Source organism: Petromyzon marinus, unplaced genomic scaffold, assembly GCF_048934315.1.
Source record: "Petromyzon marinus isolate PM22_M1 ecotype Great Lakes invasive population unplaced genomic scaffold, UKy_Petmar_22M1.pri1.0 PM_G_Scaffold_49, whole genome shotgun sequence".
Classification (NCBI taxonomy): domain Eukaryota; kingdom Metazoa; phylum Chordata; class Hyperoartia; order Petromyzontiformes; family Petromyzontidae; genus Petromyzon; species Petromyzon marinus.
The window spans coordinates 1,485,878-1,557,966 of NW_027423001.1; positions in this window are offsets into that span (position 1 = coordinate 1,485,878).

Below are 72,089 nucleotides of genomic sequence, written 5' to 3' on the forward strand. Positions count from 1 at the left end.
CAGCCATATTGCATAGGGGACATTGTGCTGGTTGTCTTGTATAGGTGACTTCCAAGTCAGCCATATTGCTTGGGGGACATTGTGCTGGTTGTATTGTATAGGTGACTTCCAAGTCAGCAATATTGCATGGGTGAAATTGTGCTGGTTGCCATGTTGTATAGGTGACTTCCAAGTCAGCCATATTGCATCGGGGACATTGTGCTGGTGGCCATGTTCTATAGGTGACTTCCAAGTCAGCCATATTGCATTTGGGACATTGTGCTGGTTGTCTTGTATAGGTGACTTCCAAGTCAGCCATATTGCATGGGGGACATTGTGCTGGTTGTGTTGTATAGGTGACTTCCAAATCAGCCATATTGCATGGGGGACATTGTGCTGGTTGTATTGTATAGGTGACTTCCAAGTCAGCCATATTGCATGGGGGACATTGTGCTGGTTGTCTTGTATAGGTGACTTCCAAGTCAGCCATATTGCTTGGGGGACATTGTGCTGGTTGTATTGTATAGGTGACGTCCAAGTCAGCCATACTGCATGGGGGACATTGTGCTGGTTGCCATGTTGTATAGGTGACTTCCAAGTCAGTCATATTGCATGGGGGACATTGTGCTGGTTGTGTTGTATAGGTGACTTCCAAATCAGCCATATTACTTGGGGGACATTGTGCTGGTGGCAATGTTCTATAGGTGACTTCCAAGTCAGCCATATTGAATGGGGGACATTGTGCTGGTTGCCATGTCCTATAGGTGACTTCCAAGTCAGCCATATTGCATGGGGGACATTGTGCTGGTTGTCTTGTATAGGTGACTTCCAAGTCAGCCATATTGCTTGGGGGACATTGTGCTGGTTGCCATGTTCTATAGGTGACTTCCAAGTCAGCCATATTGCTTGGGGGACATTGTGCTGGTGGCCATGTTCTATAGGTGACTTCCAAGTCAGCCATATTGCTTGGGGGACATTGTGCTGGTTGCCATGTTGTATAGGTGACTTCCAAGTCAGCCATATTGCATGGGGGACATTGTGCTGGTGGCCATGTTGTATAGGTGACTTCCAAGTCAGCCATATTGCATGGGGGACATTGTGCTGGTTGTCTTGTATAGGTGACTTCCAAGTCAGCCATATTGCATGGGGGACATTGTGCTGGTTGCCATGTTGTATAGGTGACTTCCAAGTCAGCCATATTGCATGGGGGACATTGTGCTGGTTGTATTGTATAGGTGACCTCCAAGTCAGCCATATTGCATGGGGGACATTGTGCTGGTTGTCTTGTATAGGTGACTTCCAAGTCAGCCATATTGCTTGGGGGACATTGTGCTGGTTGTATTGTATAGGTGACTTCCAAGTCAGCAATATTGCATGGGTGAAATTGTGCTGGTTGCCATGTTGTATAGGTGACTTCCAAGTCAGCCATATTGCATCGGGGACATTGTGCTGGTGGCCATGTTCTATAGGTGACTTCCAAGTCAGCCATATGGCATTTGGGACATTGTGCTGGTTGTCTTGTATAGGTGACTTCCAAGTCAGCCATATTGCATGGGGGACATTGTGCTGGTTGTGTTGTATAGGTGACTTCCAAATCAGCCATATTGCATGGGGGACATTGTGCTGGTTGTATTGTATAGGTGACTTCCAAGTCAGACATATTGCATGGGGGACATTGTGCTGGTTGTCTTGTATAGGTGACTTCCAAGTCAGCCATATTGCTTGGGGGACATTGTGCTGGTTGTATTGTATAGGTGACTTCCAAGTCAGCCATATTGCTTGGGGGACATTGTGCTGGTGGCCATGTTCTATAGGTGACTTCCATGTCAGCCATATTGCATGGGGGACATTGTGCTGGTTGCCATGTCCTATAGGTGACTTCCAAGTCAGCCATATTTCATGGGGGACATTGTGCTGGTTGTCTTGTATAGGTGACTTCCAAGTCAGCCATATTGCTTGGGGGACATTGTGCTGGTTGCCATGTTCTATAGGTGACTTCCAAGTCAGCCATATTGCTTGGGTACAGTGTGCTGGTGGCCATGTTCTATAGGTGACTTCCAAGTCAGCCATATTGCTTGGGGGACATTGTGCTGGTTGCCATGTTGTATAGGTGACTTCCAAATCAGCCATAATGCATGGGGGACATTGTGCTGGTGGCCATGTTCTATAGGTGACTTCCAAGTCAGCCATATTGCATGGGGGACATTGTGCTGGTTGTCATGTTGTATAGTTGACTTCCAAGTCAGCCATATTGCTTGGGGGACATTGTGCTGGTGGCCATGTTCTATAGGTGAATTCCAAGTCAGCCATATTGCTTGGGGGACATTGTGCTGGTTGCCATGTTGTATAGGTGACTTCCAAGTCAGCCATATTGCATGGGGGACATTGTGCTGGTGGCCATGTTGTATAGGTGACTTCCAAGTCAGCCATATTGCATGGGGGACATTGTGCTGGTTGTCTTGTATAGGTGACTTCCAAGTCAGCCATATTGCATGGGGGACATTGTGCTGGTTGCCATGTTGTATAGGTGACTTCCAAGTCAGCCATATTGCATGGGGGACATTGTGCTGGTTGTATTGTATAGGTGACTTCCAAGTCAGCCATATTGCATGGGGGACATTGTGCTGGTTGTCTTGTATAGGTGACTTCCAAGTCAGCCATATTGCTTGGGGGACATTGTGCTGGTTGTATTGTATAGGTGACTTCCAAGTCAGCAATATTGCATGGGTGAAATTGTGCTGGTTGCCATGTTGTATAGGTGACTTCCAAGTCAGCCATATTGCATCGGGGACATTGTGCTGGTGGCCATGTTCTATAGGTGACTTCCAAGTCAGCCATATTGCATGGGGGACATTGTGCTGGTGGCCATGTTGTATAGGTGACTTCCAAGTCAGCCATATTGCATGGGGGACATTGTGCTTGTTGTGTTGTATAGGTGACTTCCAAATCAGCCATATTGCATGGGGGACATTGTGCTGGTTGTATTGTATAGGTGACTTCCAAGTCAGCCATATTGCAATGGGGGACATTGTGCTGGTTGTCTTGTATAGGTGACTTCCAAGTCAGCCATATTGCTTGGGGGATATTGTGCTGGTTGTATTGTATAGGTGACTTCCAAGTCAGCCATTTTGCTTGGGGGACATTGTGCTGGTGGCCATGTTCTATAGGTGACTTCCATGTCAGCCATATTGCATGGGGGACATTGTGCTGGTTGCCATGTCCTATAGGTGACTTCCAAGTCAGCCATATTTCATGGGGGACATTGTGCTGATTGTCTTGTATAGGTGACTTCCAAGTCAGCCATATTGCTTGGGGGACAGTGTGCTGGTGGCCATGTTCTATAGGTGACTTCCAAGTCAGCCATATTGCTTGGGGGACATTGTGCTGGTTGCCATGTTGTATAGGTGACTTCCAAGTCAGCCATAATGCATGGGGGACATTGTGCTGGTGGCCATGTTCTATAGGTGACTTCCAAGTCAGCCATATTGCATGGGGGACATTGTGCTGGTTGTCATGTTGTATAGTTGACTTCCAAGTCAGCCATATTGCATGGGGGACATTGTGCTGGTGGCCATGTTCTATAGGTGACTTCCAAGTCAGCCATATTGCATGGGGGACATTGTGCTGGTTGTCTTGTATAGGTGACTTCCAAGTCAGCCATATTGCATGGGGAACATTGTGCTGGTTGTGTTGTATAGGTGACTTCCAAATCAGCCATATTGCATGGGGGACATTGTGCTGGTTGTATTGTATAGATGACTTCCAAGTCAGCCATATTGCATGGGGGACATTGTGCTGGTTGTATTGTATAGGTGACTTCCAAGTCAGCCATATTGCATGGGGGACATTGTGCTGGTTGTCTTGTATAGGTGACTTCCAAGTCAGCCATATTGCTTGGGGGACATTGTGCTGGTTGTATTGTATAGGTGACTTCCAAGTCAGCCATATTGCATGGGGGACATTATGCTGGTTGTATTGTATAGGTGACTTCCAAGTCAGCCATATTGCATGGGGGACATTGTGCTGGTTGTCTTGTATAGGTGACTTCCAAGTCAGCCATATTGCTTGGGGGACATTGTGCTGGTTGTATTGTATAGGTGACTTCCAAGTCAGCAATATTGCATGGGTGAAATTGTGCTGGTTGCCATGTTGTATAGGTGACTTCCGAGTGAGCCATATTGCTTGGGGGACATTGTGCTGGTGGCCATGTTCTATAGGTGACTTCCAAGTCAGCCATATTGAATGGGGGACATTGTGCTGGTTGCCATGTCCTATAGGTGACTTCCAAGTCAGCCATATTGCATGGGGGACATTGTGCTGGTTGTCTTGTATAGGTGACTTCCAAGTCAGCCATAATGCTTGGGCGACATTGTGCTGGTTGCCATGTTCTATAGGTGACTTCCAAGTCAGCCATATTGCTTGGGGGACATTGTGCTGGTGGCCATGTTCTATAGGTGACTTCCAAGTCAGCCATATTGCTTGGGGGACATTGTGCTGGTTGCCATGTTGTATAGGTGACTTCCAAGTCAGCCATATTGCATGGGGGACATTGTGCTGGTTGCCATGTTGTATAGGTGACTTCCAAGTCAGCCATATAGCATGGGGGACATTGTGCTGGTTGTATTGTATAGGTGACTTCCAAGTCAGCCATATTGCATGGGGGACATTGTGCTGGTTGTCTTGTATAGGTGACTTCCAAGTCAGCCATATTGCTTGGGGGACATTGTGCTGGTTGTATTGTATAGGTGACTTCCAAGTCAGCAATATTGCATGGGTGAAATTGTGCTGGTTGCCATGTTGTATAGGTGACTTCCAAGTCAGCCATATTGCATCGGGGACATTGTGCTGGTGGCCATGTTCTATAGGTGACTTCCAAGTCAGCCATATTGCATTTGGGACATTGTGCTGGTTGTCTTGTATAGGTGACTTCCAAGTCAGCCATATTGCTAGGGGGACATTGTGCTGGTTGTATTGTATAGGTGACGTCCAAGTCAGCCATATTGCATGGGGGACATTGTGCTGGTTGCCATGTTGTATAGGTGACTTCCAAGTCAGCCATATTGCATGGGGGACATTGTGCTGGTTGTGTTGTATAGGTGACTTCCAAATCAGCCATATTGCTTGGGGGACATTGTGCTGGTGGCCATGTTCTATAGGTGACTTCCAAGTCAGCCATATTGCATGGGGGACATTGTGCTGGTTGTCTTGTATAGGTGACTTCCAAGTCAGCCATATTGCATGGGGGACATTGTGCTGGTTGCCATGTTGTATAGGTGACTTCCAAGTCAGCCATATTGCATGGGGGACATTGTGCTGGTTGTATTGTATAGGTGACTTCCAAGTCAGCCATATTGCATGGGGGACATTGTGCTGGTTGTCTTGTATAGGTGACTTCCAAGTCAGCAATATTGCATGGGTGAAATTGTGCTGGTTGCCATGTTGTATAGGTGACTTCCAAGTCAGCCATATTGCATCGGGGACATTGTGCTGGTGGCCATGTTCTATAGGTGACTTCCAAGTCAGCCATATTGCATTTGGGACATTGTGCTGGTTGTCTTGTATAGGTGACTTCCAAGTCAGCCATATTGCATGGGGGACATTGTGCTGGTTGTGTTGTATAGGTGACTTCCAAATCATCCATATTGCATGGGGGACATTGTGCTGGTTGTATTGTATAGGTGACTTCCAAGTCAGCCATATTGCATGGGGGACATTGTGCTGGTTGTCTTGTATAGGTGACTTCCAAGTCAGCCATATTGCTTGGGGGATATTGTGCTGGTTGTATTGTATAGGTGACTTCCAAGTCAGCCATATTGCTTGGGGGACATTGTGGTGGTGGCCATGTTCTATAGGTGACTTCCATGTCAGCCATATTGCATGGGGGACATTGTGCTGGTTGCCATGTCCTATAGGTGACTTCCAAGTCAGCCATATTTCATGGGGGACATTGTGCTGGTTGTCTTGTATAGGTGACTTCCAAGTCAGCCATATTGCTTGGGGGACATTTTGCTGGTTGCCATGTTCTATAGGTGACTTCCAAGTCAGCCATATTGCTTGGGGGACAGTGTGCTGGTGGCCATGTTCTATAGGTGACTTCCAAGTCAGCCATATTGCTTGGGGGACATTGTGCTGGTTGCCATGTTGTATAGGTGACTTCCAAGTCAGCCATAATGCATGGGGGACATTGTGCTGGTGGCCATGTTCTATAGGTGACTTCCAAGTCAGCCATATTGCATGGGGGACATTGTGCTGGTTTTCATGTTGTATAGTTGACTTCCAAGTCAGCCATATTGCATGGGGGACATTGTGCTGGTGGCCATGTTCTATAGGTGACTTCCAAGTCAGCCATATTGCATGGGGGACATTGTGCTGGTTGTCTTGTATAGGTGACTTCCAAGTCAGCCATATTGCATGGGGGACATTGTGCTGGTTGTGTTGTATAGGTGACTTCCAAATCAGCCATATTGCATGGGGGACATTGTGCTGGTTGTATTGTATAGGTGACTTCCAAGTCAGCCATATTGCATGGGGGACATTGTGCTGGTTGTATTGTATAGGTGACTTCCAAGTCAGCCATATTGCATGGGGGACATTGTGCTGGTGGCCATGTCCTATAGGTGACTTCCAAGTCAGCCATATTGCATGGGGGACATTGTGCTGGTTGTCTTGTATAGGTGACTTCCAAGTCAGCCATATTGATTGGGGGACATTGTGCTGGTTGTATTGTATAGGTGACTTCCAAGTCAGCCATATTGCTTGGGGGACATTGTGCTGGTTGCCATGTTCTATAGGTGACTTCCAAGTCAGCCATATTGCTTGGGGGACATTGTGCTGGTGGCCATGTTCTATAGGTGACTTCCAAGTCAGCCATATTGCTTGGGGGACATTGTGCTGGTTGCCATGTTGTATAGGTGACTTCCAAGTCAGCCATATTGCATGGGGGACATTGTGCTGGTGGCCATGTTGTATAGGTGACTTCCAAGTCAGCCATATTGCATGGGGGACATTGTGCTGGTTGTCTTGTATAGGTGACTTCCAAGTCAGCCATATTGCATGGGGGACATTGTGCTGGTTGCCATGTTGTATAGGTGACTTCCAAGTCAGCCATATTGCATGGGGGACATTGTGCTGGTTGTATTGTATAGGTGACTTCCAAGTCAGCCATATTGCATGGGGGACATTGTGCTGGTTGTCTTGTATAGGTGACTTCCAAGTCAGCCATATTGCTTGGGGGACATTGTGCTGGTTGTATTGTATAGGTGACTTCCAAGTCAGCAATATTGCATGGGTGAAATTGTGCTGGTTGCCATGTTGTATAGGTGACTTCCAAGTCAGCCATATTGCATCGGGGACATTGTGCTGGTGGCCATGTTCTATAGGTGACTTCCAAGTCAGCCATATTGCATTTGGGACATTGTGCTGGTTGTCTTGTATAGGTGACTTCCAAGTCAGCCATATTGCATGGGGGACATTGTGCTGGTTGTGTTGTATAGGTGACTTCCAAATCAGCCATATTGCATGGGGGACATTGTGCTGGTTGTATTGTATAGGTGACTTCCAAGTCAGCCATATTGCATGGGGGACATTGTGCTGGTTGTCTTGTATAGGTGACTTCCAAGTCAGCCATATTGCTTGGGGGACATTGTGCTGGTTGTATTGTATAGGTGACGTCCAAGTCAGCCATATTGCATGGGGGACATTGTGCTGGTTGCCATGTTGTATAGGTGACTTCCAAGTCAGCCATATTGCATGGGGGACATTGTGCTGGTTGTGTTGTATAGGTGACTTCCAAATCAGCCATATTGCTTGGGGGACATTGTGCTGGTGGCCATGTTCTATAGGTGACTTCCAAGTCAGCCATATTGCATGGGGGACATTGTGCTGGTTGTCTTGTATAGGTGACTTCCAAGTCAGCCATATTGCATGGGGGACATTGTGCTGGTTGCCATGTTGTATAGGTGACTTCCAAGTCAGCCATATTGCATGGGGGACATTGTGCTGGTTGTATTGTATAGGTGACTTCCAAGTCAGCCATATTGCATGGGGGACATTGTGCTGGTTGTCTTGTATAGGTGACTTCCAAGTCAGCCATATTGCTTGGGGGACATTGTGCTGGTTGTATTGTATAGGTGACTTCCAAGTCAGCAATATTGCATGGGTGAAATTGTGCTGGTTGCCATGTTGTATAGGTGACTTCCAAGTCAGCCATATTGCATCGGGGACATTGTGCTGGTGGCCATGTTCTATAGGTGACTTCCAAGTCAGCCATATTGCATTTGGGACATTGTGCTGGTTGTCTTGTATAGGTGACTTCCAAGTCAGCCATATTGCATGGGGGACATTGTGCTGGTTGTGTTGTATAGGTGACTTCCAAATCAGCCATATTGCATGGGGGACATTGTGCTGGTTGTATTGTATAGGTGACTTCCAAGTCAGCCATATTGCATGGGGGACATTGTGCTGGTTGTTTTGTATAGGTGACTTCCAAGTCAGCCATATTGCTTGGGGGATATTGTGCTGGTTGTATTGTATAGGTGACTTCCAAGTCAGCCATATTGCTTGGGGGACATTGTGCTGGTGGCCATGTTCTATAGGTGACTTCCATGTCAGCCATATTGCATGGGGGACATTGTGCTGGTTGCCATGTCCTATAGGTGACTTCCAAGTCAGCCATATTTCATGGGGGACATTGTGCTGGTTGTCTTGTATAGGTGACTTCCAAGTCAGCCATATTGCTTGGGGGACATTTTGCTGGTTGCCATGTTCTATAGGTGACTTCCAAGTCAGCCATATTGCTTGGGGGACAGTGTGCTGGTGGCCATGTTCTATAGGTGACTTCCAAGTCAGCCATATTGCTTGGGGGACATTGTGCTGGTTGCCATGTTGTATAGGTGACTTCCAAGTCAGCCATAATGCATGGGGGACATTGTGCTGGTGGCCATGTTCTATAGGTGACTTCCAAGTCAGCCATATTGCATGGGGGACATTGTGCTGGTTGTCATGTTGTATAGTTGACTTCCAAGTCAGCCATATTGCATGGGGGACATTGTGCTGGTGGCCATGTTCTATAGGTGACTTCCAAGTCAGCCATATTGCATGGGGGACATTGTGCTGGTTGTCTTGTATAGGTGACTTCCAAGTCAGCCATATTGCATGGGGGACATTGTGCTGGTTGTGTTGTATAGGTGACTTCCAAATCAGCCATATTGCATGGGGGACATTGTGCTGGTTGTATTGTATAGGTGACTTCCAAGTCAGCCATATTGCATGGGGGACATTGTGCTGGTTGTATTGTATAGGTGACTTCCAAGTCAGCCATATTGCATGGGGGACATTGTGCTGGTGGCCATGTCCTATAGGTGACTTCCAAGTCAGCCATATTGCATGGGGGACATTGTGCTGGTTGTCTTGTATAGGTGACTTCCAAGTCAGCCATATTGATTGGGGGACATTGTGCTGGTTGTATTGTATAGGTGACGTCCAAGTCAGCCATATTGCATGGGGGACATTGTGCTGGTTGCCATGTTGTATAGGTGACTTCCAAGTCAGCCATATTGCATGGGGGACATTGTGCTGGTGGCCATGTTCTATAGGTGACTTCCAAGTCAGCCATATTGCATTTGGGACATTGTGCTGGTTGTCTTGTATAGGTGACTTCCAAGTGAGCCATATTGCATGGGGGACATTGTGCTGGTTGTGTTGTATAGGTGACTTCCAAATCAGCCATATTGCATGGGGGACATTGTGCTGGTTGTATTGTATAGGTGACTTCCAAGTCAGCCATATTGCATGTGGGACATTGTGCTGGTTGTCTTGTATAGGTGACTTCCAAGTCAGCCATATTGCTTGGGGGACATTGTGCTGGTTGTATTGTATAGGTGACTTCCAAGTCAGCCATATTGCATGGGGGACATTGTGTTGGTTGCCATGTTGTATAGGTGACTTCCAAGTCAGCCATATTGCATGGGGGACATTGTGCTGGTGGCCATGTTCTATAGGTGACTTCCAAGTCAGCCATATTGCATTTGGGACATTGTGCTGGTTGTATTGTATAGGTGACTTCCAAGTCAGCCATATTGCATGGGGGACATTGTGCTGGTTGCATTGTATAGGTGACTTCCAAGTGAGCCATATTGCTTGGGGGACATTGTGCTGGTGGCCATGTTCTATAGGTGACTTCCAAGTCAGCCATATTGAATGGGGGACATTGTGCTGGTTGCCATGTCCTATAGGTGACTTCCAAGTCAGCCATATTGCATGGGGGACATTGTGCTGGTTGTCTTGTATAGGTGACTTCCAAGTCAGCCATATTGCTTGGGGGACATTGTGCTGGTTGCCATGTTCTATAGGTGACTTCCAAGTCAGCCATATTGCTTGGGGGACATTGTGCTGGTGGCCATGTTCTATAGGTGACTTCCAAGTCAGCCATATTGCTTGGGGGACATTGTGCTGGTTGCCATGTTGTATAGGTGACTTCCAAGTCAGCCATATTGCATGGGGGACATTGTGCTGGTGGCCATGTTGTATAGGTGACTTCCAAATCAGCCATATTGCATGGGGGACATTGTGCTGGTTGTCTTGTATAGGTGACTTCCAAGTCAGCCATATTGCATGGGGGACATTGTGCTGGTTGCCATGTTGTATAGGTGACTTCCAAGTCAGCCATATTGCATGGAGGACATTGTGCTGGTTGCCATGTTGTATAGGTGACTTCCAAGTCAGCCATATTGCATGGGGGACATTGTGCTGGTTGTGTTGTATAGGTGACTTCCAAATCAGCCATATTGCTTGGGGGACATTGTGCTGGTGGCCATGTTGTATAGGTGACTTCCAAATCAGCCATATTGCATGGGGGACATTGTGCTGGTTGTCTTGTATAGGTGACTTCCAAGTCAGCCATATTGCATGGGGGACATTGTGCTGGTTGCCATGTTGTATAGGTGACTTCCAAGTCAGCCATATTGCATGGGGGACATTGTGCTGGTTGCCATGTTGTATAGGTGACTTCCAAGTCAGCCATATTGCATGGGGGACATTGTGCTGGTTGTGTTGTATAGGTGACTTCCAAATCAGCCATATTGCTTGGGGGACATTGTGCTGGTGGCCATGTTCTATAGGTGACTTCCAAGTCAGCCATATTGCATGGGGGACATTGTGCTGGTTGTCTTGTATAGGTGACTTCCAAGTCAGCCATATTGCATGGGGGACATTGTGCTGGTTGCCATGTTGTATAGGTGACTTCCAAGTCAGCCATATTGCATGGGGGACATTGTGCTGGTTGTATTGTATAGGTGACTTCCAAGTCAGCCATATTGCATGGGGGACATTGTGCTGGTTGTCTTGTATAGGTGACTTCCAAGTCAGCCATATTGCTTGGGGGACATTGTGCTGGTTGTATTGTATAGGTGACTTCCAAGTCAGCAATATTGCATGGGTGAAATTGTGCTGGTTGCCATGTTGTATAGGTGACTTCCAAGTCAGCCATATTGCATCGGGGACATTGTGCTGGTGGCCATGTTCTATAGGTGACTTCCAAGTCAGCCATATTGCATTTGGGACATTGTGCTGGTTGTCTTGTATAGGTGACTTCCAAGTCAGCCATATTGCATGGGGGACATTGTGCTGGTTGTGTTGTATAGGTGACTTCCAAATCAGCCATATTGCATGGGGGACATTGTGCTGGTTGTATTGTATAGGTGACTTCCAAGTCAGCCATATTGCATGGGGGACATTGTGCTGGTTGTCTTGTATAGGTGACTTCCAAGTCAGCCATATTGCTTGGGGGATATTGTGCTGGTTGTATTGTATAGGTGACTTCCAAGTCAGCCATATTGCTTGGGGGACATTGTGCTGGTGGCCATGTTCTATAGGTGACTTCCATGTCAGCCATATTGCATGGGGGACATTGTGCTGGTTGCCATGTCCTATAGGTGACTTCCAAGTCAGCCATATTTCATGGGGGACATTGTGCTGGTTGTCTTGTATAGGTGACTTCCAAGTCAGCCATATTGCTTGGGGGACATTTTGCTGGTTGCCATGTTCTATAGGTGACTTCCAAGTCAGCCATATTGCTTGGGGGACAGTGTGCTGGTGGCCATGTTCTATAGGTGACTTCCAAGTCAGCCATATTGCTTGGGGGACATTGTGCTGGTTGCCATGTTGTATAGGTGACTTCCAAGTCAGCCATAATGCATGGGGGACATTGTGCTGGTGGCCATGTTCTATAGGTGACTTCCAAGTCAGCCATATTGCATGGGGGACATTGTGCTGGTTGTCATGTTGTATAGTTGACTTCCAAGTCAGCCATATTGCATGGGGGACATTGTGCTGGTGGCCATGTTCTATAGGTGACTTCCAAGTCAGCCATATTGCATGGGGGACATTGTGCTGGTTGTCTTGTATAGGTGACTTCCAAGTCAGCCATATTGCATGGGGGACATTGTGCTGGTTGTGTTGTATAGGTGACTTCCAAATCAGCCATATTGCATGGGGGACATTGTGCTGGTTGTATTGTATAGGTGACTTCCAAGTCAGCCATATTGCATGGGGGACATTGTGCTGGTTGTATTGTATAGGTGACTTCCAAGTCAGCCATATTGCATGGGGGACATTGTGCTGGTGGCCATGTCCTATAGGTGACTTCCAAGTCAGCCATATTGCATGGGGGACATTGTGCTGGTTGTCTTGTATAGGTGACTTCCAAGTCAGCCATATTGATTGGGGGACATTGTGCTGGTTGTATTGTATAGGTGACTTCCAAGTCAGCCATATTGCATGGGGGACATTGTGCTGGTTGCCATGTTGTATAGGTGACTTCCAAGTCAGCCATATTGCATGGGGGACATTGTGCTGGTGGTCATGTTCTATAGGTGACTTCCAAGTCAGCCATATTGCATTTGGGACATTGTGCTGGTTGTCTTGTGTAGGTGACTTCCAAGTCAGCCATATTGCATGGGGGACATTGTGCTGGTTGTGTTGTATAGGTGACTTCCAAATCAGCCATATTGCATGGGGGACATTGTGCTGGTTGTATTGTATAGGTGACTTCCAAGTCAGCCATATTGCATGTGGGACATTGTGCTGGTTGTCTTGTATAGGTGACTTCCAAGTCAGCCATATTGCTTGGGGGACATTGTGCTGGTTGTATTGTATAGGTGACTTCCAAGTCAGCCATATTGCATGGGGGACATTGTGTTGGTTGCCATGTTGTATAGGTGACTTCCAAGTCAGCCATATTGCATGGGGGACATTGTGCTGGTGGCCATGTTCTATAGGTGACTTCCAAGTCAGCCATATTGCATTTGGGACATTGTGCTGGTTGTATTGTATAGGTGACTTCCAAGTCAGCCATATTGCATGGGGGGCATTGTGCTGGTTGTATTGTATAGGTGACTTCCAAGTGAGCCATATTGCTTGGGGGACATTGTGCTGGTGGCCATGTTCTATAGGTGACTTCCAAGTCAGCCATATTGAATGGGGGACATTGTGCTGGTTGCCATGTCCTATAGGTGACTTCCAAGTCAGCCATATTGCATGGGGGACATTGTGCTGGTTGTCTTGTATAGGTGACTTCCAAGTCAGCCATATTGCTTGGGGGACATTGTGCTGGTTGCCATGTTCCATAGGTGACTTCCAAGTCAGCCATATTGCTTGGGGGACATTGTGCTGGTGGCCATGTTCTATAGGTGACTTCCAAGTCAGCCATATTGCTTGGGGGACATTGTGCTGGTTGCCATGTTGTATAGGTGACTTCCAAGTCAGCCATATTGCATGGGGGACATTGTGCTGGTGGCCATGTTGTATAGGTGACTTCCAAATCAGCCATATTGCATGGGGGACATTGTGCTGGTTGTCTTGTATAGGTGACTTCCAAGTCAGCCATATTGCATGGGGGACATTGTGCTGGTTGCCATGTTGTATAGGTGACTTCCAAGTCAGCCATATTGCATGGGGGACATTGTGCTGGTTGTATTGTATAGGTGACTTCCAAGTCAGCCATATTGCATGGGGGACATTGTGCTGGTTGTCTTGTATAGGTGACTTCCAAGTCAGCCATATTGCTTGGGGGACATTGTGCTGGTTGTATTGTATAGGTGACTTCCAAGTCAGCAATATTGCATGGGTGAAATTGTGCTGGTTGCCATGTTGTATAGGTGACTTCCAAGTCAGCCATATTGCATCGGGGACATTGTGCTGGTGGCCATGTTCTATAGGTGACTTCCAAGTCAGCCATATTGCATTTGGGACATTGTGCTGGTTGTCTTGTATAGGTGACTTCCAAGTCAGCCATATTGCATGGGGGACATTGTGCTGGTTGTGTTGTATAGGTGACTTCCAAATCAGCCATATTGCATGGGGGACATTGTGCTGGTTGTATTGTATAGGTGACTTCCAAGTCAGCCATATTGCATGGGGGACATTGTGCTGGTTGTCTTGTATAGGTGACTTCCAAGTCAGCCATATTGCTTGGGGGACATTGTGCTGGTTGTATTGTATAGGTGACGTCCAAGTCAGCCATATTGCATGGGGGACATTGTGCTGGTTGCCATGTTGTATAGGTGACTTCCAAGTCAGCCATATTGCATGGGGGACATTGTGCTGGTTGTGTTGTATAGGTGACTTCCAAATCAGCCATATTGCATGGGGGACATTGTGCTGGTTGTATTGTATAGGTGACTTCCAAGTCAGCCATATTGCATGGGGGACATTGTGCTGGTTGTCTTGTATAGGTGACTTCCAAGTCAGCCATATTGCTTGGGGGACATTGTGCTGGTTGTATTGTATAGGTGACTTCCAAGTCAGCCATATTGCATGGGGGACATTGTGCTGGTTGCCATGTTGTATAGGTGATTTCCAAGTCAGCCATATTGCATTTGGGACATTGTGCTGGTTGTATTGTATAGGTGACTTCCAAGTCAGCCATATTGCATGGGGGACATTGTGCTGGTTGTATTGTATAGGTGACTTCCAAGTCAGCCATATTGCATGGGGGACATTGTGCTGGTTGTATTGTATAGGTGACTTCCAAGTCAGCCATATTGCATGGGGGACATTGTGCTGGTTGCCATGTCGTATAGGTGACTTCCAAGTCAGCCATATTGCATGGGGGACATTGTGCTGGTGGCCATGTTCTATAGGTGACTTCCAAGTCAGCCATATTGCATTTGGGACATTGTGCTGGTTGTCTTGTATAGGTGACTTCCAAGTCAGCCATATTGCTTGGGGGACATTGTGCTGGTTGCCATGTCCTATAGGTGACTTCCAAGTCAGCCATATTGCATGGGGGACATTGTGCTGGTTGTCTTGTATAGGTGACTTCCAAGTCAGCCATATTGCATGGGGGACATTGTGCTGGTTGCCATGTTGTATAGGTGACTTCCAAGTCAGCCATATTGCATGGGGGACATTGTGCTGGTGGCCATGTTCCATAGGTGACTTCCAAGTCAGCCATATTGCATTTGGGACATTGTGCTGGTTGTCTTGTATAGGTGACTTCCAAGTCAGCCATATTGCATGGGGGACATTGTGCTGGTTGTGTTGTATAGGTGACTTCCAAATCAGCCATATTGCATGGGGGACATTGTGCTGGTTGTATTGTATAGGTGACTTCCAAGTCAGCCATATTGCATGGGGGACATTGTGCTGGTTTTCTTGTATAGGTGACTTCCAAGTCAGCCATATTGCTTGGGGGACATTGTGCTGGTTGTATTGTATAGGTGACTTCCAAGTCAGCCATATTGCATGGGGGACCTTGTGCTGGTGGCCATGTTCTATAGGTGACTTCCAAGTCAGCCATATTGCATTTGGGACATTGTGCTGGTTGTATTGTATAGGTGACTTCCAAGTCAGCCATATTGCATGGGGCACATTGTGCTGGTTGTATTGTATAGGTGACTTCCAAGTGAGCCATATTGCTTGGGGGACATTGTGCTGGTGGCCATGTTCTATAGGTGACTTCCAAGTCAGCCATATTGCATGGGGGACATTGTGCTGGTTGCCATGTCCTATAGATGACTTCCAAGTCAGCCATATTGCATGGGGGACATTGTGCTGGTTGTCTTGTATAGGTGACTTCCAAGTCAGCCATATAGCTTGGGGGACATTGTGCTGGTTGCCATGTTCTATAGGTGACTTCCAAGTCAGCCATATTGCTTGGGGGACATTGTGCTGGTGGCCATGTTCTATAGGTGACTTCCAAGTCAGCCATATTGAATGGGGGACATTGTGCTGGTTGCCATGTCCTATAGGTGACTTCCAAGTCAGCCATATTGCATGGGGGACATTGTGCTGGTTGTCTTGTATAGGTGACTTCCAAGTCAGCCATATTGCTTGGGGGACATTGTGCTGGTTGCCATGTTCTATAGGTGACTTCCAAGTCAGCCATATTGCTTGGGGGACATTGTGCTGGTGGCCATGTTCTATAGGTGACTTCCAAGTCAGCCATATTGCTTGGGGGACATTGTGCTGGTTGCCATGTTGTATAGGTGACTTCCAAGTCAGCCATATTGCATGGGGGACATTGTGCTGGTGGCCATGTTGTATAGGTGACTTCCAAGTCAGCCATATTGCATGGGGGACATTGTGCTGGTTGTCTTGTATAGGTGACTTCCAAGTCAGCCATATTGCATGGGGGACATTGTGCTGGTTGCCATGTTGTATAGGTGACTTCCAAGTCAGCCATATTGCATGGGGGACATTGTGCTGGTTGTATTGTATAGGTGACTTCCAAGTCAGCCATATTGCATGGGGGACATTGTGCTGGTTGTCTTGTATAGGTGACTTCCAAGTCAGCCATATTGCTTGGGGGACATTGTGCTGGTTGTATTGTATAGGTGACTTCCAAGTCAGCAATATTACATGGGTGAAATTGTGCTGGTTGCCATGTTGTATAGGTGACTTCCAAGTCAGCCATATTGCATCGGGGACATTGTGCTGGTGGCCATGTTCTATAGGTGACTTCCAAGTCAGCCATATTGCATTTGGGACATTGTGCTGGTTGTCTTGTATAGGTGACTTCCAAGTCAGCCATATTGCATGGGGGACATTGTGCTGGTTGTCTTGTATAGGTGACTTCCAAGTCAGCCATATTGCTTGGGGGACATTGTGCTGGTTGTATTGTATAGGTGACGTCCAAGTCAGCCATATTGCATGGGGGACATTGTGCTGGTTGCCATGTTGTATAGGTGACTTCCAAGTCAGCCATATTGCATGGGGGACATTGTGCTGGTTGTGTTGTATAGGTGACTTCCAAATCAGCCATATTGCATGGGGGACATTGTGCTGGTTGTATTGTATAGGTGACTTCCAAGTCAGCCATATTGCATGGGGGACATTGTGCTGGTTGTCTTGTATAGGTGACTTCCAAGTCAGCCATATTGCTTGGGGGACATTGTGCTGGTTGTATTGTATAGGTGACTTCCAAGTCAGCCATATTGCATGGGGGACATTGTGCTGGTTGCCATGTTGTATAGGTGATTTCCAAGTCAGCCATATTGCATTTGGGACATTGTGCTGGTTGTATTGTATAGGTGACTTCCAAGTCAGCCATATTGCATGGGGGACATTGTGCTGGTTGTATTGTATAGGTGACTTCCAAGTCAGCCATATTGCATGGGGGACATTGTGCTGGTTGTATTGTATAGGTGACTTCCAAGTCAGCCATATTGCATGGGGGACATTGTGCTGGTTGCCATGTCGTATAGGTGACTTCCAAGTCAGCCATATTGCATGGGGGACATTGTGCTGGTGGCCATGTTCTATAGGTGACTTCCAAGTCAGCCATATTGCATTTGGGACATTGTGCTGGTTGTCTTGTATAGGTGACTTCCAAGTCAGCCATATTGCTTGGGGGACATTGTGCTGGTTGCCATGTCCTATAGGTGACTTCCAAGTCAGCCATATTGCATGGGGGACATTGTGCTGGTTGTCTTGTATAGGTGACTTCCAAGTCAGCCATATTGCATGGGGGACATTGTGCTGGTTGCCATGTTGTATAGGTGACTTCCAAGTCAGCCATATTGCATGGGGGACATTGTGCTGGTGGCCATGTTCTATAGGTGACTTCCAAGTCAGCCATATTGCATTTGGGACATTGTGCTGGTTGTCTTGTATAGGTGACTTCCAAGTCAGCCATATTGCATGGGGGACATTGTGCTTGTTGTGTTGTATAGGTGACTTCCAAATCAGCCATATTGCATGGGGGACATTGTGCTGGTTGTATTGTATAGGTGACTTCCAAGTCAGCCATATTGCATGGGGGACATTGTGCTGGTTTTCTTGTATAGGTGACTTCCAAGTCAGCCATATTGCTTGGGGGACATTGTGCTGGTTGTATTGTATAGGTAACTTCCAAGTCAGCCATATTGCATGGGGGACCTTGTGCTGGTGGCCATGTTCTATAGGTGACTTCCAAGTCAGCCATATTGCATTTGGGACATTGTGCTGGTTGTATTGTATAGGTGACTTCCAAGTCAGCCATATTGCATAGGGCACATTGTGCTGGTTGTATTGTATAGGTGACTTCCAAGTGAGCCATATTGCTTGGGGGACATTGTGCTGGTGGCCATGTTCTATAGGTGACTTCCAAGTCAGCCATATTGCATGGGGGACATTGTGCTGGTTGCCATGTCCTATAGATGACTTCCAAGTCAGCCATATTGCATGGGGGACATTGTGCTGGTTGTCTTGTATAGGTGACTTCCAAGTCAGCCATATAGCTTGGGGGACATTGTGCTGGTTGCCATGTTCTATAGGTGACTTCCAAGTCAGCCATATTGCTTGGGGGACATTGTGCTGGTGGCCATGTTCTATAGGTGACTTCCAAGTCAGCCATATTGCTTGGGGGACATTGTGCTGGTTGCCATGTTGTATAGGTGACTTCCAAGTCAGCCATATTGCATGGGGGACATTGTGCTGGTGGCCATGTTCTATAGGTGACTTCCAAGTCAGCCATATTGCATGGGGGACATTGTGCTGGTTGCCATGTTGTATAGGTGACTTCCAAGTCAGCCATATTTAATGGGGGACATTGTGCTGGTGGCCATGTTCTATAGGTGACTTCCAAGTCAGCCATATTGCATGGGGGACATTGTGCTGGTTGTCTTGTATAGGTGACTTCCAAGTCAGCCATATTGCATGGGGGACATTGTGCTGGTTGTGTTGTATAGGTGACTTCCAAATCAGCCATATTGCATGGGGGACATTGTGCTGGTTGTATTGTATAGGTGACTTCCAAGTCAGCCATATTGCATGGGGGACATTGTGCTGGTTGTATTGTATAGGTGACTTCCAAGTCAGCCATATTGCATGGGGGACATTGTGCTGGTGGCCATGTCCTATAGGTGACTTCCAAGTCAGAAATATTGCATGGGGGACATTGTGCTGGTTGTCTTGTATAGGTGACTTCCAAGTCAGCCATATTGCTTGGGGGACATTGTCCTGGTTGCCATGTTGTATAGGTGACTTCCAAGTCAGCCATATTGCATGGGGGACATTGTGCTGGTGGCCATGTTCTATAGGTGACTTCCAAGTCAGCCATATTGCATGGGGGACATTGTGCTGGTTGCCATGTTGTATAGGTGACTTCCAAGTCAGCCATATTGCATGGGGGACATTGTGCTGGTGGCCATGTTCTATAGGTGACTTCCAAGTCAGCCATATTGCATGGGGGACATTGTGCTGGTTGTCTTGTATAGGTGACTTCCAAGTCAGCCATATTGCATGGGGGACATTGTGCTGGTTGTGTTGTATAGGTGACTTCCAAATCAGCCATATTGCATGGGGGACATTGTGCTGGTTGTATTGTATAGGTGACTTCCAAGTCAGCCATATTGCATGGGGGACATTGTGCTGGTTGTATTGTATAGGTGACTTCCAAGTCAGCCATATTGCATGGGGGACATTGTGCTGGTGGCCATGTCCTATAGGTGACTTCCAAGTCAGAAATATTGCATGGGGGACATTGTGCTGGTTGTCTTGTATAGGTGACTTCCAAGTCAGCCATATTGCTTGGGGGACATTGTCCTGGTTGTATTGTATAGGTGACTTCCAAGTCAGCCATATTGCATGGGGGACATTGTGCTGGTTGCCATGTTGTATAGGTGACTTCCAAGTCAGCCATATTGCATGGGGGACATTGTGCTGGTGGCCATGTTCTATAGGTGACTTCCAAGTCAGCCATATTGCATTTGGGACATTGTGCTGGTTGTCTTGTATAGGTGACTTCCAAGTCAGCCATATTGCATGGGGGACATTGTACTGGTTGTGTTGTATAGGTGACTTCCAAATCAGCCATATTGCATGGGGGACATTGTGCTGGTTGTATTGTATAGGTGACTTCCAAGTCAGCCATATTGCATGGGGAACATTGTGCTGGTTGTCTTGTATAGGTGACTTCCAAGTCAGCCATATTGCTTGGGGGACATTGTGCTGGTTGTATTGTATAGGTGACGTCCAAGTCAGCCATATTGCATGGGGGACATTGTGCTGGTTGCCATGTTGTATAGGTGACTTCCAAGTCAGCCATATTGCATGGGGGACATTGTGCTGGTTGTGTTGTATAGGTGACTTCCAAATCAGCCATATTGCATGGGGGACATTGTGCTGGTTGTATTGTATAGGTGACTTCCAAGTCAGCCATTTTGCATGGGGGACATTGTGCTGGTTGCCATGTTGTATAGGTGATTTCAAAGTCAGCCATATTGCATTTGGGACATTGTGCTGGTTGTATTGTATAGGTGACTTCCAAGTCAGCCATATTGCATGGGGGACATTGTGCTGGTTGTATTGTATAGGTGACTTCCAAGTCAGCCATATTGCATGGGGGACATTGTGCTGGTTGTATTGTATAGGTGACTTCCAAGTCAGCCATATTGCATGGGGGACATTGTGCTGGTTGCCATGTCGTATAGGTGACTTCCAAGTCAGCCATATTGCATGGGGGACATTGTGCTTGTGGCCATGTTCTATAGGTGACTTCCAAGTCAGCCATATTGCATTTGGGACATTGTGGTGGTTGTCTTGTATAGGTGACTTCCAAGTCAGCCATATTGCTTGGGGGACATTGTGCTGGTTGCCATGTCCTATAGGTGACTTCCAAGTCAGCCATATTGCATGGGGGACATTGTGCTGGTTGTCTTGTATAGGTGACTTCCAAGTCAGCCATATTGCATGGGGGACATTGTGCTGGTTGCCATGTTGTATAGGTGACTTCCAAGTCAGCCATATTGCATAGGGGGACATTGTGCTGGTGGCCATGTTCCATAGGTGACTTCCAAGTCAGCCATATTGCATTTGGGACATTGTGCTGGTTGTCTTGTATAGGTGACTTCCAAGTCAGCCATATTGCATGGGGGACATTGTGCTGGTTGTGTTGTATAGGTGACTTCCAAATCAGCCATATTGCATGGGGGACATTGTGCTGGTTGTATTGTATAGGTGACTTCCAAGTCAGCCATATTGCATGGGGGACATTGTGCTGGTTTTCTTGTATAGGTGACTTCCAAGTCAGCCATATTGCTTGGGGGACATTGTGCTGGTTGTATTGTATAGGTGACTTCCAAGTCAGCCATATTGCATGGGGGACCTTGTGCTGGTGGCCATGTTCTATAGGTGACTTCCAAGTCAGCCATATTGCATTTGGGACATTGTGCTGGTTGTATTGTATAGGTGACTTCCAAGTCAGCCATATTGCATGGGGCACATTGTGCTGGTTGTATTGTATAGGTGACTTCCAAGTGAGCCATATTGCTTGGGGGACATTGTGCTGGTGGCCATGTTCTATAGGTGACTTCCAAGTCAGCCATATTGCATGGGGGACATTGTGCTGCTTGCCATGTCCTATAGATGACTTCCAAGTCAGCCATATTGCATGGGGGACATTGTGCTGGTTGTCTTGTATAGGTGACTTCCAAGTCAGCCATATAGCTTGGGGGACATTGTGCTGGTTGCCATGTTCTATAGGTGACTTCCAAGTCAGCCATATTGCTTGGGGGACATTGTGCTGGTGGCCATGTTCTATAGGTGACTTCCAAGTCAGCCATATTGAATGGGGGACATTGTGCTGGTTGCCATGTCCTATAGGTGACTTCCAAGTCAGCCATATTGCATGGGGGACATTGTGCTGGTTGTCTTGTATAGGTGACTTCCAAGTCAGCCATATTGCTTGGGGGACATTGTGCTGGTTGCCATGTTCTATAGGTGACTTCCAAGTCAGCCATATTGCTTGGGGGACATTGTGCTGGTGGCCATGTTCTATAGGTGACTTCCAAGTCAGCCATATTGCTTGGGGGACATTGTGCTGGTTGCCATGTTGTATAGGTGACTTCCAAGTCAGCCATATTGCATGGGGGACATTGTGCTGGTGGCCATGTTGTATAGGTGACTTCCAAGTCAGCCATATTGCATGGGGGACATTGTGCTGGTTGTCTTGTATAGGTGACTTCCAAGTCAGCCATATTGCATGGGGGACATTGTGCTGGTTGCCATGTTGTATAGGTGACTTCCAAGTCAGCCATATTGCATGGGGGACATTGTGCTGGTTGTATTGTATAGGTGACTTCCAAGTCAGCCATATTGCATGGGGGACATTGTGCTGGTTGTCTTGTATAGGTGACTTCCAAGTCAGCCATATTGCTTGGGGGACATTGTGCTGGTTGTATTGTATAGGTGACTTCCAAGTCAGCAATATTACATGGGTGAAATTGTGCTGGTTGCCATGTTGTATAGGTGACTTCCAAGTCAGCCATATTGCATCGGGGACATTGTGCTGGTGGCCATGTTCTATAGGTGACTTCCAAGTCAGCCATATTGCTTGGGGGACATTGTGCTGGTTGCCATGTTGTATAGGTGACTTCCAAGTCAGCCATATTGCATGGGGGACATTGTGCTGGTGGCCATGTTCTATAGGTGACTTCCAAGTCAGCCATATTGCATTTGGGACATTGTGCTGGTTGTGTTGTTTAGGTGACTTCCAAGTCAGCCATATTGCTTGGGGGACATTGTGCTGGTTGCCATGTCCTATAGGTGACTTCCAAGTCAGCCATATTGCATGGGGGACATTGTGCTGGTTGTCTTGTATAGGTGACTTCCAAGTCAGCCATATTGCATGGGGGACATTGTGCTGGTGGCCATGTTGTATAGGTGACTTAAAAGTCAGCCATATTGCATGGGGGACATTGTGCTGGTTGCCATGTTGTATAGGTGACTTCCAAGTCAGCCATATTGCTTGGGGGACATTGTGCTGGTTGCCATGTTGTATAGGTGACTTCCAAGTCAGCCATATTGCCTGGGGGACATTGTGCTGGTTGTATTGTATAGGTGACTTCCAAGTGAGCCATATTGCTTGGGGGACATTGTGCTGGTTGCCATGTTCTATAGGTGACTTCCAAGTCAGCCATATTGCATGGGGGACATTGTGCTGGTGGCCATGTTCTATAGGTGACTTCCAAGTCAGCCATATTACATGGGGACATTGTGCTGGTTGTCTTGTATAGGTGACTTCCAAGTCAGCCATATTGCATGGGGGACATTGTGCTGGTTGCCATGTTGTATAGGTGACTTCCAAGTCAGCCATATTGCATGGGGGACATTGTGCTGGTTTCCATGTTGTATAGGTGACTTCCAAGTGAGCCATATTGCTTGGGGGACATTGTGCTGGTTGTGTTGTATAGGTGACTTCCAAGTCAGCCATATTGCATGGGGGACATTGTGCTGGTTGTCTTGTATAGGTGACTTCCAAGTCAGCCGTGTTGCATGGGGGACATTGTGCTGGTTGTCTTGTATAGGTGACTTCCAAGTCAGCCATATTGCTTGGGGGACATTGTGCTGGTTGCCATGTTCTGTAGGTGACTTCCAAGTCAGCCATATTGCTTGGGGGACATTGTGCTGGTGGCCATGTTCTATAGGTGACTTCCAAGTCAGCCATATTGCATTTGGGACATTGTGCTGGTTGTCTTGTATAGGTGACTTCCAAGTCAGCCATATTGCTTGGGGGACATTGTGCTGGTTTCCATGTCCTATAGGTGACTTCTAAGTCAGCCATATTGCATGGGGGACATTGTGCTGGTTGTCTTGTATAGGTGACTTCCAAGTCAGCCATATTGCATGGGGGACATTGTGCTGGTGGCCATGTTGTATAGGTGACTTCCAAGTCAGCCATATTGCATGGGGGACATTGTGCTGGTTGCCATGTTGTATGGGTGACTTCCAAGTCAGCCATATTGCTTGGGGGACATTGTGCTGGTTGCCATGTTCTATAGGTGACTTCCAAGTCAGCCATATTACATGGGGACATTGTGCTGGTTGTCTTGTATAGGTGACTTCCAAGTCAGCCATATTGCATGGGGGACATTGTGCTGGTTGCCATGTTGTATAGGTGACTTCCAAGTCAGCCATATTGCATGGGGGACATTGTGCTGGTTGCCATGTTGTATAGGTGACTTACAAGTGAGCCATATTGCTTGGGGGACATTGTGCTGGTTGTGTTGTATAGGTGACTTCCAAGTCAGCCATATTGCATGGGGGACATTGTGCTGGTTGTCTTGTATAGGTGACTTCCAAGTCAGCCATGTTGCATGGGGGACATTGTGCTGGTTGTCTTGTATAGGTGACTTCCAAGTCAGCCATATTGCTTGGGGGACATTGTGCTGGTTGCCATGTTCTGTAGGTGACTTCCAAGTCAGCCATATTGCTTGGGGGACATTGTGCTGGTGGCCATGTTCTATAGGTGACTTCCAAGTCAGCCATATTGCTTGGCGGACATTGTGCTGGTTGCCATGTTGTATAGGTGACTTCCAAGTCAGCCATATTGCATGGGGGACATTGTGCTGGTTGCCATGTTGTATAGGTGACTTCCAAGTCAGCCATATTGCATGGGGGACATTGTGCTGGTTGTATTGTATAGGTGACTTCCAAGTCAGCCATATTGCATGGGGGACATTGTGCTGGTTGCCATGTTGTATAGGTGACTTCCAAGTCAGCCATATTGCATGGGGGAAATTGTGCTGGTTGTCTTGTATAGGTGACTTCCAAGTCAGCCATATTGCTTGGGGGACATTGTGCTGGTTGCCATGTTCTATAGGTGACTTCCAAGTCAGCCATATTGCATGGGGGACATTGTGCTGGTGGCCATGTTCTATAGGTGACTTCCAAGTCAGCCATATTGCATGGGGGACATTGTGCTGGTTGTCTTGTATAGGTGACTTCCAAGTCAGCCATATTGCATGGGGGACATTGTGCTGGTGGCCATGTTCTATAGGTGACTTCCAAGTCAGCCATCTTGCTTGGGGGACATTGTGCTGGTTGTATTGTATAGGTGACTTCCAAGTCAGCCATATTGCATGGGGGACATTGTGCTGGTTGCCATGTTGTATAGGTGACTTCCAAGTGAGCCATATTGCTTGGGGGACATTGTGCTGGTTGTGTTGTATAGGTGACTTCCAAGTCAGCCATATTGCATGTGGGACATTGTGCTGGTTGTCTTGTATAGGTGACTTCCAAGTCAGCCGTGTTGCATGGGGGACATTGTGCTGGTTGTCTTGTATAGGTGACTTCCAAGTCAGCCATATTGCTTGGGGGACATTGTGCTGGTTGCCATGTTCTGTAGGTGACTTCCAAGTCAGCCATATTGCTTGGGGGACATTGTGCAGGTGGCCATGTTCTATAGGTGACTTCCAATTCAGCCATATTGCTTGGGGGACATTGTGCTGGTGGCCATGTTCTATAGGTGACTTCCAAGTCAGCCATATTGCATTTGGGACATTGTGCTGGTTGTCTTGTATAGGTGACTTCCAAGTCAGCCATATTGCTTGGGGGACATTGTGCTGGTTGCCATGTCCTATAGGTGACTTCCAAGTCAGCCATATTGCATGGGGGACATTATGCTGGTTGTCTTGTATAGGTGACTTCCAAGTCAGCCATATTGCATGGGGGACATTGTGCTGGTGGCCATGTTGTATAGGTGACTTCCAAGTCAGCCATATTGCATGGGGGACATTGTGCTGGTTGCCATGTTGTATAGGTGACTTCCAAGTCAGCCATATTGCTTGGGGGACATTGTGCTGGTTGCCATGTTGTATTGGTGACTTCCAAGTCAGCCATATTGCCTGGGGGACATTGTGCTGGTTGTATTGTATAGGTGACTTCCAAGAGAGCCATATTGCTTGGGGGACATTGTGCTGGTTGCCATGTTCTATCGGTCACTTCCAAGTCAGCCATATTGCATGGGGGTTATTCTGCTGGTGGCCATGTTCTATAGGTTACTTCCAAGTCAGCCATATTACATGGGGACATTGTGCTGGTTGTCTTGTATAGGTGACTTCCAAGTCAGCCATATTGCATGGGGGACATTGTGCTGGTTGCCATGTTGTATAGGTGACTTCCAAGTCAGCCATATTGCATGGGGGACATTGTGCTGGTTGCCATGTTGTATAGGTGACTTCCAAGTGAGCCATATTGCTTGGGGGACATTGTGCTGGTTGTGTTGTATAGGTGACTTCCAAGTCAGCCATATTGCATGGGGGACATTGTGCTGGTTGTCTTGTATAGGTGACTTCCAAGTCAGCCGTGTTGCATGGGGGACATTGTGCTGGTTGTCTTGTATAGGTGACTTCCAAGTCAGCCATATTGCTTGGGGGACATTGTGCTGGTTGCCATGTTCTGTAGGTGACTTCCAAGTCAGCCATATTGCTTGGGGGACATTGTGCTGGTTGTCTTGTATAGGTGACTTCCAAGTCAGCCATATTGCATGGGGGACATTGTGCTGGTGGCCATGTTCTATAGGTGACTTCCAAGTCAGCCATCTTGCTTGGGGGACATTGTGCTGGTTGTATTGTATAGGTGACTTCCAAGTCAGCCATATTGCATGGGGGACATTGTGCTGGTTGCCATGTTGTATAGGTGACTTCCAAGTGAGCCATATTGCTTGGGGGACATTGTGCTGGTTGTGTTGTATAGGTGACTTCCAAGTCAGCCATATTGCATGGGGGACATTGTGCTGGTTGTCTTGTATAGGTGACTTCCAAGTCAGCCGTGTTGCATGGGGGACATTGTGCTGGTTGTCTTGTATAGGTGACTTCCAAGTCAGCCATATTGCTTGGGGGACATTGTGCTGGTTGCCATGTTCTGTAGGTGACTTCCAAGTCAGCCATATTGCTTGGGGGACATTGTGCTGGTTGTCTTGTATAGGTGACTTCCAAGTCAGCCATATTGCATGGGGGACATTGTGCTGGTGGCCATGTTCTATAGGTGACTTCCAAGTCAGCCATCTTGCTTGGGGGACATTGTGCTGGTTGTATTGTATAGGTGACTTCCAAGTCAGCCATATTGCATGGGGGACATTGTGCTGGTTGCCATGTTGTATAGGTGACTTCCAAGTGAGCCATATTGCTTGGGGGACATTGTGCTGGTTGTGTTGTATAGGTGACTTCCAAGTCAGCCATATTGCATGGGGGACATTGTGCTGGTTGTCTTGTATAGGTGACTTCCAAGTCAGCCGTGTTGCATGGGGGACATTGTGCTGGTTGTCTTGTATAGGTGACTTCCAAGTCAGCCATATTGCTTGGGGGACATTGTGCTGGTTGCCATGTTCTGTAGGTGACTTCCAAGTCAGCCATATTGCTTGGGGGACATTGTGCAGGTGGCCATGTTCTATAGGTGACTTCCAAGTCAGCCATATTGCTTGGGGGACATTGTGCTGGTTGCCATGTTGTATAGGTGACTTCCAAGTCAGCCATATTGCATGGGGGACATTGTGCTGGTGGCCATGTTCTATAGGTGACTTCCAAGTCAGCCATATTGCATTTGGGACATTGTGCTGGTTGTGTTGTTTAGGTGACTTCCAAGTCAGCCATATTGCTTGGGGGACATTGTGCTGGTTGCCATGTCCTATAGGTGACTTCCAAGTCAGCCATATTGCATGGGGGACATTGTGCTGGTTGTCTTGTATAGGTGACTTCCAAGTCAGCCATATTGCATGGGGGACATTGTGCTGGTGGCCATGTTGTATAGGTGACTTCCAAGTCAGCCATATTGCATGGGGGACATTGTGCTGGTTGCCATGTTGTATAGGTGACTTCCAAGTCAGCCATATTGCTTGGGGGACATTGTGCTGGTTGCCATGTTGTATAGGTGACTTCCAAGTCAGCCATATTGCCTGGGGGACATTGTGCTGGTTGTATTGTATAGGTGACTTCCAAGTGAGCCATATTGCTTGGGGGACATTGTGCTGGTTGCTATGTTCTATAGGTGACTTCCAAGTCAGCCATATTGCATGGGGGACATTGTGCTGGTGGCCATGTTCTATAGGTGACTTCCAAGTCAGCCATATTACATGGGGACATTGTGCTGGTTGTCTTGTATAGGTGACTTCCAAGTCAGCCATATTGCATGGGGGACATTATGCTGGTTGCCATGTTGTATAGGTGACTTCCAAGTCAGCCATATTGCATGGGGGACATTGTGCTGGTTGCCATGTTGTATAGGTGACTTCCAAGTGAGCCATATTGCTTGGGGGACATTGTGCTGGTTGTGTTGTATAGGTGACTTCCAAGTCAGCCATATTGCATGGGGGACATTGTGCTGGTTGTCTTGTATAGGTGACTTCCAAGTCAGCCGTGTTGCATGGGGGACATTGTGCTGGTTGTCTTGTATAGGTGACTTCCAAGTCAGCCATATTGCTTGGGGGACATTGTGCTGGTTGCCATGTTCTGTAGGTGACTTCCAAGTCAGCCATATTGCTTGGGGGACATTGTGCTGGTGGCCATGTTCTATAGGTGACTTCCAAGTCAGCCATATTGCATTTGGGACATTGTGCTGGTTGTCTTGTATAGGTGACTTCCAAGTCAGCCATATTGCTTGGGGGACATTGTGCTGGTTTCCATGTCCTATAGGTGACTTCCAAGTCAGCCATATTGCATGGGGGACATTGTGCTGGTTGTCTTGTATAGGTGACTTCCAAGTCAGCCATATTGCATGCGGGACATTGTGCTGGTGGCCATGTTGTATAGGTGACTTCCAAGTCAGCCATATTGCATGGGGGACATTGTGCTGGTTGCCATGTTGTATGGGTGACTTCCAAGTCAGCCATATTGCTTGGGGGACATTGTGCTGGTTGCCATGTTCTATAGGTGACTTCCAAGTCAGCCATATTACATGGGGACATTGTGCTGGTTGTCTTGTATAGGTGACTTCCAAGTCAGCCATATTGCATGGGGGACATTGTGCTGGTTGCCATGTTGTATAGGTGACTTCCAAGTCAGCCATATTGCATGGGGGACATTGTGCTGGTTGCCATGTTGTATAGGTGACTTACAAGTGAGCCATATTGCTTGGGGGACATTGTGCTGGTTGTGTTGTATAGGTGACTTCCAAGTCAGCCATATTGCATGGGGGACATTGTGCTGGTTGTCTTGTATAGGTGACTTCCAAGTCAGCCATGTTGCATGGGGGACATTGTGCTGGTTGTCTTGTATAGGTGACTTCCAAGTCAGCCATATTGCTTGGGGGACATTGTGCTGGTTGCCATGTTCTGTAGGTGACTTCCAAGTCAGCCATATTGCTTGGGGGACATTGTGCTGGTGGCCATGTTCTATAGGTGACTTCCAAGTCAGCCATATTGCTTGGGGGACATTGTGCTGGTTGCCATGTTGTATAGGTGACTTCCAAGTCAGCCATATTGCATGGGGGACATTGTGCTGGTGGCCATGTTCTATAGGTGACTTCCAAGTCAGCCATAATGCTTTTGGGACATTGTGCTGGTTGTCTTGTATAGGTGACTTCCAAGTCAGCCATATTGCTTGGGGACATTGTGCTGGTTTCCATGTCCTATAGGTGACTTCCAAGTCAGCCATATTGCATGGGGGACATTGTGCTGGTTGTCTTGTATAGGTGACTTCCAAGTCAGCCATATTGCATGGGGGACATTGTGCTGGTGGCCATGTTGTATAGGTGACTTCCAAGTCAGCCATATTGCTTGGGGGACATTGTGCTGGTTGCCATGTTGTATAGGTGACTTCCAAGTCAGCCATATTGCCTGGGGGACATTGTGCTGGTTGTATTGTATAGGTGACTTCCAAGTGAGCCATATTGCTTGGGGGACATTGTGCTGGTTGCCATGTTCTATAGGTGACTTCCAAGTCAGCCATATTGCATGGGGGACATTGTGCTGGTGGCCATGTTCTATAGGTGACTTCCAAGTCAGCCATATTACATGGGGACATTGTGCTGGTTGTCTTGTATAGGTGACTTCCAAGTCAGCCATATTGCATGGGGGACATTGTGCTGGTTGCCATGTTGTATAGGTGACTTCCAAGTCAGCCATATTGCATGGGGGACATTGTGCTGGTTGCCATGTTGTATAGGTGACTTCCAAGTGAGCCATATTGCTTGGGGGACATTGTGCTGGTTGTGTTGTATAGGTGACTTCCAAGTCAGCCATATTGCATGGGGGACATTGTGCTGGTTGTCTTGTATAGGTGACTTCCAAGTCAGCCGTGTTGCATGGGGGACATTGTGCTGGTTGTCTTGTATAGGTGACTTCCAAGTCAGCCATATTGCTTGGGGGACATTGTGCTGGTTGCCATGTTCTGTAGGTGACTTCCAAGTCAGCCATATTGCTTGGGGGACATTGTGCTGGTGGCCATGTTCTATAGGTGACTTCCAAGTCAGCCATATTGCATTTGGGACATTGTGCTGGTTGTCTTGTATAGGTGACTTCCAAGTCAGCCATATTGCTTGGGGGACATTGTGCTGGTTTCCATGTCCTATAGGTGACTTCCAAGTCAGCCATATTGCATGGGGGACATTGTGCTGGTTGTCTTGTATAGGTGACTTCCAAGTCAGCCATATTGCATGGGGGACATTGTGCTGGTGGCCATGTTGTATAGGTGACTTCCAAGTCAGCCATATTGCATGGGGGACATTGTGCTGGTTGCCATGTTGTATGGGTGACTTCCAAGTCAGCCATATTGCTTGGGGGACATTGTGCTGGTTGCCATGTTCTATAGGTGACTTCCAAGTCAGCCATATTACATGGGGACATTGTGCTGGTTGTCTTGTATAGGTGACTTCCAAGTCAGCCATATTGCATGGGGGACATTGTGCTGGTTGCCATGTTGTATAGGTGACTTCCAAGTCAGCCATATTGCATGGGGGACATTGTGCTGGTTGCCATGTTGTATAGGTGACTTACAAGTGAGCCATATTGCTTGGGGGACATTGTGCTGGTTGTGTTGTATAGGTGACTTCCAAGTCAGCCATATTGCATGGGGGACATTGTGCTGGTTGTCTTGTATAGGTGACTTCCAAGTCAGCCATGTTGCATGGGGGACATTGTGCTGGTTGTCTTGTATAGGTGACTTCCAAGTCAGCCATATTGCTTGGGGGACATTGTGCTGGTTGCCATGTTCTGTAGGTGACTTCCAAGTCAGCCATATTGCTTGGGGGACATTGTGCTGGTGGCCATGTTCTATAGGTGACTTCCAAGTCAGCCATATTGCTTGGGGGACATTGTGCTGGTTGCCATGTTGTATAGGTGACTTCCAAGTCAGCCATATTGCATGGGGGACATTGTGCTGGTGGCCATGTTCTATAGGTGACTTCCAAGTCAGCCATAATGCATTTGGGACATTGTGCTGGTTGTCTTGTATAGGTGACTTCCAAGTCAGCCATATTGCTTGGGGGACATTGTGCTGGTTTCCATGTCCTATAGGTGACTTCCAAGTCAGCCATATTGCATGGGGGACATTGTGCTGGTTGTCTTGTATAGGTGACTTCCAAGTCAGCCATATTGCATGGGGGACATTGTGCTGGTGGCCATGTTGTATAGGTGACTTCCAAGTCAGCCATATTGCATGGGGGACATTGTGCTGGTTGCCATGTTGTATGGGTGACTTCCAAGTCAGCCATATTGCTTGGGGGACATTGTGCTGGTTGCCATGTTGTATAGGTGACTTCCAAGTCAGCCATATTGCCTGGGGGACATTGTGCTGGTTGTCTTGTATAGGTGACTTCCAAATCAGCCATATTGCATGGGGGACATTGTGCTGGTGGCCATGATCTATAGGTGACTTCCAAGTGAGCCATATTGCTTGGGGGACATTGTGCTGGTTGTGTTGTATAGGTGACTTCCAAGTCAGCCATATTGCATGGGGGACATTGTGCTGGTTGTCTTGTATAGGTGACTTCCAAGTGAGCCATATTGCTTGGGGGACATTGTGCTGGTTGTGTTGTATAGGTGACTTCCAAGTCAGCCATATTGCTTGGGGGACATTGTGCTGGTTGCCATGTTCTGTAGGTGACTTCCAAGTCAGCCATATTGCTTGGGGGACATTGTGCTGGTGGCCATGTTCTATAGGTGACTTCCAAGTCAGCCACATTGCTTGGGGGACATTGTGCTGGTTGCCATGTTGTATAGGTGACTTCCAAGTCAGCCATATTGCATGGGGGACATTGTGCTGGTGGCCATGTTCTATAGGTGACTTCCAAATCAGACATATTGCATTTGGGACATTGTGCTGGTTGTCTTGTATAGGTGACTTCCAAGTCAGCCATATTGCTTGGGGAACATTGTGCTGGTGGCCATGTCCTATAGGTGACTTCCAAGTCAGCCATATTGCATGGGGGACATTGTGCTGGTTGTCTTGTATAGGTGACTTCCAAGTCAACCATATTGCATGGGGGACATTGTGCTGGTGGCCATGTTGTATAGGTGACTTCCAAGTCAGCCATATTGCATGGGGGACATTGTGCTGGTTGCCATGTTGTATAGGTGACTTCCAAGTCAGCCATATTGCTTGGGGGACATTGTGCTGGTTGCCATGTTGTATAGGTGACTTCCAAGTCAGCCATATTGCCTGGGGGACATTGTGCTGGTTGTCTTGTATAGGTGACTTCCAAATCAGCCATATTGCATGGGGGACATTGTGCTGGTGGCCATGTTCTATAGGTGACTTCCAAGTCAGCCATATTGCTTGGGGGACATTGTGCTGGTTGTATTGTATAGGTGACTTCCAAGTCAGCCATATTGCATGGGGGACTTTGTGCTGGTTGCCATGTTGTATAGGTGACTTCCAAGTGAGCCATATTGCTTGGGGGACATTGTGCTGGTTGTGTTGTATAGGTGACTTCCAAGTCAGCCATATTGCATGGGGGACATTGTGCTGGTTGTCTTGTATAGGTGACTTCCAAGTCAGCCGTGTTGCATGGGGGACATTGTGCTGGTTGTCTTGTATAGGTGACTTCCAAGTCAGCCATATTGCTTGGGGGACATTGTGCTGGTTGCCATGTTCTGTAGGTGACTTCCAAGTCAGCCATATTGCTTTGGGGACATTGTGCTGGTGGCCATGTTCTATAGGTGACTTCCAAGTCAGCCATATTGCTTGGGGGACATTGTGCTGGTTGCCATGTTGTAGAGGTGACTTCCAAGTCAGCCATATTGCATGGGGGACATTGTGCTGGTGGCCATGTTCTATAGGTGACTTCCAAGTCAGCCATATTGCATTTGGGACATTGTGCTGGTTGTCTTGTATATGTGACTTCCAAGTCAGCCATATTGCTTGGGGGAAATTGTGCTGGTTGCCATGTCCTATAGGTGACTTCCAAGTCAGCCATATTGCATGGGGGATATTGTGCTGGTTGTCTTGTATAGGTGACTTCCAAGTCAGCCATATTGCATGGGGGACATTGTGCTGGTGGCCATGTTGTATAGGTGACTTCCAAGTCAGCCATATTGCATGGGGGACATTGTGCTGGTTGCCATGTTGTATAGGTGACTTCCAAGTCAGCCATATTGCTTGGGGGACATTGTGCTGGTTGCCATGTTGTATAGGTGACTTCCAAGTCAGCCATATTGCATGGGGGACATTGTGCTGGTGGCCATGTTCTATAGGTGACTTCCAAGTCAGCCATATTGCTTGGGGGACATTGTGCTGGTTGTATTGTATAGGTGACTTCCAAGTCAGCCATATTGCATGGGGGACTTTGTGCTGGTTGCCATGTTGTATAGGTGACTTCCAAGTGAGCCATATTGCTTGGGGGACATTGTGCTGGTTGTGTTGTATAGGTGACTTCCAAGTCAGCCATATTGCATGGGGGACATTGTGCTGGTTGTCTTGTATAGGTGACTTCCAAGTCAGCCGTGTTGCATGGGGGACATTGTGCTGGTTGTCTTGTATAGGTGACTTCCAAGTCAGCCATATTGCTTGGGGGACATTGTGCTGGTTGCCATGTTCTGTAGGTGACTTCCAAGTCAGCCATATTGCTTGGGGGTCATTGTGCTGGTGCCCATGTTCTATAGGTGACTTCCAAGTCAGCCATATTGCTTGGGGGACATTGTGCTGGTTGCCATGTTGTAGAGGTGACTTCCAAGTCAGCCATATTGCATGGGGGACATTGTGCTGGTGGCCATGTTCTATAGGTGACTTCCAAGTCAGCCATATTGCATTTGGGACATTGTGCTGGTTGTCTTGTATATGTGACTTCCAAGTCAGCCATATTGCTTGGGGGAAATTGTGCTGGTTGCCATGTCCTATAGGTGACTTCCAAGTCAGCCATATTGCATGGGGGACATTGTGCTGGTTGTCTTGTATAGGTGACTTCCAAGTCAGCCATATTGCATGGGGGACATTGTGCTGGTGGCCATGTTGTATAGATGACTTCCAAGTCAGCCATATTGCATGGGGGACATTGTGCTGGTTGCCATGTTGTATAGGTGACTTCCAAGTCAGCCATATTGCTTGGGGGACATTGTGCTGGTTGCCATGTTGTATAGGTGACTTCCAAGTCAGCCATATTGCCTGGGGGACATTGTGCTGGTTGTATTGTATAGGTGACTTCCAAGTCAGCCATATTGCATGGGGGACATTGTGCTGGTTGCCATGTTGTATAGGTGACTTCCAAGTCAGCCATATTGCATGGGGGACATTGTGCTGGTTGCCATGTTGTATAGGTGACTTCCAAGTGAGCCATATTGCTTGGGGGACATTGTGCTGGTTGCCATGTTCTATAGGTGACTTCCAAGTCAGCCATATTGCATGGGGGACATTGTGCTGGTGGCCATGTTCTATAGGTGACTTCCAAGTCAGCCATATTACATGGGGACATTGTGCTGGTTGTCTTGTATAGGTGACTTCCAAGTCAGCCATATTGCATGGGGGACATTGTGCTGGTTGCCATGTTGTATAGGTGACTTCCAAGTCAGCCATATTGCATGGGGGACATTGTGCTGGTTGCCATGTTGTATAGGTGACTTCCAAGTGAGCCATATTGCTTGGGGGACATTGTGCTGGTTGTGTTGTATAGGTGACTTCCAAGTCAGCCATATTGCATGGGGGACATTGTGCTGGTTGTCTTGTATAGGTGACTTCCAAGTCAGCCGTGTTGCATGGGGGACATTGTGCTGGTTGTCTTGTATAGGTGACTTCCAAGTCAGCCATATTGCTTGGGGGACATTGTGCTGGTTGCCATGTTCTGTAGGTGACTTCCAAGTCAGCCATATTGCTTGGGAGACATTGTGCTGGTGGCCATGTTCTATAGGTGACTTCCAAGTCAGCCATATTGCTTGGGGGACATTGCGCTGGTTGCCATGTTGTATAGGTGACTTCCAAGTCAGCCATATTGCATGGGGGACATTGTGCTGGTGGCCATGTTGTATAGGTGACTTCCAAGTCAGCCATATTGCATGGGGGACATTGTGCTGGTTGCCATGTTGTATAGGTGACTTCCAAGTCAGCCATATTGCTTGGGGGACATTGTGCTGGTTGCCATGTTGTATAGGTGACTTCCAAGTCAGCCATATTGCCTGGGGACATTGTGCTGGTTGTATTGTATAGGTGACTTCCAAGTCAGCCATATTGCATGGGGGACATTGTGCTGGTTGCCATGTTGTATAGGTGACATCCAAGTCAGCCATATTGCATGGGGGACATTGTGCTGGTGGCCATGTTCTATAGGTGCCTTCCAAGTCAGCCATATTGCTTGGGGGACATTGTGCTGGTTGCCATGTTGTATAGGTGACTTCCAAGTCAGCCATATTGCATGGGGGACATTGTGCTGGTGGCCATGTTCTATAGGTGACTTCCAAGTCAGCCATATTGCATTTGGGACATTGTGCTGGTTGTCTTGTATAGGTGACTTCCAAGTCAGCCATATTGCATGGGGGACATTGTGCTGGTGGCCATGTTGTATAGATGACTTCCAAGTCAGCCATGTTGCATGGGGGACATTGTGCTGGTTGCCATGTTGTATAGGTGACTTCCAAGTCAGCCATATTGCTTGGGGGACATTGTGCTGGTTGCCATGTTGTATAGGTGACTTCCAAGTCAGCCATATTGCCTGGGGGACATTGTGCTGGTTGTATTGTATAGGTGACTTCCAAGTCAGCCATATTGCATGGGGGACATTGTGCTGGTTGCCATGTTGTATAGGTGACTTCCAAGTCAGCCATATTGCATGGGGGACATTGTGCTGGTTGCCATGTTGTATAGGTGACTTCCAAGTGAGCCATATTGCTTGGGGGACATTGTGCTGGTTGCCATGTTCTATAGGTGACTTCCAAGTCAGCCATATTGCATGGGGGACATTGTGCTGGTGGCCATGTTCTATAGGTGACTTCCAAGTCAGCCATATTACATGGGGACATTGTGCTGGTTGTCTTGTATAGGTGACTTCCAAGTCAGCCATATTGCATGGGGGACATTGTGCTGGTTGCCATGTTGTATAGGTGACTTCCAAGTCAGCCATATTGCATGGGGGACATTGTGCTGGTTGCCATGTTGTATAGGTGACTTCCAAGTGAGCCATATTGCTTGGGGGACATTGTGCTGGTTGTGTTGTATAGGTGACTTCCAAGTCAGCCATATTGCATGGGGGACATTGTGCTGGTTGTCTTGTATAGGTGACTTCCAAGTCAGCCGTGTTGCATGGGGGACATTGTGCTGGTTGTCTTGTATAGGTGACTTCCAAGTCAGCCATATTGCTTGGGGGACATTGTGCTGGTTGCCATGTTCTGTAGGTGACTTCCAAGTCAGCCATATTGCTTGGGAGACATTGTGCTGGTGGCCATGTTCTATAGGTGACTTCCAAGTCAGCCATATTTCTTGGGGGACATTGCGCTGGTTGCCATGTTGTATAGGTGACTTCCAAGTCAGCCATATTGCATGGGGGACATTGTGCTGGTGGCCATGTTCTATAGGTGACTTCCAAGTCAGCCATATTGCATTTGGGACATTGTGCTGGTTGTCTTGTATAGGTGACTTCCAAGTCAGCCATATTGTTTGGGGGACATTGTGCTGGTTGCCATGTCCTATAGGTGACTTCCAAGTCAGCCATATTGCATGGGGGACATTGTGCTGGTTGTCTTGTATAGGTGACTTCCAAGTCAGCCATATTGCATGGGGGACATTGTGCTGGTGGCCATGTTGTATAGGTGACTTCCAAGTCAGCCATATTGCATGGGGGACATTGTGCTGGTTGCCATGTTGTATAGGTGACTTCCAAGTCAGCCATATTGCTTGGGGGACATTGTGCTGGTTGCCATGTTGTATAGGTGACTTCCAAGTCAGCCATATTGCCTGGGGACATTGTGCTGGTTGTATTGTATAGGTGACTTCCAAGTCAGCCATATTGCATGGGGGACATTGTGCTGGTTGCCATGTTGTATAGGTGACTTCCAAGTCAGCCATATTGCATGGGGGACATTGTGCTGGTGGCCATGTTCTATAGGTGCCTTCCAAGTCAGCCATATTGCTTGGGGGACATTGTGCTGGTTGCCATGTTGTATAGGTGACTTCCAAGTCAGCCATATTGCATGGGGGACATTGTGCTGGTGGCCATGTTCTATAGGTGACTTCCAAGTCAGCCATATTGCATTTGGGACATTGTGCTGGTTGTCTTGTATAGGTGACTTCCAAGTCAGCCATATTGCTTGGGGGACATTGTGCTGGTTGCCATGTCCTATAGGTGACTTCCAAGTCAGCCATATTGCATGGGGGACATTGTGCTGGTTGTCTTATATAGGTGACTTCCAAGTCAGCCATATTGCATGGGGGACATTGTGCTGGTGGCCATGTTGTATAGGTGACTTCCAAGTCAGCCATATTGCATGGGGGACATTGTGCTGGTTGCCATGTTGTATAGGTGACTTCCAAGTCAGCCATATTGCTTGGGGGACATTGTGCTGGTTGCCATGTTGTATAGGTGACTTCCAAGTCAGCCATATTGCCTGAGGGACATTGTGCTGGTTGTATTGTATAGGTGACTTCCAAGTCAGCCATATTGCATGGGGGACATTGTGCTGGTTGCCATGTTGTATAGGTGACTTCCAAGTCAGCCATATTGCATAGGGGACATTGTGCTGGTGGCCATGTTCTATAGGTGACTTCCAAGTCAGCCATATTGCATGGGGACATTGTGCTGGTTGTCTTGTATAGCTGACTTCCAAGTCAGCCATATTACATGGGGGACATTGTGCTGGTGGCCATGTTCTATAGGTGACTTCCAAGTCAGCCATATTGCATGGGGACATTGTGCTGGTTGTCTTGTATAGCTGACTTCCAAGTCAGCCATATTGCATGGGGGACATTGTGCTGGTTGCCATGTTGTATAGGTGACTTCCAAGTCAGCCATATTGCATGGGGGACATTGTGCTGGTTGCCATGTTGTATAGGTGACTTCCAAGTCAGCCATATTGCATGGGGGACATTGTGCTGGTTGTGTTGTACAGGTGACTTCCAAGTCAGCCATATTGCATGGGGGACATTGTGCTGGTTGTCATGTATAGGTGACTTCCAAGTCAGCCATATTGCATGGGGGACATTGTGCTGGTTGCCATGTTGTATAGGTGACTTCCAAGTCAGCCATATTGCATGGGGGACATTGTGCTGGTGGCCATGTTCTATAGGTGACTTCCAAGTCAGCCATATTGCTTGGGGGACATTGTGCTGGTTGCCATGTTGTATAGGTGACTTCCAAGTCAGCCATATTGCATGGGGGACATTGTGCTGGTGGCCATGTTCTATAGGTGACTTCCAAGTCAGCCATATTGCATTTGGGACATTGTGCTTGTTGTCTTGTATAGGTGACTTCCAAGTCAGCCATATTGCTTGGGGGACATTGTGCTGGTTGCCATGTCCTATAGGTGACTTCCAAGTCAGCCATATTGCATGGGGGACATTGTGCTGGTTGTCTTATATAGGTGACTTCCAAGTCAGCCATATTGCATGGGGGACATTGTGCTGGTGGCCATGTTGTATAGGTGACTTCCAAGTCAGCCATATTGCATGGGGGACATTGTGCTGGTGGCCATGTTCTATAGGTGACTTCCAAGTCAGCCATATTGCATTTGGGACATTGTGCTGGTTGTCTTGTATAGGTGACTTCCAAGTCAGCCATATTGCATGGGGGACATTGTGCTGGTTGTCTTGTATAGGTGACTTCCAAGTGAGCCATATTGCTTGGGGGACATTGTGCTGGTTGTGTTGTATAGGTGACTTCCAAGTCAGCCATATTGCTTGGGGGACATTGTGCTGGTTGCCATGTTCTGTAGGTGACTTCCAAGTCAGCCATATTGCTTGGGGGACATTGTGCTGGTGGCCATGTTCTATAGGTGACTTCCAAGTCAGCCACATTGCTTGGGGGACATTGTGCTGGTTGCCATGTTGTATAGGTGACTTCCAAGTCAGCCATATTGCATGGGGGACATTGTGCTGGTGGCCATGTTCTATAGGTGACTTCCAAATCAGACATATTGCATTTGGGACATTGTGCTGGTTGTCTTGTATAGGTGACTTCCAAGTCAGCCATATTGCTTGGGGAACATTGTGCTGGTGGCCATGTCCTATAGGTGACTTCCAAGTCAGCCATATTGCATGGGGGACATTGTGCTGGTTGTCTTGTATAGGTGACTTCCAAGTCAGCCATATTGCATGGGGGACATTGTGCTGGTGGCCATGTTGTATAGGTGACTTCCAAGTCAGCCATATTGCATGGGGGACATTGTGCTGGTTGCCATGTTGTATAGGTGACTTCCAAGTCAGCCATATTGCTTGGGGGACATTGTGCTGGTTGCCATGTTGTATAGGTGACTTCCAAGTCAGCCATATTGCCTGGGGGACATTGTGCTGGTTGTCTTGTATAGGTGACTTCCAAATCAGCCATATTGCATGGGGGACATTGTGCTGGTTGCCATGTTGTATAGGTGACTTCCAAGTCAGCCATATTGCATGTGGGACATTGTGCTGGTTGCCATGTTGTATAGGTGACTTACAAGTGAGCCATATTGCTTGGGGGACATTGTGCTGGTTGTGTTGTATAGGTGACTTCCAAGTCAGCCATATTGCATGGGGGACATTGTGCTGGTTGTCTTGTATAGGTGACTTCCAAGTCAGCCATGTTGCATGGGGGACATTGTGCTGGTTGTCTTGTATAGGTGACTTCCAAGTCAGCCATATTGCTTGGGGGACATTGTGCTGGTTGCCATGTTCTGTAGGTGACTTCCAAGTCAGCCATATTGCTTGGGGGACATTGTGCTGGTGGCCATGTTCTATAGGTGACTTCCAAGTCAGCCATATTGCTTGGGGGACATTGTGCTGGTTGCCATGTTGTATAGGTGACTTCCAAGTCAGCCATATTGCATGGGGGACATTGTGCTGGTGGCCATGTTCTATAGGTGACTTCCAAGTCAGCCATAATGCATTTGGGACATTGTGCTGGTTGTCTTGTATAGGTGACTTCCAAGTCAGCCATATTGCTTGGGGACATTGTGCTGGTTTCCATGTCCTATAGGTGACTTCCAAGTCAGCCATATTGCATGGGGGACATTGTGCTGGTTGTCTTGTATAGGTGACTTCCAAGTCAGCCATATTGCATGGGGGACATTGTGCTGGTGGCCATGTTGTATAGGTGACTTCCAAGTCAGCCATATTGCTTGGGGGACATTGTGCTGGTTGCCATGTTGTATAGGTGACTTCCAAGTCAGCCATATTGCCTGGGGGACATTGTGCTGGTTGTATTGTATAGGTGACTTCCAAGTGAGCCATATTGCTTGGGGGACATTGTGCTGGTTGCCATGTTCTATAGGTGACTTCCAAGTCAGCCATATTGCATGGGGGACATTGTGCTGGTGGCCATGTTCTATAGGTGACTTCCAAGTCAGCCATATTACATGGGGACATTGTGCTGGTTGTCTTGTATAGGTGACTTCCAAGTCAGCCATATTGCATGGGGGACATTGTGCTGGTTGCCATGTTGTATAGGTGACTTCCAAGTCAGCCATATTGCATGGGGGACATTGTGCTGGTTGCCATGTTGTATAGGTGACTTCCAAGTGAGCCATATTGCTTGGGGGACATTGTGCTGGTTGTGTTGTATAGGTGACTTCCAAGTCAGCCATATTGCATGGGGGACATTGTGCTGGTTGTCTTGTATAGGTGACTTCCAAGTCAGCCGTGTTGCATGGGGGACATTGTGCTGGTTGTCTTGTATAGGTGACTTCCAAGTCAGCCATATTGCTTGGGGGACATTGTGCTGGTTGCCATGTTCTGTAGGTGACTTCCAAGTCAGCCATATTGCTTGGGGGACATTGTGCTGGTGGCCATGTTCTATAGGTGACTTCCAAGTCAGCCATATTGCATTTGGGACATTGTGCTGGTTGTCTTGTATAGGTGACTTCCAAGTCAGCCATATTGCTTGGGGGACATTGTGCTGGTTTCCATGTCCTATAGGTGACTTCCAAGTCAGCCATATTGCATGGGGGACATTGTGCTGGTTGTCTTGTATAGGTGACTTCCAAGTCAGCCATATTGCATGGGGGACATTGTGCTGGTGGCCATGTTGTATAGGTGACTTCCAAGTCAGCCATATTGCATGGGGGACATTGTGCTGGTTGCCATGTTGTATGGGTGACTTCCAAGTCAGCCATATTGCTTGGGGGACATTGTGCTGGTTGCCATGTTCTATAGGTGACTTCCAAGTCAGCCATATTACATGGGGACATTGTGCTGGTTGTCTTGTATAGGTGACTTCCAAGTCAGCCATATTGCATGGGGGACATTGTGCTGGTTGCCATGTTGTATAGGTGACTTCCAAGTCAGCCATATTGCATGGGGGACATTGTGCTGGTTGCCATGTTGTATAGGTGACTTACAAGTGAGCCATATTGCTTGGGGGACATTGTGCTGGTTGTGTTGTATAGGTGACTTCCAAGTCAGCCATATTGCATGGGGGACATTGTGCTGGTTGTCTTGTATAGGTGACTTCCAAGTCAGCCATGTTGCATGGGGGACATTGTGCTGGTTGTCTTGTATAGGTGACTTCCAAGTCAGCCATATTGCTTGGGGGACATTGTGCTGGTTGCCATGTTCTGTAGGTGACTTCCAAGTCAGCCATATTGCTTGGGGGACATTGTGCTGGTTGCCATGTTCTGTAGGTGACTTCCAAGTCAGCCATATTGCATGGGGGACATTGTGCTGGTTGTCTTATATAGGTGACTTCCAAGTCAGCCATATTGCATGGGGGACATTGTGCTGGTGGCCATGTTGTATAGGTGACTTCCAAGTCAGCCATATTGCATGGGGGACATTGTGCTGGTGGCCATGTTCTATAGGTGACTTCCAAGTCAGCCATATTGCATTTGGGACATTGTGCTGGTTGTCTTGTATAGGTGACTTCCAAGTCAGCCATATTGCATGGGGGACATTGTGCTGGTTGTCTTGTATAGGTGACTTCCAAGTGAGCCATATTGCTTGGGGGACATTGTGCTGGTTGTGTTGTATAGGTGACTTCCAAGTCAGCCATATTGCTTGGGGGACATTGTGCTGGTTGCCATGTTCTGTAGGTGACTTCCAAGTCAGCCATATTGCTTGGGGGACATTGTGCTGGTGGCCATGTTCTATAGGTGACTTCCAAGTCAGCCACATTGCTTGGGGGACATTGTGCTGGTTGCCATGTTGTATAGGTGACTTCCAAGTCAGCCATATTGCATGGGGGACATTGTGCTGGTGGCCATGTTCTATAGGTGACTTCCAAATCAGACATATTGCATTTGGGACATTGTGCTGGTTGTCTTGTATAGGTGACTTCCAAGTCAGCCATATTGCTTGGGGAACATTGTGCTGGTGGCCATGTCCTATAGGTGACTTCCAAGTCAGCCATATTGCATGGGGGACATTGTGCTGGTTGTCTTGTATAGGTGACTTCCAAGTCAGCCATATTGCATGGGGGACATTGTGCTGGTGGCCATGTTGTATAGGTGACTTCCAAGTCAGCCATATTGCATGGGGGACATTGTGCTGGTTGCCATGTTGTATAGGTGACTTCCAAGTCAGCCATATTGCTTGGGGGACATTGTGCTGGTTGCCATGTTGTATAGGTGACTTCCAAGTCAGCCATATTGCCTGGGGGACATTGTGCTGGTTGTCTTGTATAGGTGACTTCCAAATCAGCCATATTGCATGGGGGACATTGTGCTGGTTGCCATGTTGTATAGGTGACTTCCAAGTCAGCCATATTGCATGGGGGACATTGTGCTGGTTGCCATGTTGTATAGGTGACTTACAAGTGAGCCATATTGCTTGGGGGACATTGTGCTGGTTGTGTTGTATAGGTGACTTCCAAGTCAGCCATATTGCATGGGGGACATTGTGCTGGTTGTCTTGTATAGGTGACTTCCAAGTCAGCCATGTTGCATGGGGGACATTGTGCTGGTTGTCTTGTATAGGTGACTTCCAAGTCAGCCATATTGCTTGGGGGACATTGTGCTGGTTGCCATGTTCTGTAGGTGACTTCCAAGTCAGCCATATTGCTTGGGGGACATTGTGCTGGTGGCCATGTTCTATAGGTGACTTCCAAGTCAGGCATATTGCTTGGGGGACATTGTGCTGGTTGCCATGTTGTATAGGTGACTTCCAAGTCAGCCATATTGCATGGGGGACATTGTGCTGGTGGCCATGTTCTATAGGTGACTTCCAAGTCAGCCATAATGCATTTGGGACATTGTGCTGGTTGTCTTGTATAGGTGACTTCCAAGTCAGCCATATTGCTTGGGGACATTGTGCTGGTTTCCATGTCCTATAGGTGACTTCCAAGTCAGCCATATTGCATGGGGGACATTGTGCTGGTTGTCTTGTATAGGTGACTTCCAAGTCAGCCATATTGCATGGGGGACATTGTGCTGGTGGCCATGTTGTATAGGTGACTTCCAAGTCAGCCATATTGCTTGGGGGACATTGTGCTGGTTGCCATGTTGTATAGGTGACTTCCAAGTCAGCCATATTGCCTGGGGGACATTGTGCTGGTTGTATTGTATAGGTGACTTCCAAGTGAGCCATATTGCTTGGGGGACATTGTGCTGGTTGCCATGTTCTATAGGTGACTTCCAAGTCAGCCATATTGCATGGGGGACATTGTGCTGGTGGCCATGTTCTATAGGTGACTTCCAAGTCAGCCATATTACATGGGGACATTGTGCTGGTTGTCTTGTATAGGTGACTTCCAAGTCAGCCATATTGCATGGGGGACATTGTGCTGGTTGCCATGTTGTATAGGTGACTTCCAAGTCAGCCATATTGCATGGGGGACATTGTGCTGGTTGCCATGTTGTATAGGTGACTTCCAAGTGAGCCATATTGCTTGGGGGACATTGTGCTGGTTGTGTTGTATAGGTGACTTCCAAGTCAGCCATATTGCATGGGGGACATTGTGCTGGTTGTCTTGTATAGGTGACTTCCAAGTCAGCCGTGTTGCATGGGGGACATTGTGCTGGTTGTCTTGTATAGGTGACTTCCAAGTCAGCCATATTGCTTGGGGGACATTGTGCTGGTTGCCATGTTCTGTAGGTGACTTCCAAGTCAGCCATATTGCTTGGGGGACATTGTGCTGGTGGCCATGTTCTATAGGTGACTTCCAAGTCAGCCATATTGCATTTGGGACATTGTGCTGGTTGTCTTGTATAGGTGACTTCCAAGTCAGCCATATTGCTTGGGGGACATTGTGCTGGTTTCCATGTCCTATAGGTGACTTCCAAGTCAGCCATATTGCATGGGGGACATTGTGCTGGTTGTCTTGTATAGGTGACTTCCAAGTCAGCCATATTGCATGGGGGACATTGTGCTGGTGGCCATGTTGTATAGGTGACTTCCAAGTCAGCCATATTGCATGGGGGACATTGTGCTGGTTGCCATGTTGTATGGGTGACTTCCAAGTCAGCCATATTGCTTGGGGGACATTGTGCTGGTTGCCATGTTCTATAGGTGACTTCCAAGTCAGCCATATTACATGGGGACATTGTGCTGGTTGTCTTGTATAGGTGACTTCCAAGTCAGCCATATTGCATGGGGGACATTGTGCTGGTTGCCATGTTGTATAGGTGACTTCCAAGTCAGCCATATTGCATGGGGGACATTGTGCTGGTTGCCATGTTGTATAGGTGACTTACAAGTGAGCCATATTGCTTGGGGGACATTGTGCTGGTTGTGTTGTATAGGTGACTTCCAAGTCAGCCATATTGCATGGGGGACATTGTGCTGGTTGTCTTGTATAGGTGACTTCCAAGTCAGCCATGTTGCATGGGGGACATTGTGCTGGTTGTCTTGTATAGGTGACTTCCAAGTCAGCCATATTGCTTGGGGGACATTGTGCTGGTTGCCATGTTCTGTAGGTGACTTCCAAGTCAGCCATATTGCTTGGGGGACATTGTGCTGGTGGCCATGTTCTATAGGTGACTTCCAAGTCAGCCATATTGCTTGGGGGACATTGTGCTGGTTGCCATGTTGTATAGGTGACGTCCAAGTCAGCCATATTGCATGGGGGACATTGTGCTGGTGGCCATGTTCTATAGGTGACTTCCAAGTCAGCCATAATGCATTTGGGACATTGTGCTGGTTGTCTTGTATAGGTGACTTCCAAGTCAGCCATATTGCTTGGGGGACATTGTGCTGGTTTCCATGTCCTATAGGTGACTTCCAAGTCAGCCATATTGCATGGGGGACATTGTGCTGGTTGTCTTGTATAGGTGACTTCCAAGTCAGCCATATTGCATGGGGGACATTGTGCTGGTGGCCATGTTGTATAGGTGACTTCCAAGTCAGCCATATTGCATGGGGGACATTGTGCTGGTTGCCATGTTGTATGGGTGACTTCCAAGTCAGCCATATTGCTTGGGGGACATTGTGCTGGTTGCCATGTTGTATAGGTGACTTCCAAGTCAGCCATATTGCCTGGGGGACATTGTGCTGGTTGTCTTGTATAGGTGACTTCCAAATCAGCCATATTGCATGGGGGACATTGTGCTGGTGGCCATGATCTATAGGTGACTTCCAAGTGAGCCATATTGCTTGGGGGACATTGTGCTGGTTGTGTTGTATAGGTGACTTCCAAGTCAGCCATATTGCATGGGGGACATTGTGCTGGTTGTCTTGTATAGGTGACTTCCAAGTGAGCCATATTGCTTGGGGGACATTGTGCTGGTTGTGTTGTATAGGTGACTTCCAAGTCAGCCATATTGCTTGGGGGACATTGTGCTGGTTGCCATGTTCTGTAGGTGACTTCCAAGTCAGCCATATTGCTTGGGGGACATTGTGCTGGTGGCCATGTTCTATAGGTGACTTCCAAGTCAGCCACATTGCTTGGGGGACATTGTGCTGGTTGCCATGTTGTATAGGTGACTTCCAAGTCAGCCATATTGCATGGGGGACATTGTGCTGGTGGCCATGTTCTATAGGTGACTTCCAAATCAGACATATTGCATTTGGGACATTGTGCTGGTTGTCTTGTATAGGTGACTTCCAAGTCAGCCATATTGTTTGGGGAACATTGTGCTGGTGGCCATGTCCTATAGGTGACTTCCAAGTCAGCCATATTGCATGGGGGACATTGTGCTGGTTGTCTTGTATAGGTGACTTCCAAGTCAGCCATATTGCATGGGGGACATTGTGCTGGTGGCCATGTTGTATAGGTGACTTCCAAGTCAGCCATATTGCATGGGGGACATTGTGCTGGTTGCCATGTTGTATAGGTGACTTCCAAGTCAGCCATATTGCTTGGGGGACATTGTGCTGGTTGCCATGTTGTATAGGTGACTTCCAAGTCAGCCATATTGCCTGGGGGACATTGTGCTGGTTGTCTTGTATAGGTGACTTCCAAATCAGCCATATTGCATGGGGGACATTGTGCTGGTGGCCATGTTCTATAGGTGACTTCCAAGTCAGCCATATTGCTTGGGGGACATTGTGCTGGTTGTATTGTATAGGTGACTTCCAAGTCAGCCATATTGCATGGGGGACTTTGTGCTGGTTGCCATGTTGTATAGGTGACTTCCAAGTGAGCCATATTGCTTGGGGGACATTGTGCTGGTTGTGTTGTATAGGTGACTTCCAAGTCAGCCATATTGCATGGGGGACATTGTGCTGGTTGTCTTGTATAGGTGACTTCCAAGTCAGCCGTGTTGCATGGGGGACATTGTGCTGGTTGTCTTGTATAGGTGACTTCCAAGTCAGCCATATTGCTTGGGGGACATTGTGCTGGTTGCCATGTTCTGTAGGTGACTTCCAAGTCAGCCATATTGCTTTGGGGACATTGTGCTGGTGGCCATGTTCTATAGGTGACTTCCAAGTCAGCCATATTGCTTGGGGGACATTGTGCTGGTTGCCATGTTGTAGAGGTGACTTCCAAGTCAGCCATATTGCATGGGGGACATTGTGCTGGTGGCCATGTTCTATAGGTGACTTCCAAGTCAGCCATATTGCATTTGGGACATTGTGCTGGTTGTCTTGTATATGTGACTTCCAAGTCAGCCATATTGCTTGGGGGAAATTGTGCTGGTTGCCATGTCCTATAGGTGACTTCCAAGTCAGCCATATTGCATGGGGGATATTGTGCTGGTTGTCTTGTATAGGTGACTTCCAAGTCAGCCATATTGCATGGGGGACATTGTGCTGGTGGCCATGTTGTATAGGTGACTTCCAAGTCAGCCATATTGCATGGGGGACATTGTGCTGGTTGCCATGTTGTATAGGTGACTTCCAAGTCAGCCATATTGCTTGGGGGACATTGTGCTGGTTGCCATGTTGTATAGGTGACTTCCAAGTCAGCCATATTGCATGGGGGACATTGTGCTGGTGGCCATGTTCTATAGGTGACTTCCAAGTCAGCCATATTGCTTGGGGGACATTGTGCTGGTTGTATTGTATAGGTGACTTCCAAGTCAGCCATATTGCATGGGGGACTTTGTGCTGGTTGCCATGTTGTATAGGTGACTTCCAAGTGAGCCATATTGCTTGGGGGACATTGTGCTGGTTGTGTTGTATAGGTGACTTCCAAGTCAGCCATATTGCATGGGGGACATTGTGCTGGTTGTCTTGTATAGGTGACTTCCAAGTCAGCCGTGTTGCATGGGGGACATTGTGCTGGTTGTCTTGTATAGGTGACTTCCAAGTCAGCCATATTGCTTGGGGGACATTGTGCTGGTTGCCATGTTCTGTAGGTGACTTCCAAGTCAGCCATATTGCTTGGGGGACATTGTGCTGGTGGCCATGTTCTATAGGTGACTTCCAAGTCAGCCATATTGCTTGGGGGACATTGTGCTGGTTGCCATGTTGTAGAGGTGACTTCCAAGTCAGCCATATTGCATGGGGGACATTGTGCTGGTGGCCATGTTCTATAGGTGACTTCCAAGTCAGCCATATTGCATTTGGGACATTGTGCTGGTTGTCTTGTATATGTGACTTCCAAGTCAGCCATATTGCTTGGGGGAAATTGTGCTGGTTGCCATGTCCTATAGGTGACTTCCAAGTCAGCCATATTGCATGGGGGACATTGTGCTGGTTGTCTTGTATAGGTGACTTCCAAGTCAGCCATATTGCATGGGGGACATTGTGCTGGTGGCCATGTTGTATAGATGACTTCCAAGTCAGCCATATTGCATGGGGGACATTGTGCTGGTTGCCATGTTGTATAGGTGACTTCCAAGTCAGCCATATTGCTTGGGGGACATTGTGCTGGTTGCCATGTTGTATAGGTGACTTCCAAGTCAGCCATATTGCCTGGGGGACATTGTGCTGGTTGTATTGTATAGGTGACTTCCAAGTCAGCCATATTGCATGGGGGACATTGTGCTGGTTGCCATGTTGTATAGGTGACTTCCAAGTCAGCCATATTGCATGGGGGACATTGTGCTGGTTGCCATGTTGTATAGGTGACTTCCAAGTGAGCCATATTGCTTGGGGGACATTGTGCTGGTTGCCATGTTCTATAGGTGACTTCCAAGTCAGCCATATTGCATGGGGGACATTGTGCTGGTGGCCATGTTCTATAGGTGACTTCCAAGTCAGCCATATTACATGGGGACATTGTGCTGGTTGTCTTGTATAGGTGACTTCCAAGTCAGCCATATTGCATGGGGGACATTGTGCTGGTTGCCATGTTGTATAGGTGACTTCCAAGTCAGCCATATTGCATGGGGGACATTGTGCTGGTTGCCATGTTGTATAGGTGACTTCCAAGTGAGCCATATTGCTTGGGGGACATTGTGCTGGTTGTGTTGTATAGGTGACTTCCAAGTCAGCCATATTGCATGGGGGACATTGTGCTGGTTGTCTTGTATAGGTGACTTCCAAGTCAGCCGTGTTGCATGGGGGACATTGTGCTGGTTGTCTTGTATAGGTGACTTCCAAGTCAGCCATATTGCTTGGGGGACATTGTGCTGGTTGCCATGTTCTGTAGGTGACTTCCAAGTCAGCCATATTGCTTGGGGGACATTGTGCTGGTGGCCATGTTCTATAGGTGACTTCCAAGTCAGCCATATTGCTTGGGGGACATTGTGCTGGTTGCCATGTTGTAGAGGTGACTTCCAAGTCAGCCATATTGCATGGGGGACATTGTGCTGGTGGCCATGTTCTATAGGTGACTTCCAAGTCAGCCATATTGCATTTGGGACATTGTGCTGGTTGTCTTGTATATGTGACTTCCAAGTCAGCCATATTGCTTGGGGGAAATTGTGCTGGTTGCCATGTCCTATAGGTGACTTCCAAGTCAGCCATATTGCATGGGGGACATTGTGCTGGTTGTCTTGTATAGGTGACTTCCAAGTCAGCCATATTGCATGGGGGACATTGTGCTGGTGGCCATGTTGTATAGATGACTTCCAAGTCAGCCATATTGCATGGGGGACATTGTGCTGGTTGCCATGTTGTATAGGTGACTTCCAAGTCAGCCATATTGCTTGGGGGACATTGTGCTGGTTGCCATGTTGTATAGGTGACTTCCAAGTCAGCCATATTGCCTGGGGGACATTGTGCTGGTTGTATTGTATAGGTGACTTCCAAGTCAGCCATATTGCATGGGGGACATTGTGCTGGTTGCCATGTTGTATAGGTGACTTCCAAGTCAGCCATATTGCATGGGGGACATTGTGCTGGTTGCCATGTTGTATAGGTGACTTCCAAGTGAGCCATATTGCTTGGGGGACATTGTGCTGGTTGCCATGTTCTATAGGTGACTTCCAAGTCAGCCATATTGCATGGGGGACATTGTGCTGGTGGCCATGTTCTATAGGTGACTTCCAAGTCAGCCATATTACATGGGGACATTGTGCTGGTTGTCTTGTATAGGTGACTTCCAAGTCAGCCATATTGCATGGGGGACATTGTGCTGGTTGCCATGTTGTATAGGTGACTTCCAAGTCAGCCATATTGCATGGGGGACATTGTGCTGGTTGCCATGTTGTATAGGTGACTTCCAAGTGAGCCATATTGCTTGGGGGACATTGTGCTGGTTGTGTTGTATAGGTGACTTCCAAGTCAGCCATATTGCATGGGGGACATTGCGCTGGTTGCCATGTTGTATAGGTGACTTCCAAGTCAGCCATATTGCATGGGGGACATTGTGCTGGTGGCCATGTTCTATAGGTGACTTCCAAGTCAGCCATATTGCATTTGGGACATTGTGCTGGTTGTCTTGTATAGGTGACTTCCAAGTCAGCCATATTGTTTGGGGGACATTGTGCTGGTTGCCATGTCCTATAGGTGACTTCCAAGTCAGCCATATTGCATGGGGGACATTGTGCTGGTTGTCTTGTATAGGTGACTTCCAAGTCAGCCATATTGCATGGGGGACATGGTGCTGGTGGCCATGTTGTATAGGTGACTTCCAAGTCAGCCATATTGCATGGGGGACATTGTGCTGGTTGCCATGTTGTATAGGTGACTTCCAAGTCAGCCATATTGCTTGGGGGACATTGTGCTGGTTGCCATGTTGTATAGGTGACTTCCAAGTCAGCCATATTGCATGGGGGACATTGTGCTGGTGGCCATGTTCTATAGGTGCCTTTTAAGTCAGCCATATTGCTTGGGGGACATTGTGCTGGTTGCCATGTTGTATAGGTGACTTCCAAGTCAGCCATATTGCATGGGGGACATTGTGCTGGTGGCCATGTTCTATAGGTGACTTCCAAGTCAGCCATATTGCATTTGGGACATTGTGCTGGTTGTCTTGTATAGGTGACTTCCAAGTCAGCCATATTGCTTGGGGGACATTGTGCTGGTTGCCATGTCCTATAGGTGACTTCCAAGTCAGCCATATTGCATGGGGGACATTGTGCTGGTTGTCTTATATAGGTGACTTCCAAGTCAGCCATATTGCATGGGGGACATTGTGCTGGTGGCCATGTTGTATAGGTGACTTCCAAGTCAGCCATATTGCATGGGGGACATTGTGCTGGTTGCCATGTTGTATAGGTGACTTCCAAGTCAGCCATATTGCTTGGGGGACATTGTGCTGGTTGCCATGTTGTATAGGTGACTTCCAAGTCAGCCATATTGCCTGAGGGACATTGTGCTGGTTGTATTGTATAGGTGACTTCCAAGTCAGCCATATTGCATGGGGGACATTGTGCTGGTTGCCATGTTGTATAGGTGACTTCCAAGTCAGCCATATTGCATAGGGGACATTGTGCTGGTGGCCATGTTCTATAGGTGACTTCCAAGTCAGCCATATTGCATGGGGACATTGTGCTGGTTGTCTTGTATAGCTGACTTCCAAGTCAGCCATATTACATGGGGGACATTGTGCTGGTGGCCATGTTCTATAGGTGACTTCCAAGTCAGCCATATTGCATGGGGACATTGTGCTGGTTGTCTTGTATAGCTGACTTCCAAGTCAGCCATATTGCATGGGGGACATTGTGCTGGTTGCCATGTTGTATAGGTGACTTCCAAGTCAGCCATATTGCATGGGGGACATTGTGCTGGTTGCCATGTTGTATAGGTGACTTCCAAGTCAGCCATATTGCATGGGGGACATTGTGCTGGTTGTGTTGTATAGGTGACTTCCAAGTCAGCCATATTGCATGGGGGACATTGTGCTGGTTGTCATGTATAGGTGACTTCCAAGTCAGCCATATTGCATGGGGGACATTGTGCTGGTTGCCATGTTGTATAGGTGACTTCCAAGTCAGCCATATTGCATGGGGGACATTGTGCTGGTGGCCATGTTCTATAGGTGACTTCCAAGTCAGCCATATTGCTTGGGGGACATTGTGCTGGTTGCCATGTTGTATAGGTGACTTCCAAGTCAGCCATATTGCATGGGGGACATTGTGCTGGTGGCCATGTTCTATAGGTGACTTCCAAGTCAGCCATATTGCATTTGGGACATTGTGCTTGTTGTCTTGTATAGGTGACTTCCAAGTCAGCCATATTGCTTGGGGGACATTGTGCTGGTTGCCATGTCCTATAGGTGACTTCCAAGTCAGCCATATTGCATGGGGGACATTGTGCTGGTTGTCTTATATAGGTGACTTCCAAGTCAGCCATATTGCATGGGGGACATTGTGCTGGTGGCCATGTTGTATAGGTGACTTCCAAGTCAGCCATATTGCATGGGGGACATTGTGCTGGTGGCCATGTTCTATAGGTGACTTCCAAGTCAGCCATATTGCATTTGGGACATTGTGCTGGTTGTCTTGTATAGGTGACTTCCAAGTCAGCCATATTGCATGGGGGACATTGTGCTGGTTGTCTTGTATAGGTGACTTCCAAGTGAGCCATATTGCTTGGGGGACATTGTGCTGGTTGTGTTGTATAGGTGACTTCCAAGTCAGCCATATTGCTTGGGGGACATTGTGCTGGTTGCCATGTTCTGTAGGTGACTTCCAAGTCAGCCATATTGCTTGGGGGACATTGTGCTGGTGGCCATGTTCTATAGGTGACTTCCAAGTCAGCCACATTGCTTGGGGGACATTGTGCTGGTTGCCATGTTGTATAGGTGACTTCCAAGTCAGCCATATTGCATGGGGGACATTGTGCTGGTGGCCATGTTCTATAGGTGACTTCCAAATCAGACATATTGCATTTGGGACATTGTGCTGGTTGTCTTGTATAGGTGACTTCCAAGTCAGCCATATTGCTTGGGGAACATTGTGCTGGTGGCCATGTCCTATAGGTGACTTCCAAGTCAGCCATATTGCATGGGGGACATTGTGCTGGTTGTCTTGTATAGGTGACTTCCAAGTCAGCCATATTGCATGGGGGACATTGTGCTGGTGGCCATGTTGTATAGGTGACTTCCAAGTCAGCCATATTGCATGGGGGACATTGTGCTGGTTGCCATGTTGTATAGGTGACTTCCAAGTCAGCCATATTGCTTGGGGGACATTGTGCTGGTTGCCATGTTGTATAGGTGACTTCCAAGTCAGCCATATTGCCTGGGGGACATTGTGCTGGTTGTCTTGTATAGGTGACTTCCAAATCAGCCATATTGCATGGGGGACATTGTGCTGGTGGCCATGTTCTATAGGTGACTTCCAAGTCAGCCATATTGCTTGGGGGACATTGTGCTGGTTGTATTGTATAGGTGACTTCCAAGTCAGCCATATTGCATGGGGGACTTTGTGCTGGTTGCCATGTTGTATAGGTGACTTCCAAGTGAGCCATATTGCTTGGGGGACATTGTGCTGGTTGTGTTGTATAGGTGACTTCCAAGTCAGCCATATTGCATGGGGGACATTGTGCTGGTTGTCTTGTATAGGTGACTTCCAAGTCAGCCGTGTTGCATGGGGGACATTGTGCTGGTTGTCTTGTATAGGTGACTTCCAAGTCAGCCATATTGCTTGGGGGACATTGTGCTGGTTGCCATGTTCTGTAGGTGACTTCCAAGTCAGCCATATTGCTTTGGGGACATTGTGCTGGTGGCCATGTTCTATAGGTGACTTCCAAGTCAGCCATATTGCTTGGGGGACATTGTGCTGGTTGCCATGTTGTAGAGGTGACTTCCAAGTCAGCCATATTGCATGGGGGACATTGTGCTGGTGGCCATGTTCTATAGGTGACTTCCAAGTCAGCCATATTGCTTGGGGGACATTGTGCTGGTTGTATTGTATAGGTGACTTCCAAGTCAGCCATATTGCATGGGGGACTTTGTGCTGGTTGCCATGTTGTATAGGTGACTTCCAAGTGAGCCATATTGCTTGGGGGACATTGTGCTGGTTGTGTTGTATAGGTGACTTCCAAGTCAGCCATATTGCATGGGGGACATTGTGCTGGTTGTCTTGTATAGGTGACTTCCAAGTCAGCCGTGTTGCATGGGGGACATTGTGCTGGTTGTCTTGTATAGGTGACTTCCAAGTCAGCCATATTGCTTGGGGGACATTGTGCTGGTTGCCATGTTCTGTAGGTGACTTCCAAGTCAGCCATATTGCTTTGGGGACATTGTGCTGGTGGCCATGTTCTATAGGTGACTTCCAAGTCAGCCATATTGCTTGGGGGACATTGTGCTGGTTGCCATGTTGTAGAGGTGACTTCCAAGTCAGCCATATTGCATTTGGGACATTGTGCTGGTTGTCTTGTATATGTGACTTCCAAGTCAGCCATATTGCTTGGGGGAAATTGTGCTGGTTGCCATGTCCTATAGGTGACTTCCAAGTCAGCCATATTGCATGGGGGATATTGTGCTGGTTGTCTTGTATAGGTGACTTCCAAGTCAGCCATATTGCATGGGGGACATTGTGCTGGTGGCCATGTTGTATAGGTGACTTCCAAGTCAGCCATATTGCATGGGGGACATTGTGCTGGTTGCCATGTTGTATAGGTGACTTCCAAGTCAGCCATATTGCTTGGGGGACATTTTGCTGGTTGCCATGTTGTATAGGTGACTTCCAAGTCAGCCATATTGCATGGGGGACATTGTGCTGGTGGCCATGTTCTATAGGTGACTTCCAAGTCAGCCATATTGCTTGGGGGACATTGTGCTGGTTGTATTGTATAGGTGACTTCCAAGTCAGCCATATTGCATGGGGGACTTTGTGCTGGTTGCCATGTTGTATAGGTGACTTCCAAGTGAGCCATATTGCTTGGGGGACATTGTGCTGGTTGTGTTGTATAGGTGACTTCCAAGTCAGCCATATTGCATGGGGGACATTGTGCTGGTTGTCTTGTATAGGTGACTTCCAAGTCAGCCGTGTTGCATGGGGGACATTGTGCTGGTTGTCTTGTATAGGTGACTTCCAAGTCAGCCATATTGCTTGGGGGACATTGTGCTGGTTGCCATGTTCTGTAGGTGACTTCCAAGTCAGCCATATTGCTTGGGGGACATTGTGCTGGTGGCCATGTTCTATAGGTGACTTCCAAGTCAGCCATATTGCTTGGGGGACATTGTGCTGGTTGCCATGTTGTAGAGGTGACTTCCAAGTCAGCCATATTGCATGGGGGACATTGTGCTGGTGGCCATGTTCTATAGGTGACTTCCAAGTCAGCCATATTGCATGGGGGACATTGTGCTGGTTGTCTTGTATAGGTGACTTCCAAGTCAGCCATATTGCATGGGGGACATTGTGCTGGTGGCCATGTTGTATAGGTGACTTCCAAGTCAGCCATATTGCATGGGGGACATTGTGCTGGTTGCCATGTTGTATAGGTGACTTCCAAGTCAGCCATATTGCTTGGGGGACATTGTGCTGGTTGCCATGTTGTATAGGTGACTTCCAAGTCAGCCATATTGCCTGGGGGACATTGTGCTGGTTGTATTGTATAGGTGACTTCCAAGTCAGCCATATTGCATGGGGGACATTGTGCTGGTTGCCATGTTGTATAGGTGACTTCCAAGTCAGCCATATTGCATGGGGGACATTGTGCTGGTTGCCATGTTGTATAGGTGACTTCCAAGTGAGCCATATTGCTTGGGGGACATTATGCTGGTTGCCATGTTCTATAGGTGACTTCCAAGTCAGCCATATTGCATGGGGGACATTGTGCTGGTGGCCATGTTCTATAGGTGACTTCCAAGTCAGCCATATTACATGGGGACATTGTGCTGGTTGTCTTGTATAGGTGACTTCCAAGTCAGCCATATTGCATGGGGGACATTGTGCTGGTTGCCATGTTGTATAGGTGACTTCCAAGTCAGCCATATTGCATGGGGGACATTGTGCTGGTTGCCATGTTGTATAGGTGACTTCCAAGTGAGCCATATTGCTTGGGGGACATTGTGCTGGTTGTGTTGTATAGGTTACTTCCAAGTCAGCCATATTGCATGGGGGACATTGTGCTGGTTGTCTTGTATAGGTGACTTCCAAGTCAGCCGTGTTGCATGGGGGACATTGTGCTGGTTGTCTTGTATAGGTGACTTCCAAGTCAGCCATATTGCTTGGGGGACATTGTGCTGGTTGCCATGTTCTGTAGGTGACTTCCAAGTCAGCCATATTGCTTGGGAGACATTGTGCTGGTGGCCATGTTCTATAGGTGACTTCCAAGTCAGCCATATTGCTTGGGGGACATTGCGCTGGTTGCCATGTTGTATAGGTGACTTCCAAGTCAGCCATATTGCATGGGGGACATTGTGCTGGTGGCCATGTTCTATAGGTGACTTCCAAGTCAGCCATATTGCATTTGGGACATTGTGCTGGTTGTCTTGTATAGGTGACTTCCAAGTCAGCCATATTGTTTGGGGGACATTGTGCTGGTTGCCATGTCCTATAGGTGACTTCCAAGTCAGCCATATTGCATGGGGGACATTGTGCTGGTTGTCTTGTATAGGTGACTTCCAAGTCAGCCATATTGCATGGGGGACATTGTGCTGGTGGCCATGTTGTATAGGTGACTTCCAAGTCAGCCATATTGCATGGGGGACATTGTGCTGGTTGCCATGTTGTATAGGTGACTTCCAAGTCAGCCATATTCCTTGGGGGACATTGTGCTGGTTGCCATGTTGTATAGGTGACTTCCAAGTCAGCCATATTGCCTGGGGACATTGTGCTGGTTGTATTGTATAGGTGACTTCCAAGTCAGCCATATTGCATGGGGGACATTGTGCTGGTTGCCATGTTGTATAGGTGACTTCCAAGTCAGCCATATTGCATGGGGGACATTGTGCTGGTGGCCATGTTCTATAGGTGACTTCCAAGTCAGCCATATTGCTTGGGGGACATTGTGCTGGTTGCCATGTTGTATAGGTGACTTCCAAGTCAGCCATATTGCATGGGGGACATTGTGCTGGTGGCCATGTTCTATAGGTGACTTCCAAGTCAGCCATATTGCATTTGGGACATTGTGCTGGTTGTCTTGTATAGGTGACTTCCAAGTCAGCCATATTGCTTGGGGGACATTGTGCTGGTTGCCATGTCCTATAGGTGACTTCCAAGTCAGCCATATTGCATGGGGGACATTGTGCTGGTTGTCTTATATAGGTGACTTCCAAGTCAGCCATATTGCATGGGGGACATTGTGCTGGTGGCCATGTTGTATAGGTGACTTCCAAGTCAGCCATATTGCATGGGGGACATTGTGCTGGTTGCCATGTTGAATAGGTGACTTCCAAGTCAGCCATATTGCTTGGGGGACATTGTGCTGGTTGCCATGTTGTATAGGTGACTTCCAAGTCAGCCATATTGCCTGAGGGACATTGTGCTGGTTGTATTGTATAGGTGACTTCCAAGTCAGCCATATTGCATGGGGGACATTGTGCTGGTTGCCATGTTGTATAGGTGACTTCCAAGTCAGCCATATTGCATAGGGGACATTGTGCTGGTGGCCATGTTCTATAGGTGACTTCCAAGTCAGCCATATTGCATGGGGACATTGTGCTGGTTGTCTTGTATAGCTGACTTCCAAGTCAGCCATATTACATGGGGGACATTGTGCTGGTGGCCATGTTCTATAGGTGACTTCCAAGTCAGCCATATTGCATGGGGACATTGTGCTGGTTGTCTTGTATAGCTGACTTCCAAGTCAGCCATATTGCATGGGGGACATTGTGCTGGTTGCCATGTTGTATAGGTGACTTCCAAGTCAGCCATATTGCATGGGGGACATTGTGCTGGTTGCCATGTTGTATAGGTGACTTCCAAGTCAGCCATATTGCATGGGGGACATTGTGCTGGTTGTGTTGTATAGGTGACTTCCAAGTCAGCCATATTGCATGGGGGACATTGTGCTGGTTGTCATGTATAGGTGACTTCCAAGTCAGCCATATTGCATGGGGGACATTGTGCTGGTTGCCATGTTGTATAGGTGACTTCCAAGTCAGCCATATTGCATGGGGGACATTGTGCTGGTGGCCATGTTCTATAGGTGACTTCCAAGTCAGCCATATTGCTTGGGGGACATTGTGCTGGTTGCCATGTTGTATAGGTGACTTCCAAGTCAGCCATATTGCATGGGGGACATTGTGCTGGTGGCCATGTTCTATAGGTGACTTCCAAGTCAGCCATATTGCATTTGGGACATTGTGCTTGTTGTCTTGTATAGGTGACTTCCAAGTCAGCCATATTGCTTGGGGGACATTGTGCTGGTTGCCATGTCCTATAGGTGACTTCCAAGTCAGCCATATTGCATGGGGGACATTGTGCTGGTTGTCTTATATAGGTGACTTCCAAGTCAGACATATTGCATGGGGGACATTGTGCTGGTGGCCATGTTCTATAGGTGACTTCCAAGTCAGCCATATTGCTTGGGGGACATTGTGCTGGTTGCCATGTTGTATAGGTGACTTCCAAGTCAGCCATATTGCATGGGGGACATTGCGCTGGTGGCCATGTTCTATAGGTGACTTCCAAGTCAGCCATATTGCATTTGGGACATTGTGCTTGTTGTCTTGTATAGGTGACTTCCAAGTCAGCCATATTGCTTGGGGGACATTGTGCTGGTTGCCATGTCCTATAGGTGACTTCCAAGTCAGCCATATTGCATGGGGGACATTGTGCTGGTTGTCTTATATAGGTGACTTCCAAGTCAGCCATATTGCATGGGGGACATTGTGCTGGTGGCCATGTTCTATAGGTGACTTCCAAGTCAGCCATATTGCATTTGGGACATTGTGCTGGTTGTCTTGTATAGGTGACTTCCAAGTCAGCCATATTGCATGGGGGACATTGTGCTGGTTGCCATGTCCTATAGGTGACTTCCAAGTCAGCCATATTGCATGGGGGACATTGTGCTGGTTGTCTTATATAGGTGACTTCCAAGTCAGCCATATTGCATGGGGGACATTGTGCTGGTGGCCATGTTGTATAGGTGACTTCCAAGTCAGCCATATTGCATGGCGGACATTGTGCTGGTTGCCATGTTGTATAGGTGACTTCCAAGTCAGCCATATTGCTTGGGGGACATTGTGCTGGTTGCCATGTTGTATAGGTGACTTCCAAGTCAGCCATATTGCCTGGGGGACATTGTGCTGGTTGTATTGTATAGGTGACTTCCAAGTCAGCCATATTGCATGGGGGACATTGTGCTGGTTGCCATGTTGTATAGGTGACTTCCAAGTGAGCCATATTGCTTGGGGGACATTGTGCTGGTTGCCATGTTCTATAGGTGACTTCCAAGTCAGCAATATTGCATGGGGGACATTGTGCTGGTGGCCATGTTCTATAGGTGACTTCCAAGTCAGCCATATTGCATGGGGACATTGTGCTGGTTGTCTTGTATAGGTGACTTCCAAGTCAGCCATATTGCATGGGGGACATTGTGCTGGTTGCCATGTTGTATAGGTGACTTCAAAGTCAGCGATATTGCATGGGGGACATTGTGCTGGTTGCCATGTTGTATAGGTGACTTCCAAGTCAGCCATATTGCATGGGGGACATTGTGCTGGTTGTGTTGTATAGGTGACTTCCAAGTCAGCCATATTGCATGGGGGACATTGTGCTGGTTGTCTTGTATAGGTGACTTCCAAGTCAGCCATATTGCATGGGGGACATTGTGCTGGTTGCCATGTTGTATAGGTGACTTCCAAGTCAGCCATATTGCATGGGGGACATTGTGCTGGTGGCCATGTTCTATAGGTGACTTCCAAGTCAGCCATATTGCTTGGGGGACATTGTGCTGGTTGCCATGTTGTATAGGTGACTTCCAAGTCAGCCATATTGCATGGGGGACATTGTGCTGGTGGCCATGTTCTATAGGTGACTTCCAAGTCAGCCATATTGCATTTGGGACATTGTGCTGGTTGTCTTGTATAGGTGACTTCCAAGTCAGCCATATTGCTTGGGGGACATTGTGCTGGTTGCCATGTCCTATAGGTGACTTCCAAGTCAGCCATATTGCATGGGGGACATTGTGCTGGTTGTCTTATATAGGTGACTTCCAAGTCAGCCATATTGCATGGGGGACATTGTGCTGGTGGCCATGTTGTATAGGTGACTTCCAAGTCAGCCATATTGCATGGGGGACATTGTGCTGGTTGCCATGTTGTATAGGTGACTTCCAAGTCAGCCATATTGCTTGGGGGACATTGTGCTGGTTGCCATGTTGTATAGGTGACTTCCAAGTCAGCCATATTGCCTGAGGGACATTGTGCTGGTTGTATTGTATAGGTGACTTCCAAGTCAGCCATATTGCATGGGGGACATTGTGCTGGTTGCCATGTTGTATAGGTGACTTCCAAGTCAGCCATATTGCATAGGGGACATTGTGCTGGTGGCCATGTTCTATAGGTGACTTCCAAGTCAGCCATATTGCATGGGGACATTGTGCTGGTTGTCTTGTATAGCTGACTTCCAAGTCAGCCATATTGCATGGGGGACATTGTGCTGGTGGCCATGTTCTATAGGTGACTTCCAAGTCAGCCATATTGCATGGGGACATTGTGCTGGTTGTCTTGTATAGCTGACTTCCAAGTCAGCCATATTGCATGGGGGACATTGTGCTGGTTGCCATGTTGTATAGGTGACTTCCAAGTCAGCCATATTGCATGGGGGACATTGTGCTGGTTGCCATGTTGTATAAGTGACTTCCAAGTCAGCCATATTGCATGGGGGACATTGTGCTGGTTGTGTTGTATAGGTGACTTCCAAGTCAGCCATATTGCATGGGGGACATTGTGCTGGTTGTCATGTATAGGTGACTTCCAAGTCAGCCATATTGCATGGGGGACATTGTGCTGGTTGCCATGTTGTATAGGTGACTTCCAAGTCAGCCATATTGCATGGGGGACATTGTGCTGGTGGCCATGTTCTATAGGTGACTTCCAAGTCAGCCATATTGCTTGGGGGACATTGTGCTGGTTGCCATGTTGTATAGGTGACTTCCAAGTCAGCCATATTGCATGGGGGACATTGTGCTGGTGGCCATGTTCTATAGGTGACTTCCAAGTCAGCCATATTGCATTTGGGACATTGTGCTGGTTGTCTTGTATAGGTGACTTCCAAGTCAGCCATATTGCTTGGGGGACATTGTGCTGGTTGCCATGTCCTATAGGTGACTTCCAAGTCAGCCATATTGCATGGGGGACATTGTGCTGGTTGTCTTATATAGGTGACTTCCAAGTCAGCCATATTGCATGGGGGACATTGTGCTGGTGGCCATGTTGTATAGGTGACTTCCAAGTCAGCCATATTGCATGGGGGACATTGTGCTGGTTGCCATGTTGTATAGGTGACTTCCAAGTCAGCCATATTGCTTGGGGGACATTGTGCTGGTTGCCATGTTGTATAGGTGACTTCCAAGTCAGCCATATTGCCTGGGGGACATTGTGCTGGTTGTATTGTATAGGTGACTTCCAAGTCAGCCATATTGCATGGGGGACATTGTGCTGGTTGCCATGTTGTATAGGTGACTTCCAAGTCAGCCATATTGCATAGGGGACATTGTGCTGGTGGCCATGTTCTATAGGTGACTTCCAAGTCAGCCATATTGCATGGGGACATTGTGCTGGTGGCCATGTTCTATAGGTGACTTCCAAGTCAGCCATATTGCATGGGGACATTGTGCTGGTTGTCTTGTATAGCTGACTTCCAAGTCAGCCATATTGCATGGGGGACATTGTGCTGGTGGCCATGTTCTATAGGTGACTTCCAAGTCAGCCATATTGCATGGGGACATTGTGCTGGTTGTCTTGTATAGCTGACTTCCAAGTCAGCCATATTGCATGGGGGACATTGTGCTGGTTGCCATGTTGTATAGGTGACTTCCAAGTCAGCCATATTGCATGGGGGACATTGTGCTGGTTGCCATGTTGTATAGGTGACTTCCAAGTCAGCCATATTGCATGGGGGACATTGTGCTGGTTGTGTTGTATAGGTGACTTCCAAGTCAGCCATATTGCATGGGGGACATTGTGCTGGTTGTATTGTATAGGTGACTTCCAAGTCAGCCATATTGCATGGGGGACATTGTGCTGGTTGTATTGTATAGGTGACTTCCAAGTGAGCCATATTGCTTGGGGGACATTGTGCTGGTGGCCATGTTGTATAGGTGACTTCCAAGTCAGCCATATTGCTTGGGGGACATTGTGCTGGTTGCCATGTTCTATAGGTGACTTCCAAGTCAGCCATATTGCATGGGGGACATTGTGCTGGTTGTGTTGTATAGGTGACTTCCAAGTCAGCCATATTGCATGGGGGACATTGTGCTGGTTGTGTTGTATAGGTGACTTCCAAATCAGCCATATTGCATGGGGGACATTGTGCTGGTTGTATTGTATAGGTGACTTCCAAGTCAGCCATATTGCATGGGGGACATTGTTCTGGTTGTATTGTATAGGTGACTTCCAAGTCAGCCATATTGCATGGGGGACATTGTGCTGGTGGACATGTCCTATAGGTGACTTCCAAGTCAGCCATATTGCATGGGGGACATTGTGCTGGTTGTCTTGTATAGGTGACTTCAAAGTCAGCCATATTGCATGGGGGACATTGTGCTGGTTGTATTGTATAGGTGACTTCCAAGTCAGCCATATTGCATGGGGGACATTGTGCTGGTTGCCATGTTGTATAGGTGACTTCCAAGTCAGCCATATTGCATGGGGGACATTGTGCTGGTTGTCTTGTATAGGTGACTTCCAAGTCAGCCATATTGCATGGGGGACATTGTGCTGGTTGCCATGTTGTATAGGTGACTTCCAAGTCAGCCATTTTGCATGGGGGACATTGTGCTGGTGGCCATGTTCTATAGGTGACTTCCAAGTCAGCCATATTGCTTGGGGGACATTGTGCTGGTTGCCATGTTGTATAGGTGACTTCCAAGTCAGCCATATTGCATGGGGGACATTGTGCTGGTGGCCATGTTCTATAGGTGACTTCCAAGTCAGCCATATTGCATTTGGGACATTGTGCTGGTTGTCTTGTATAGGTGACTTCCAAGTCAGCCATATTGCTTGGGGGACATTGTGCTGGTTGCCATGTCCTATAGGTGACTTCCAAGTCAGCCATATTGCATGGGGGACATTGTGCTGGTTGTCTTAAATAGGTGACTTCCAAGTCAGCCATATTGCATGGGGGACATTGTGCTGGTGGCCATGTTGTATAGGTGACTTCCAAGTCAGCCATATTGCATGGGGGACATTGTGCTGGTTGCCATGTTGTATAGGTGACTTCCAAGTCAGCCATATTGCTTGGGGGACATTGTGCTCGTTGCCATGTTGTATAGGTGACTTCCAAGTCAGCCATATCGCCTGGGGGACATTGTGCTGGTTGTATTGTATAGGTGACTTCCAAGTCAGCCATATTGCATGGGGGACATTGTGCTGGTTGCCATGTTGTATAGGTGACTTCCAAGTCAGCCATATTGCATAGGGGACAATGTGCTGGTGGCCATGTTCTATAGGTGACTTCCAAGTCAGCCATATTGCATGGGGACATTGTGCTGGTTGTCTTGTATAGCTGACTTCCAAGTCAGCCATATTGCATGGGGGACATTGTGCTGGTGGCCATGTTCTATAGGTGACTTCCAAGTCAGCCATATTGCATGGGGACATTGTGCTGGTTGTCTTGTATAGCTGACTTCCAAGTCAGCCATATTGCATGGGGGACATTGTGCCTATTGCCATGTTGTATAGGTGACTTCCAAGTCAGCCATATTGCATGGGGGACATTGTGCTGGTTGCCATGTTGTATAGGTGACTTCCAAGTCAGCCATATTGCATGGGGTACATTGTGCTGGTTGTGTTGTATAGGTGACTTCCAAGTCAGCCATATTGCATGGGGGACATTGTGCTGGTTGTATTGTATAGGTGACTTCCAAGTCAGCCATATTGCATGGGGGACATTGTGCTGGTTGTATTGTATAGGTGACTTCCAAGTGAGCCATATTGCTTGGGGGACATTGTGCTGGTGGCCATGTTGTATAGGTGACTTCCAAGTCAGCCATATTGCTTGGGGGACATTGTGCTGGTTGCCATGTTCTATAGGTGACTTCCAAGTCAGCCATATTGCATGGGGGACATTGTGCTGGTTGTGTTGTATAGGTGACTTCCAAGTCAGCCATATTGCATGGGGGACATTGTGCTGTTTGTGTTGTATAGGTGACTTCCAAATCAGCCATATTGCATGGGGGACATTGTGCTGGTTGTATTGTATAGGTGACTTCCAAGTCAGCCATATTGCATGGGGGACATTGTGCTGGTTGTATTGTATAGGTGACTTCCAAGTCAGCCATTTTGCATGGGGGACATTGTGCTGGTGGCCATGTCCTATAGGTGACTTCCAAGTCAGCCATATTGCATGGGGGACATTGTGCTGGTTGTCTTGTATAGGTGACTTCCAAGTCAGCCATATTGCTTGGGGGACATTGTGCTGGTTGTATTGTATAGGTGACTTCCAAGTCAGCCATATTGCATGGGGGACATTGTGCTGGTTGCCATGTTGTATAGGTGACTTCCAAGTCAACCATATTGCATGGGGGACATTGTGCTGGTGGCCATGTTCTATAGGTGACTTCCAAGTCAGCCATATTGCATTTGGGACATTGTGCTGGTTGTCTTGTATAGGTGACTTCCAAGTCAGCCATATTGCATGGGGGACATTGTGCTGGTTGTGTTGTATAGGTGACTTCCAAATCAGCCATATTGCATGGGGGACATTGTGCTGGTTGTATTGTATAGGTGACTTCCAAGTCAGCCATATTGCATGGGGGACATTGTGCTGGTTGTCTTGTATAGGTGACTTCCAAGTCAGCCATATTGCTTGGGGGACATTGTGCTGGTTGTATTGTATAGGTGACTTCCAAGTCAGCCATATTGCATGGGGGACATTGTGCTGGTTGCCATGTTGTATAGGTGACACCCAAGTCAGCCATATTGCATGGGGGACATTGTGCTGGTGGCCATGTTCTATAGGTGACTTCCAAGTCAGCCATATTGCATTTGGGACATTGTGCTGGTTGTATTGTATAGGTGACTTCCAAGTCAGCCATATTGCATGGGGGACATTGTGCTGGTTGTATTGTATAGGTGACTTCCAAGTGAGCCATATTGCTTGGGGGACATTGTGCTGGTGGCCATGTTCTATAGGTGACTTCCAAGTCAGCCATATTGCATGGGGGACATTGTGCTGGTTGCCATGTCCTATAGGTGACTTCCAAGTCAGCCATATTGCATGGGGGACATTGTGCTGGTTGTGTTGTATAGGTGACTTCCAAGTCAGCCATATTGCTTGGGGGACATTGTGCTGGTTGCCATGTTGTATAGGTGACTTCCAAGTCAGCCATATTGCATGGGGGACATTGTGCTGGTTGCCATGTTGTATAGGTGACTTACAAGTCAGCCATATTGCATGGAGGACATTGTGCTGGTTGCCATGGCCTATAGGTGACTTCCAAGTCAGCCATATTGCATGGGCGAAATTGTGCTGGTTGTCTTGTATAGGTGACTTTTAAGTCAGCCATATTGCTTGGGGGACATTGTGCTGGTTGCCATGTTCTATAGGTGACTTCCAAGTCAGCCATATTGCAAGGGGGACATTGTGCTGGTGGCCATGTTCTATAGGTGACTTCAAAGTCAGCCATATTGCATGGTGGACATTGTGCTGGTTGTCTTGTATAGGTGACTTCCAAGTCAGCCATATTGCATGGGGGACATTGTGCTGGTTGTGTTGTATAGGTGACTTCCAAATCAGCCATATTGCATGGGGGACATTGTGCTGGTTGTATTGTATAGGTGACTTCCAAGTCAGCCATATTGCATCGGGGACATTGTGCTGGTTGTATTGTATAGGTGACTTCCAAGTCAGCCATATTGCATGGGGGACATTGTGCTGGTGGCCATGTCCTATAGGTGACTTCCAAGTCAGCCATATTGCATGGGGGACATTGTGCTGGTTGTCTTGTATAGGTGACTTCCAAGTCAGCCATATTGCTTGGGGGACATTGTGCTGGTTGTATTGTATAGGTGACTTCCAAGTCAGCCATATTGCATGGGGGAGATTGTGCTGGTTGCCATGTTGTATAGGTGACTTCCAAGTCAGCCATATTGCATGGGGGACATTGTGCTGGTGGCCATGTTCTATAGGTGACTTCCAAGTCAGCCACATTGCATGGGGGACATTGTGCTGGTTTCTTGTATAGGTGACTTCCAAGTCAGCCATATTGCATGGGGGACATTGTGCTGGTTGCCATGTTGTATAGGTGACTTCCAAGTCAGCCATATTGCATGGGGGACATTGTGCTGGTTGCCATGTTGTATAGGTGACTTCCAAGTCAGCCATATTGCATGGGGGACATTGTGCTGGATGCCATGTTGTATAGGTGACTTCCAAGTGAGCCATATTGCATGGGGGACATTGTGCTGGTTGTGTTGTATAGGTGACTTCCAAGTCAGCCATATTGCATGGGGGACATTGTGCTGGTTGTGTTGTATAGGTGACTTCCAAGTCAGCCATATTGCATGGGGGACATTGTGCTGGTTGTATTGTATAGGTGACTTCCAAGTCAGCCATATTGCATGGGGGACATTGTGCTGGTGGCCATGTTCTATAGGTGACTTCCAAGTCAGCCATATTGCATTTGGGACATTGTGCTGGTTGTCTTGTATAGGTGACTTCCAAGTCAGCCATATTGCATGGGGGACATTGTGCTGGTTGTGTTGTATAGGTGATTTCCAAATCAGCCATATTGCATGGGGGACATTGTGCTGGTTGTATTGTATAGGTGACTTCCAAGTCAGCCATATTGCATGGGGGACATTGTGCTGGTTGCCATGTTGTATAGGTGACTTCCAAGTCAGCCATATTGCATGGGGGACATTGTGCTGGTGGCCATGTTCTATAGGTGACTTCCAAGTCAGCCATGTTGCATTTGGGACATTGTGCTGGTTGTATTGTATAGGTGACTTCCAAGTCAGCCATATTGCATGGGGGACATTGTGCCGGTTGTATTGTATAGGTGACTTCCAAGTGAGCCATATTGCTTGGGGGACATTGTGCTGGTGGCCATGTTCTATAGGTGAATTCCAAGTCAGCCATATTGCATGGGGGACATTGTGCTGGTTGCCATGTCCTATAGGTGACTTCCAAGTCAGCCATATTGCATGGGGGACATTGTGCTGGTTGTCTTGTATAGGTGACTTCAAAGTCAGCCATATTGCTTGGGGGACATTGTGCTGGTTGCCATGTTCTATAGGTGACTTCCAAGTCAGCCATATTGCTTGGGGGACATTGTGCTGGTGGCCATGTTCTATAGGTGACTTCCAAGTCAGCCATATTGCTTGGTGGACATTGTGCTGGTTGCCATGTTGTATAGGTGACTTCCAAGTCAGCCATATTGCATGGGGGACATTGTGCTGGTGGCCATGTTCTATAGGTGACTTCCAAGTCAGCCATATTGCATGGGGGACATTGTGCTAGTTGTCTTTTATAGGTGACTTCCAAGTCAGCCATATTGCATGGGGGACATTGTGCTGGTTGTGTTGTATAGGTGACTTTTAAGTCAGCCATATTGCTTGGGGGACATTGTGCTGGTTGCCATGTTCTATAGGTGACTTCCAAGTCAGCCATATTGCAAGGGGGACATTGTGCTGGTGGCCATGTTCTATAGGTGACTTCCAAGTCAGCCATATTGCATGGGGGACATTGTGCTGGTTGTCTTGTATAGGTGACTTCCAAGTCAGCCATATTGCATGGGGGACATTGTGCTGGTTGTGTTGTATAGGTGACTTCCAAGTCAGCCATATTGCATGGGGGACATTGTGCTGGTTGCCATGTTGTATAGGTGACTTCCAAGTCAACCATATTGCATGGGGGACATTGTGCTGGTGGCCATGTTCTATAGGTGACTTCCAAGTCAGCCATATTGCATTTGGGACATTGTGCTGGTTGTCTTGTATAGGTGACTTCCAAGTCAGCCATATTGCATGGGGGACATTGTGCTGGTTGTGTTGTATAGGTGACTTCCAAATCAGCCATATTGCATGGGGGACATTGTGCTGGTTGTATTGTATAGGTGACTTCCAAGTCAGCCATATTGCATGGGGGACATTGTGCTGGTTGTCTTGTATAGGTGACTTCCAAGTCAGCCATATTGCTTGGGGGACATTGTGCTGGTTGTATTGTATAGGTGACTTCCAAGTCAGCCATATTGCATGGGGGACATTGTGCTGGTTGCCATGTTGTATAGGTGACACCCAAGTCAGCCATATTGCATGGGGGACATTGTGCTGGTGGCCATGTTCTATAGGTGACTTCCAAGTCAGCCATATTGCATTTGGGACATTGTGCTGGTTGTATTGTATAGGTGACTTCCAAGTCAGCCATATTGCATGGGGGACATTGTGCTGGTTGTATTGTATAGGTGACTTCCAAGTGAGCCATATTGCTTGGGGGACATTGTGCTGGTGGCCATGTTCTATAGGTGACTTCCAAGTCAGCCATATTGCATGGGGGACATTGTGCTGGTTGCCATGTCCTATAGGTGACTTCCAAGTCAGCCATATTGCATGGGGGACATTGTGCTGGTTGTGTTGTATAGGTGACTTCCAAGTCAGCCATATTGCTTGGGGGACATTGTGCTGGTTGCCATGTTGTATAGGTGACTTCCAAGTCAGCCATATTGCATGGGGGACATTGTGCTGGTTGCCATGTTGTATAGGTGACTTACAAGTCAGCCATATTGCATGGAGGACATTGTGCTGGTTGCCATGTCCTATAGGTGACTTCCAAGTCAGCCATATTGCATGGGCGAAATTGTGCTGGTTGTCTTGTATAGGTGACTTTTAAGTCAGCCATATTGCTTGGGGGACATTGTGCTGGTTGCCATGTTCTATAGGTGACTTCCAAGTCAGCCATATTGCAAGGGGGACATTGTGCTGGTGGCCATGTTCTATAGGTGACTTCAAAGTCAGCCATATTGCATGGTGGACATTGTGCTGGTTGTCTTGTATAGGTGACTTCCAAGTCAGCCATATTGCATGGGGGACATTGTGCTGGTTGTGTTGTATAGGTGACTTCCAAATCAGCCATATTGCATGGGGGACATTGTGCTGGTTGTATTGTATAGGTGACTTCCAAGTCAGCCATATTGCATCGGGGACATTGTGCTGGTTGTATTGTATAGGTGACTTCCAAGTCAGCCATATTGCATGGGGGACATTGTGCTGGTGGCCATGTCCTATAGGTGACTTCCAAGTCAGCCATATTGCATGGGGGACATTGTGCTGGTTGTCTTGTATAGGTGACTTCCAAGTCAGCCATATTGCTTGGGGGACATTGTGCTGGTTGTATTGTATAGGTGACTTCCAAGTCAGCCATATTGCATGGGGGAGATTGTGCTGGTTGCCATGTTGTATAGGTGACTTCCAAGTCAGCCATATTGCATGGGGGACATTGTGCTGGTTGCCATGTTGTATAGGTGACTTACAAGTCAGCCATATTGCATGGAGGACATTGTGCTGGTTGCCATGTCCTATAGGTGACTTCCAAGTCAGCCATATTGCATGGGCGAAATTGTGCTGGTTGTCTTGTATAGGTGACTTTTAAGTCAGCCATATTGCTTGGGGGACATTGTGCTGGTTGCCATGTTCTATAGGTGACTTCCAAGTCAGCCATATTGCAAGGGGGACATTGTGCTGGTGGCCATGTTCTATAGGTGACTTCAAAGTCAGCCATATTGCATGGTGGACATTGTGCTGGTTGTCTTGTATAGGTGACTTCCAAGTCAGCCATATTGCATGGGGGACATTGTGCTGGTTGTGTTGTATAGGTGACTTCCAAATCAGCCATATTGCATGGGGGACATTGTGCTGGTTGTATTGTATAGGTGACTTCCAAGTCAGCCATATTGCATCGGGGACATTGTGCTGGTTGTATTGTATAGGTGACTTCCAAGTCAGCCATATTGCATGGGGGACATTGTGCTGGTGGCCATGTCCTATAGGTGACTTCCAAGTCAGCCATATTGCATGGGGGACATTGTGCTGGTTGTCTTGTATAGGTGACTTCCAAGTCAGCCATATTGCTTGGGGGACATTGTGCTGGTTGTATTGTATAGGTGACTTCCAAGTCAGCCATATTGCATGGGGGAGATTGTGCTGGTTGCCATGTTGTATAGGTGACTTCCAAGTCAGCCATATTGCATGGGGGACATTGTGCTGGTGGCCATGTTCTATAGGTGACTTCCAAGTCAGCCACATTGCATGGGGACATTGTGCTGGTTTCTTGTATAGGTGACTTCCAAGTCAGCCATATTGCATGGGGGACATTGTGCTGGTTGCCATGTTGTATAGGTGACTTCCAAGTCAGCCATATTGCATGGGGGACATTGTGCTGGTTGCCATGTTGTATAGGTGACTTCCAAGTCAGCCATATTGCATGGGGGACATTGTGCTGGATGCCATGTTGTATAGGTGACTTCCAAGTGAGCCATATTGCATGGGGGACATTGTGCTGGTTGTGTTGTATAGGTGACTTCCAAGTCAGCCATATTGCATGGGGGACATTGTGCTGGTTGTGTTGTATAGGTGACTTCCAAGTCAGCCATATTGCATGGGGGACATTGTGCTGGTTGTATTGTATAGGTGACTTCCAAGTCAGCCATATTGCATGGGGGACATTGTGCTGGTGGCCATGTTCTATAGGTGACTTCCAAGTCAGCCATATTGCATTTGGGACATTGTGCTGGTTGTCTTGTATAGGTGACTTCCAAGTCAGCCATATTGCATGGGGGACATTGTGCTGGTTGTGTTGTATAGGTGATTTCCAAATCAGCCATATTGCATGGGGGACATTGTGCTGGTTGTATTGTATAGGTGACTTCCAAGTCAGCCATATTGCATGGGGGACATTGTGCTGGTTGCCATGTTGTATAGGTGACTTCCAAGTCAGCCATATTGCATGGGGGACATTGTGCTGGTGGCCATGTTCTATAGGTGACTTCCAAGTCAGCCATGTTGCATTTGGGACATTGTGCTGGTTGTATTGTATAGGTGACTTCCAAGTCAGCCATATTGCATGGGGGACATTGTGCCGGTTGTATTGTATAGGTGACTTCCAAGTGAGCCATATTGCTTGGGGGACATTGTGCTGGTGGCCATGTTCTATAGGTGAATTCCAAGTCAGCCATATTGCATGGGGGACATTGTGCTGGTTGCCATGTCCTATAGGTGACTTCCAAGTCAGCCATATTGCATGGGGGACATTGTGCTGGTTGTCTTGTATAGGTGACTTCAAAGTCAGCCATATTGCTTGGGGGACATTGTGCTGGTGGCCATGTTCTATAGGTGACTTCCAAGTCAGCCATATTGCTTGGTGGACATTGTGCTGGTTGCCATGTTGTATAGGTGACTTCCAAGTCAGCCATATTGCATGGGGGACATTGTGCTGGTGGCCATGTTCTATAGGTGACTTCCAAGTCAGCCATATTGCATGGGGGACATTGTGCTAGTTGTCTTTTATAGGTGACTTCCAAGTCAGCCATATTGCATGGGGGACATTGTGC